The 67,469-nt window shown below is 39.2% G+C and overlaps 3 protein-coding genes across 7 annotated transcripts; all 3 read left to right on the forward strand.

Moving 5' to 3' along the window:
• Positions 1-8,439: 8,439 nt before the first annotated feature.
• Positions 8,440-40,806, forward strand: LOC126592600 (non-specific lipid-transfer protein-like). 4 transcript variants are annotated; one of them, XM_050258350.1, is made up of 2 exons: positions 8,440-8,886; positions 40,752-40,806. In XM_050258350.1, the coding sequence occupies exons 1-2, from the start codon at positions 8,549-8,551 to the stop codon at positions 40,789-40,791; spliced, it is 378 nt and encodes a 125-aa protein (XP_050114307.1). In that variant the 5' UTR covers positions 8,440-8,548; the 3' UTR covers positions 40,792-40,806. The 4 variants fall into 4 exon arrangements, with proteins under 4 accessions (XP_050114307.1, XP_050114309.1, XP_050114308.1 ...); XM_050258352.1 differs by lacking the exon at positions 40,752-40,806 and adding an exon at positions 12,250-12,549; XM_050258351.1 differs by lacking the exon at positions 40,752-40,806 and adding an exon at positions 12,289-12,549.
• Positions 40,807-41,976: 1,170 nt separating this feature from the next.
• LOC126591938 (non-specific lipid-transfer protein 1-like) lies at positions 41,977-42,723 on the forward strand. Its single transcript, XM_050257654.1, has 2 exons — positions 41,977-42,424; positions 42,550-42,723. The coding sequence occupies exons 1-2, from the start codon at positions 42,075-42,077 to the stop codon at positions 42,557-42,559; spliced, it is 360 nt and encodes a 119-aa protein (XP_050113611.1). The 5' UTR covers positions 41,977-42,074; the 3' UTR covers positions 42,560-42,723.
• Positions 42,724-52,092: 9,369 nt separating this feature from the next.
• LOC126592595 (non-specific lipid-transfer protein 3-like) lies at positions 52,093-55,678 on the forward strand. Of its 2 annotated transcripts, XM_050258345.1 has the most exons (4): positions 52,093-52,506; positions 52,737-53,255; positions 53,433-53,881; positions 54,105-55,678. In XM_050258345.1, the coding sequence occupies exons 1-2, from the start codon at positions 52,145-52,147 to the stop codon at positions 52,744-52,746; spliced, it is 372 nt and encodes a 123-aa protein (XP_050114302.1). In that variant the 5' UTR covers positions 52,093-52,144; the 3' UTR covers positions 52,747-53,255; positions 53,433-53,881; positions 54,105-55,678. The 2 variants fall into 2 exon arrangements, with proteins under 2 accessions (XP_050114302.1, XP_050114301.1); XM_050258344.1 differs by lacking the exon at positions 54,105-55,678 and having other exon boundaries at positions 52,737-53,306; positions 53,433-54,037.
• The last annotated feature ends 11,791 nt before the right edge of the window (positions 55,679-67,469 follow it).

Consider the following 67,469-nt stretch of genomic DNA (forward strand, 5'->3'; position numbering starts at 1 on the left):
CGCATTCAAAGTTTCTCATTTCTCGTTCATTTGTAGATTTTTTGTACGTTCTTATTCCTAGATTTTTTTATAAAGTTACAATGACTAGAAATTCGGAAACCACAACGAGTGGAACTTCCTACATTCAAGGATTTGGACCAAGTGATGGCGATCGTGACATAGCCTTACCACAACAATCCATGAGGCTCAACATGATGACAAGTAGAGTGGCACCATCCCCACAGAGAACCATCGTGGCCATGCCAACGGCAGCAGCCACCGTAGCAGCTCACAGTGAAGGCATCACCTTGCAGTCGCAAGCCCAAGCCCGAGCCACTTGCAGCAGTGAGCCTAGGCCTGTGCCACAAGGGAGCCTAACATGGCTCAGCGCAAGCAGGCCCAAATTGCAGCCGCATTTGACAAAGTAGTAGCCCAAGACCAGCAGGCCCGAGTCACGCAAAGGGGAGCCTAGCGCCCACGCGCTTCAATGCCCCATGCTATTTCTGTGGCCCTCAAAGCAATCCAAGACCAGTTCAATCATCTTGGCTTCAAATTGCTAGGCCGACAATTGAACCGGGGGTATTTTCGCCCTATTTTTCTGCAGATTTAGCATATCCTCACTCAAATGGCAAACAACACTTGTCTCGACAAGTCATAAAGTTGACAAGCACCCTCGCGTAACAGACAACCTTGGTAAATCAGCTTTTGCAGTGTCCCGAAGTAGGACATGAGCAGACAACGAACCTCTCTAGCAGCGTCCCGGCAAGCAATCACTCAATTAGTCACAAACCGATCATTCTAGCAGTGTACACTATCGACTGGGCCACCGAGATAGCGTATACTCTCAGTTAGGCCCACAGACAAACATACATTAAATGTTAGGGCCACACTTCGATAATCAACATGAGCAACCTTCTAGGCGAAGTGTTCATTCGTGGCTAAGCCCGCAAGGAGCATCCTCTACCTCACATTGGAGTAGGCAGCACAACGGACGGAGAGAAACAGACACTCAATTTGGTAAAGTTGAATCGGCATCCTGCGAGAAATTCGCTTGCCTGCTAGGAACGTACCATATGCACCGCAGCCATCTCATAAACGAGCTGAACACATGGAAGAGCAGCCTAGACCAGCAGGTCACGACCGAGGGCAGCTGAGAGCTTCGCTACCCCCAATAAATGCAAATTCAAGAAGAAGTAGAGAGACACTTGACCTAGCGATTGGGCGATTTCCAACGCAACGAGGTCACTGACGAGGCACTATAACGAGACACGACCAACATAAATAGGTCATCATTCACGGACGACATCAAGCAGGCATAGCCTCAATTCAAATTTAGCATGCCACATTTCACATCCTTCAAAGGGGATGAAGACAAGAGACACTTGAAGCACTACCAAAGTATAATGATCCTTTATCGGAACAACGACGATCTCATGTGTAAGATATTCGCCACCACTTTACAGGGCGAGGTGCAAGATTGGTTCCGTACCCTGCCACCACAATCCATTCGGAGTTTCAATAAGCTCTTTTGGTTTACACCAAGGAGTATTCATTCTACTGCTCGATTAAAAAGAAGTCCAACCATTTGTTCAATGTCAAGAAGAACCCAAATGAGTCTTTTCGCAACTATGTGAAGAGGTTTAAAGTAGAGAAGGCAAAGATAGTCAAATGTGACGACTCGATAGCTAGTGCAGCCTTCTAAAAAAGACTCCCAGTAGACCATCCATTGTTTGGAGAATTGATTATGAAAGAAGATCTAACTATGGCAGACTCTTTCGCTCTGGCAGAGAAACATGCACTTTGGGACGAAGCACATCAGGCAGACAAGGCACTCGAGCAGCCTCGAAAAGAATCGGCAATAACTCAAAAGAAAGAGGACGGAAAGTAGTACAACAACATAAATAGGTAGAAGGCCGAGCATATGGACCGATCCTCGACTAAAGAAAGCCTGACGCCCAAGAACTATTATAAGTTCTTGATCCTGATCCAGTAAATCCTCCGCGACATCAAAAGCGAACCATGGTTCAAGCTGTCAAAACAATCAAAGCGAGATACCTCCAAGTTGGACCACACCAAGTACTGCGCATTCCATCGAGGTTCCAGTCACACAACTGACGACTGCTACACTTGGAAGAACTACCTAGAGAAGTTGGTAAAAGAAAGCAAGGTGGAAAAATACTTAGACAAGCCAGCTGCGTATCTTAGAAGAAACGCAGATGCTGACGAAGAGCCGATAACCAAGACAATTCGGATCAATGACATCTCCATTGAATTCGAGCACTTGGGGGCCACCAACAGCTCCAAGAAAAAGGAAGATCCAGCAGGCTCTACTAGTCTCACAGGTCCAGGCAGTCAACACCCAACCTAGACCCATCGTTGGCTTCACCAAGCAAGATGCCGAAGACATCGACTTCCCACATAACGACGCACTAGTGGTATCTGTCCAACTAGCCCATGCCATAGTCGATAAAATGATGGTTGACAACGAAAATGCAATCAACCTACTTCAGCTCTCAGTGATTCAGAAGATGGGCTTGGAAAACACAATCATACGCCGAGCAGAGGTACTTACTAGATTCAACGGACACACCTTAACTGCCATCGACAACATTACACTTAACGTGAGAATACCGCCAGCTGTTTCAAAGTAGATGTTCACGATAGCAAGTGACCTGTCTCCCTACAATAGGATTCTAGGGCGACCTTGGCTGATAAAGCTTGATGCCGTAACCTTCATCAAATATCAAAAAATTCAATTCCACATTCCAGGATGAGGAATCAGAAAAATCAAGTCTAACCAAGCCACATCTTGACAATGCACTGTGCACATACTGAATGAGTAAAAAAAAAAAAGACATTTACCCTAGTAGAGGCTATCGAGGTCCAAAGGGATGACGAAGCTACCAAATAGTAATTACAACAGACGGATCAAGAAGATGGTGTCCAAATCAATAGACCAGTAGACAAGACGGGATGGAAACCTGAAGAGGATGCCGAACACATCATTCTTGGTCCCCAGCAGCTAGAGAAGACTGCTAGAATTGACTTACGTCTAAGCCCTAAAGAAAATGAGAAACTTACGACTTTCCTTAAGGAAAATTGTGACGTCTTCACTTGGTCACATTTTGCACAAGTTGCACATTGACCCCACTACCAAACTGGTAATCCAAAAAAGAAGACATTTCACACCTGAATGAGTGGAGATCATCGAAGCTGAAATCGACAAGCTATTGAATGACAGATTCATAGAAGAGGTAGCACACTCAGCATGGCTTACCAACATCATGCTAGTAATGAAGAAATAGAAGGGTAAATAGATAGTTTATGTAGACTACACCGACCTCAACAAAACATGCATGAAGAATCCTTATCCAGTTCCTCAAATCGATATACTAGTATATTCAACTTCCGGGAACCAGCTGTTTAGTTTCTTGGACGCATACTCCGACTAAAACCAAATAGCCATGCACGAGGCCGACAAGGAAAAAACAACGTTCGTGATCGAACGAGGCACCTACTGCTACAAGGTCATGCCTTTTGACCTCAAGTACGTGGAAGCCACTTACCAACAATTGGTAAACATGATGTTTAAGAAGCAAATTAGAGTAACCATGGAGGTTTACGTCGACGACGGTGAAAGGCAAGTAACGACCAGACTACATCGACAACTTGGCGGAAACTTTTGACATCCTTAAAAAGTACAAGATGAAGCTCAATCCTGCCAAATGCACATTTTGAGTATCTTCAGGTGAATTCTTAAAGTACCTAGTGACCCAAAGAGGAATCAAAGCACATCCCAAGCAGATCCAAGCAATCCTAGAAATGAAATCTCAAACTTCCTTGAAGGAGATCCAAAGTTTGACCGAATGAACAGCCACGCTTAACTGCTTCCTCTCGTAGTCGCGGAAGACTTATACATCTACTTGACAATCTCAGAAATTGCAGTAAGCTCTGCCCTTATACGAGAAAAGTTGAGGGCCCAACTGCCGGTATTCTACACTTCTAAAGCTCTTCTCGATATGGAAACCAGATATCCGAGAATCGAGAAATTAATTTTGGCGCTAGTTGTTGCAGCTCGGAAACTCATACTATATTTTCAAGCTCATACAGTCATCATCATGACTTAGTATCCTTTACGATCAATCTTACATGGTCCAAATACTTCTCAACGAGTAATGAAATGGGCGTTGGAACTTGGCTAATACGGCTTAGTTTTCCAACCCTGAACGACGATAAAGGCCTAAGCCTTGGCGGACTTCATAGCAAAGTTCATGCCTAGCTTAGGCAACTCCAACAGAACGACCTAACGACGCCCCGGAAGCATTTGAGCATGCCTTAGCCAAGCCTGCTTCACCCGATTGAGACTTTTAGCATTTGCACGTTGACAATGAATCAAACTACAAGGGCTCAGGAGCAGGTGTGGTTCTTGTCACCTTAGACAGTTCGATGCTCGAGCAGGTGATCACTCTAGGCTTCAAAGCATCCAACAACGAAGCAAAGTACTAAGCCCTACTTGTAGGCTTCCGAATGGCAAAAGATTTGGGGGTGTAAAAGCTTGTAATTCATTATGATTCTCAACTAATCACCAGCCAGACTATTAGAGAGTACACGATAAAACATCCAAAAATGGCGCAATACCTAAAAAAGGTACGAAAGCAACTTGAGGCATTTCAGACTTCCACCCTCACTCAAGTTTCACGGGCAAACAACACTTACGCGGACGCACTAGCCAGCCTAGGCTCCGCCCTTGACCATCAACTCAAATGCTCTATTGGACTATCTAGACAAGCCAAACATAGAGACGGAGCCAGTAATCGAGGTGTCACAGGTTAGTACAACTCCAAACTGGAAAGATTCCATTATAGATTACCTGGTCAATAAAACAATTCCCATGGAAAGATTGGAGTCTAAAAAGCTCCAAATAAAGGTAGCACACTACTACATATGGAACGGCATTCTCGTTCGAAGATCCTATACTGGACCATATCTCTGTTGCCTATTGTCTCCCGACGACCTAGAGGTTTTAAGTTCAATCTATGAGGGCATTTTTGGAAATCACTTCGGAGGTCAATCCTTAGCAAAGAAGGCTCTTAACACAAGTTACTGCTGGCCTACTATGCATTAAGACATTAAGGAGTTAGTACTAAAGTGCGACCGCTACCAACGCTACAAGCCAGTACCAGCATTGCCTGCCAGAGCCTATGATAACCACAACTTAGACGGACATAGAGCATTTCATATGAAGGAACATCATCTGTCAATTTTGCAACCCTTAATCCATCTAGTGCGAGAGGGTAAACCAATTCCCTGACACCTATATGGGTTTACTCTCCAATGCGAAAGGATAAACTATACACTCTGAATATCCAGACGTGGATGAGTCAAGTTGCCCTGGTGTAATTAGATGCACGATGGCTTAGGCCGGGATTCCCAGAAGTAGCCACAATGGTTTTTTTCAAGGCTTAGCTAACTGAAGGATTTTGGGTCTTTTAGCATAATCCGTGGGGAACTGGGCCTTATAGATGGATGAGGCACATTACGCAGTATGCCCTATAGACGGTTGTCCTGGAACCCTAAAACTGCTACAGAGTGCACAAAGGTAGCCTATGGTTTCCAGAAGACTACCTACGGCTTGCATTTCAGGCAATAAGTCGCACTAAACTTATACAATCACATATTTTTGTGAAAGGTTAAACAGTTAGCGTGCATATACGAAACTTTATCCACTGTCGACATGCTATGCAGTCGATAAGCTTCACCTATGACAAGCACAGAATGATCGTTTAGATATACACTAATTCCTAAATTGTTGTGATACTTGTTACGTAACCTACGGAATTGGTTACATAAAGAGCAAGAAGTTCTCTTGGACCTTTGCTTATGAAATTCCATACAACCACGTACTTTTAATGCGAAAGGATAGCGAATATTATGACCAAAAAATCTTTATTATGTTATGATGCAGGCCACACAACTCAAAGGATTGAAGAAAGCCAAGGTTAATAGTCAAGTGCTCACGCAAACTCGTTTGCTTTTGTAAGTAAGGCATCCGACTGCCGACCCCATGGCTAACAACTATGCAAAAGTTCTATACCAACACCTACAGCTACATAGGCTACACGGGCTTGTCTATTTATAGAAAAGCATCATGCTTACTACTGGTCTAAGGTCAAAGGTTGGGCATAAACAAAAGAAGCTAAGATGAAGAAAAACGAAGGAAGCAAGTTTATTAAATTTTCTAGCAAAATTGAGAAACAAATAGCAAAGGCCAAAGGAGTTCAAGCAAAGCAAAAAGCTACAAGGAAAACAAAGAAAATCCTAAAGGCTACCTAGAAGATTATTCTTCAGCAACTTGGACACCCCACAACTACTCGGTAGCCATACCTTCAGCAGCTGCGACGCTCTCAATAGCGGCATCATCCAGCGTTTCACCCTCGGCTGTCTCAACTTGGGCACTAACTTCTCTGACTACTTCACCAATGGAAGCCTCAAAAGTAAAGGCAATCAAGTTTTCTAGAAAAATAGATAAGGTCTCAAAATCTTTCCCAGCAAACTTAAAGTCAGACGGCCTACCAAAGAGATAATCTATATAATCGAGCTTGTAGAAATCAACCTAACTCTGTACAAGCGAATCCTGTTAGCAATCAAACTAGCTACCTTTGGCATAGCAAGTGTCACCGACTCAAATCTAGCAGCCTCATCTTTCTTCCCCTTTGAAGAAGTCAAGTCAATCATAAGCCTATCGGTAGTAGGCGGACCTTCATGAGTAGCGGAGGAAGTCTTCGGCTTTTTCTCAGCCAGCATCTCTTGAGCAGGCGGGGAAGATCTTTTATTTCCACCTTCATTCACAGCAGGCTCCACGACAGTGATCAGACAAGCTAATGCCTCCACCTTGATCTGCTTTATCTCCTCTATCGGGGACAGCCCACCTTTCTCCTAACGAATAGGACTAAGCAACCAACGTCATTCACGATACTTAGCAGGGATACCCAAAGTAAAGGAAGATCTTTATAACTGTTGACATTTCCTACGAGCAGCCTAACAAGTGTGGGGGCATTTGTGGATCTAAAAATAATCAAGAAAATTATGGAGGTGACACGTGGACTTTTGGGTAAAAATGATAAGATTACCTTCAAGGAACACTGAGATTCCCACTCGCATGCAACGGACAATAACGGCTCAATCAAGAAAGAGTCAAAGGTGATCAAAATGGTATTTACTCAAATCCCTCTCATCACTCCTCATCAAAGCTTTATTCAAAAGGTAACTCACAATTTTCCTATTCAATTTAGGATTAATTGCCAAGTTAATTGCAAGATATTGTTTCACATAATATCTTGCAATTATACTTACAATTTCACTATATATGGTCGGCCCCTATTCTATAAATAGGGTCAGCCACTCCTTTATAAATAATCATATTCTTCTACTAAAAAGCTAAGTCATTTGCTAACCACAAACTCCCAAACACATTCTTTGACATCGGAGATTCTTTGGCCAAAGCCCCCCCCTCCAAATCCATCATGGGCGCGTGAGACTTTTGGCCTTAATCTTAGGTGTTATTATTTTGCAGGTGCATTTTTGTCAAAGAAAAAGATGGCGGACATTTGCATCCACAATAATGCTTTTCATGTCCTTCCCCAAATTATAACGTCCTTCCCCAAATTATAATGTCCATCCCCAAATTTGTACGAGGAATTTGGTTCTCCTTTGATGGCATTTTACACGAGAGGCGTGAATTTCGTTTTATGAAACTTATCTTAGGTTCGCCAATAATATAATTTTGTACTTTCTCATTCACGTAGGTGGTAAGTGGCGGATCATTTATGTAATTAGGCTAATAAGCTTGAATCTGTGCTTAAGAGCATTTAAGGGACTCAGCTGCAATTACAAAATTAGAGCATGGTACGTACCAAAAGCATTAATTTCATCACAGCCACCAACTAACTCCATCCCAACTCCTACCAGACGTACATGCATGCCTTTTTTCTTCTGTAGTTCAGTTCACATAAAGTAATATGTTTCTCACTATACTAGCCCACCACACATGAGACTTAGTAGAAAGAAGATTTATCAAATAAAATACATGGTTGCTTATGTATAATTTTTCACTAGTAAGTGGAATGTCTTGACTAGGTTCGAATTTCTTAGATAATGAGTTTAAAATCAAATTACTATGACCGCCCATTGTATGACTAGCCCCAAATATCCCCTACGTTGTAAAATAGAGTATCGTTGCATAAAAAAGAAGTCATTTTTCATTGTATACAAATCATAATTTGATATATGTTCCGACGAGTGTTCAATAACTTTAAAATGTAAGGAGTTCGAATTAATAATTCATTATGCTGATTTATGTAACAAGTAATTAAACACGTAAACGTGGCCACAAAAGTTGTTGACAACTATACCCTTAGTTCAACTATTCTTTCTTAATTTTTCTCTATACAAGCACCACACCATAGTGCCTTTATAACTCACTAGCTACTCGAGTTTTCAAATCAAGTTCTTTCATATCCATTTTTCATACACATATTTGGTAATCCACAGCCTCTTTAAGTCATTAATTATGGCTAGCTCTGCAGTGACCAAGCTTGCTTTGGTGGTGGCCTTGTGCATGTCGGTGAGCGTTGTTCATGCCATAACATGTGGACAAGTGACCAGCAACCTTGGGCCATGCATTAACTACGTGAGGCGTGGCGGAGCTGTCCCTCCAGCTTGCTGCAATGGAATCAGAACCAATAACGGCTTGGCCAGGACCACCGCTGATCGCCAGACTACCTGCAACTGCCTGAAGAATCTTGCCGGTAGCATCAGTGGTGTTAACCCTAACAATGCAGCAGCACTTCCTGTAAAGTGTGGAGTCAACGTCCCCTTCAAGATCAGCACCTCCACCAACTGCGCCACGTAAGCATCACAAAACCCTAATTCCCGTTGAATGTCAAACCATTAGATCTTTGAACTAAGTTGAACTCCATAACCCCGAAAAAAATGCATACATCGTTGCTAATTGTTTTTGTTTTGGCTAATGCATCTTCCTCAAGAACAACAATCAACAGTATATTTTATTGATATATATGGGAGATTATCAATTTCCGGCCGCAGATAACATTTAGTGAAAATAAAATGTGCTTGTGGGGTCCGGCCACATGGGATTCCTCATGAGGGAATCGTTTAAGTTGTTCTAGTACTACTTCTGTATCATCTGCTAGGTCATCAATATTATAATACTCGTCCATGTTGAATTAATTAACAATATATAAGTTTAAGTAATGTTGTCCTCTTTTGCTATTCCATTTTACTACTTCCCTCTGATAACCAAACCAGAAGAATTAAAATGGAGTACTAAGACTAGAGAGAATTAGGAAGAGAAAGATGAACACCCGAGAGAGAAAAGAGAATTGGTTCTTTGTATTATTTCACACAGATGATACAAATGGATTACAACAACTCTTTTATACCCAAGTCAGTCGGCAACAATGCTTAACTAACTCTTAACAGTCTTCTAACAATTCTAACAAACTATGCTGACATGGCTGTGCTGATGTGGATGGCTGACGTGTCATCCCAACACCCCCCCCTCAATCTCAGCTAGGATTTCCAAGCTTAAGATTGTAACAATGTCGAACAAACATAGGGTTGTGAAGACCTTTCATTAAAATGTCAGTAGTTTGTTCATCAGTAGGAATGTATACCACTTCCAAATCTCCTTTTTGAACTCGCTCTCAAACAAAGTGATAATCCGTGTCCAAGTGTTTAATCCTTGAATGAAAGACAGGATTGGCATTTAAAGCTATAGCTGACATGTTACTGTAAACTATTGAAGAATGTTACTGAAGATAGTTATGCAGAAAGAGAGAGAAGAAGGAGAAGAGAAGATCGAGAGTTGAGAGAGAGAAGAGAATTTCATAAATGTATTATCTTTCTTGTTAGTTACAAATGATAGTTACAAAGTTTATAAAGTTTGCATTGGTAGCTTACACTCTAAGCTACACTATAACAAACTTTAACTAACTCTTTAATCTCTTGACACATGTCTAATTCACAACCACAAGATCTTAATACTCTTAGCATCGCCCCTCAAGCTCAGGAGCAGAGAAATTGAGCCTGAGATTGGCACAATGAGTCTGAAAAATAGGTGCAGAAAGCCCTTTGGTAAGTATATCCGCAAACTGCTCAGTTGAAGACACAAAGTGCACCTGTAGTTGCTGTGTTGCTACCCTTTCTCGAAAAAAATGGACATCAAGCTCAATGTGTTTTGTTCGTTAATGTTGAATGGGATTGCAAGTCAAGGCTATCGCAGACAGATTGTCACAAAAAAGAAGGGGTTTCTCAGTAATTGGAATCTGTAGAAAATGCAGCAGAGACTTGATCCAATCCAGTTCAGTAGCTGTAGTAGATAATGCCTGATATTCAGCCTTCGTTGATGATCTAGAGACTGTGTTTTGTTTCTTGGACATCCATGAAATAGGATTAGAACCCAAGAACACCATTATTCCAGTAGTTGACCGTCAATCATTAGGGTCTCCAGCCTAATCTACATCACTATATGCAGTTATATCAAGAGAGCCTCTGACATATTTAATACCACAACCTCGAGTAGCCTTTAAGTACCGGAGGATCCGTTTTACAGCCACAAAATGGGATTCCATTGGTCTTTGCATAAATTGACAGACATGATGCACTGCAAAAGCAATGTCCGATCTAGTAAATATCAAGTATTGTAGGGCACCAACCAAGCTCTTGTACAATGAAGGATTATTGTACGACTTTCCATCATCTGTGAGCAGTTTATTGTATGGCAAACATGGAGTAGCATAAAGTTTGGAGAATATCATGTCAGACTTAATTAAAAGATCAGTAACATACTTAGTTAAAATATCAGTAACATACTTATCTTAGGAAAGAAACAAGCCATCCTTATTCTGCACAATTTGAATCCCCAGAAAGTAGTGAAGTGGTCCCAAATCTTTTATTTCAAACTCCTTAGCAAGGGATTGAATAACTACAGTGATAGTTTGTGTAGCACTCCCTGTTATGATTATGTCATCCATTTATAAAAGCAAGATCACCACAGAATTATCAACAGTTTTCACAAACAAGGATGAATCTGCATATGTAGACTTGAACCCCAAAGATGGTAGAAAAGTAGTGAACCTCTCATTCCAGGCCCGTGGTGCCTGTTTTAAACCATAAAGTGATTTATGTAGCCTGCAAATATAATCTTCATGCTTTGGATCAACAAACCGAGGTGGCTATGTCATATAGACCTCTTCTTGCAATATGCCATGGAGGAAGGCATTTTTCACATCCAATTGTCTTAAAGTCCAGCCAAAATGTGCTGATAAAGCCAGGACTAGTCTCACTGTTGTTGGTTTAACAACAGGACTAAAGGTCTCAGCATAATCGATGCCATTTTCTTGACTAAAACCTTTTGCCACCAGCCGTGCCTTATATCTCCCAATTGAACCATCAACATTCTTTTTGATCTTATACACCCATTTACACCCAACTAAGTTCTTGTGTTTGTGCAATGGAACCAATGACCATGTACCTTGATTATGGAAAGCTGAGATCTCATCTTTCATAGCATCATACCAAACTGGAGATTTTAATGCAAATTTAAATGTTGCAGGTTCCACTTGAGTCAAATCCACACCTCTATTTTCATGAACAGCAATAAGTAGAGCAATTTTCTTAACAATCCCACTATTTGACCGTGTCTGCATTGGATGTAAATTAACTGGAGGAATAGAGAGAACCACTTGCAGTTGGTCAAGTTGGAATTCAGGTACCACAAAGAGTGTAGGGGATAAGAGCTGTGTTGTTGATGAAACAATGAATTGACCATCAGAAGAACCGTCTGTACTAGAACTTGAAACTGTACTTGGACTGTAGTAAAATCTGCTGAAGAGTGATGTAGTTCAATATTTGGCATGATACTAGGTATAGAATCTGAATCTAATGGTACAAAACCTGATGATGAACTTGAAGTCGAGTGTGGAGGTGACTGTGGAAACACAAGAACATTACTTTGATCTGGAACTGGATTTGGGATTGATATATGTGATGGTAGTGGTGAAAAAGAACTAGGGTGAAATTTAGACACCAGAGAATGATAAGGAAACTATGTTTCATCAAATAAGACATGTCTAGAAACATACATTTTGTTTTTAAAAACATCATAACAGAGAAACCTTTATACTTTGATGCATACCCTAAAAATACACATTTTGTTGTTCTGTGATCTAATTTGGTACTAGTGTATAGCCTCAACCAAGGGTAACAGGAACACCCAAACACTTCCAGATGTATTGCAGGTATAGAGTTGTACAACAATTGAAATGGAGACTTATTTCCCAATGCAAGAGATGGCATCCTATTAGTCAAATATACTGAGGTTTGACAAGCAAAAGACCAAAACAAAGATGGTAAGGAGGTAGATTGTAATAAAGTGATGGATGTTTCAATGATATGTCTGTGTTTTCTTTCTGATATCCCATTCTGTTCAAGTGTGTGAGGGCAAGACAATTGATGCTTTATTCCTTTATCAGATAGAAACTTTTGAAATGATTTACCTATATATTCACCACCACCATCACTATGGAGAGTTTTAATGGAAGCTTGAAACTGATTGAAGACAAAATTGTAAAAGGAAACAAATATATCAGAAACATCACTTTTATTGCATATGGGAAAAATCTAGCAAAATTTTGTACAATGATCAATGAATGTGACATAATATTTGAATCCTTCTAGAGAAACACAAGGAGCAGGACCCCATACATCACTGTGGACAATGTCAAAGGGTTGTACAAATTTGTCTTCTGAAGAAGAAAAGGGCAATTTACTAAATTTGCCCTCTAAACATGGTTGACACACATAAGGATCTTGATTAGCAACACAAGAAACATGAGAGGAAGTTAAAACTTGAGAAACAATGGTATTAGAGGGATGACCTAGTCTTTTATGCCAAATACCGACTATAACTTGTTTTCCCAAAAAAGCTGCAATTTTTCCTTTATTGATAGCTGGATGAGACCGTGGTAAGATGATAGGATACAATCCATTATAACACATCCCTTTGTAGAGTATCCTCCCTGTGGTTTTGTCCTGAATCCAAAATGGAAAAGCATCGAAAATCAACCAACAGTTATTCCAAACAAATCTTATGCACAAATAATAAATTTTGAGACAGTTTTGGCACATATAGAATAGAATTAAGCCTAATAAGCTGCATTGGAGTTCAGAAAAGACTAGAACCAATTTGGGAGATAGTTAAACCTTCACCATTAGCTGTTTGAATGATCGCATTTAAAGGATATGGAGTTGACAATGAGAGATTTCCCAGTTTAGAGGTCATATGATTATTTGCACCAGAATCAGTAAGCCAAACTTGTTGCTGAGATGGTGCTGATGGTACTAAGAATGAAGAGTAAGTGCCATTGGTTGTTGCAGTATGCCTATCACTCATTGGGGAGGTTCCATTCTTCTAAAAACATGTTTATGCACTATGATATGGATTCCCACATACATGATAGCCTAATGCACCAATTGTATTTCGATATCGGCAGATGTCAGCAAGATGATTGTGCTTGCCACAAATTTGACAACCTTGGGAGACATTGGTATTTCTGAATCGACATGTAGATGCCAAATGATTATTTTTCCCACAAATTTGACAAATTTGAGCCTGAAAGCCATAGTTCTGTGTTCTTGGTGGTGATGTACCAAGAATGCCTGGTGCCAAACTTGAATGAAAATTCTTGCCAGTACCATATTTCGGATTGAAGTTGTTTCCAAACCGATTTCTGCCTTTACCATTTTGATTAAAGGACTTATATGCATTGGAATTAAAACTAACATAATTTTCACCAGAACCGGAAAAAGATTGATTCTTGGATGACAAGCCATTGGTTTGTGCCATTAGTGCAGATAACACTGGTGATGGAGGAATAGTTTCAACCAGAACTTCTTCAGCAAGCAATTGAGACCGAAGATCTTTCAATGACATCACAGTTTCACAGCCCTTAATCACAGATCTTATGGTGTTGAACTCAGCAGGCAGACCATTTAGTGTAAGAATCACTATATCATCATCATAAAAAAATACACCAGCAGCAAACAACAAATCCCGGGCTTCTTTAATTTTCTGCAAATACACAGTGATAGAATCACTACCTTTCTTTATGGTTTGCAGCTCGGATTTAAGTTGAAATATACTTGTTCTTGTGACTATAGAGAATTGTTCTCTAAAAAGACTCCACAATTCTTTGGAGCTAGTACTCCAAATGGCACAGGAAATCGCAGCCAAAGACAATGTGGCAGTGATCAATTGCATTAATGCTTTATCATGCATTTTCCACACCTTGTAGTCATCAGATTGAACCTTTGTAGCCGAATCACCAGAAGAGTCATGACAAAACTGAGCAGGGCAAGGTATCGAACCATCAACAAAACCAATTATGATATGTCTTTCAAGAAGCAACTCCATTTGAAAATGCCAAGCCAAGTAATTTGTTTCATCCAATTTCACATTTACCGAGCTTGAGACTGATGAAATCAAATACGCAATCGGAGATTGTAGAATCTGTAACTGAGCAGCGGTCACCATTGTTGCCAATTATGTAGGACTCTTGACAGAGAACTAACCACAAACACTTGGTGGGCACACTTTTGAGAAGACGAAACCAAACGAAAGGATACAGACGAAATACCCCAATTTACTAGAAAATATCACAAATCCACAGAGACAAGATCATAAAGAAGAGATTGTAGAGGTGGAAGCAAATGAAACCAAGATCGAAAGACCTCCAAGCTGCTATGCTTGTTTAGGCGAATGATACCATGTAAACTATTGAAGAATGTTACTGAAGATAGTTATGTAGAAAGAGAGATAAGAAGAAGAGAAGATCGAGAGTTTAAAGAGAGAAGAGAATTTCATAAATGTATTATCTTTCTTATTAGTTACAAATGATAGTTACGAAGTTTATATAGTTTGCATTGGTGGCTTACACTCTAAGCTACACTATAACAAACTTTAACCAACTCTTTAATCTCTTGACACATGTCTAATTCACAGCCATATGATCTTAATACTCCGAACAGTTACCACAGTGAATAACAGGAGGTGTAAACAAACCAACACCTAAATCTTTCAAAATGTTTCTCACCCAAGCAACATCTGCGGGAGTGTGAGCTAATGCCTTATACTCAGCTTCTATAGAGCATTTAAAAACTGAGTTTTGTCGTTTCGACTGCCAAGATATTGGATTATTTCCCAAGAATACAACATAGCCAGTAATTGATCTTTTAGTATTGAGATCAGCAACCTACTCCGAATCCAAAAATGCATTAAGATCAAGCACCATGTCTGAAGAATATAGAATTCCATGTTGAATTGTACCCTGAAGATATCTTAGTATTCATTTGATAGTTGCAAAATGTACTTCTGTTGGTGAAGACATAAACTGGCAAACTGAATTAACTGCATATGCAATATCTGGCCTTGTGAAGGTCAAATACTGTAATGAACCAACCAGACTCCTATACAATGTGGGATCAGTCAAGATAGTGCCTTCTGCATCAAGTAACTACTGATGTGGCTTACATGGAGTTGTTGCAGGTTTACAAGAATCCACTCCTGCCTTGTGAATCAAATCTTTAATGTATTTAGACTAATTCACAAATATATCTCCATTAGGTTTGTAGTGAACTTGCAATCCCAAGAAATAGGTCAGTTTGCCCATATCTTTAAGCTCAAACACAGAAGACAGTTCTTGAATAACTTGTTGAACTTTTGAAGAATTTGATCCTGTGAGAATGATGTCATCTACATAAAGCAATAGAATTATCATATTTGTGCCATCTATTTTGACAAACAAACTTGTATCAGATGATGAAGCAACATACTGTAAAGATGTCAAATAACTAGTGAACTTGGAATTCCATGCCCATGGAGCTTGCTTCAATCCATATAAGGATTTAATTAACTTGCATATGTAGGATGAGATGCATCTACAAAACCCTGAGGTTGTTTCATAAACACCTCATCTTGCAAATCACCATGCAGAAATGCATTCTTGATGAACAGCTGTCTAAGATCCCAATGCTTTATTGCAGCCAAAGCTAGAATCATTCGAACAGTGGTATGCCTTACTACAGGGCTAAAGGTATCTAAGTAATCAATACCAAGCTCTTGTGAGAACCCCTGAGCCACTAACCTTGCTTTATATTGGGCAATATTTCTATCTAGATTCTTTTTAACCATGTATACCCACTTATTCCCAACAAATGCCCTATTTTTTGGAGGTGGTACCAGAATCCAAGTTCCTTGTGCTCGAAGTGAATCATACTCCTCTTGCATTGCTGCCTGCCATTGAGGCAATGTTGCAGCCTTTCTAAATGATGAAGGCTCTGAAGCATCAACAATTTCAGATAAGAAGGAAAAACCCCCAACAAATGGTTCGTCCTCAGTTAATTGGAGAGAATGTAATTCAGGACAAGATGCAATTAATGCTGCATAATTCCTTCTATGTATAGTACCACTCTTCAATCTGGTAGTCATAGAGTGTGTAGGTATCTCACTTTTAGCAGAAGAATCAGATTGCATAGAAACAGGAAGAATTACCTCAAGTTGTGCAGATGAGTGGACAGGCAACATTGATGATGTACCAGAGTGATGATGGAGTAAGTGATGATGTTGTTGTAATGCTGGAGATGCTACATCAACATTGGAGCTATACTGATGTGCAACCAAAGCCCCTTCATTACCATCTGAATACACAGGTGTATTGGTTGAATCATTAGTAGCCACTGTATAAATTTCCTATGATTTTTTACTAGTGCTTGCTGAGTTTCCAAGTGTATCTGGCAAATGAATGACAACTGGAGACTGTTGTGCTAATTTATGGTGTGATGTACTTCTGTAATCAGGCTTGCATATAATCTGAAAAGGATACACAACTTCATCATGTATGACATGCCTAGAGACAATAAACTTTCTGAGTTTAATATCATAACAGATGACTCCCTTATATCCCAAAGCAAAACCCATAAACACACATTGAATGGCTCTAGGTTGCAATTTATTCATATTAGAAGGCCTGAGTAATGGATAAACAGCAGTTCCAAAGATCTTGAGATTAGACACTTCTAGATTCTGTCCAAAAAGAACCTAAGGTGACCTCATCTCTAAAAGTTAACTAGGCATTCTGTTAATTAGGAAGGTTGCATGTGAACAGAAATGATACCAGAAAGGAATAGGAATGTTTGCTTCTGTCATCAAAGTCGAGGCTGTCTCAACTAAGTGTCTATGTTTCCTCTCAGCAATCCCATTTTGCTGAAGGGTATAAGGGCAAGACACTTGATGAGTAATTCCTTTATCTGCCATAAATTTCTTGAACATGTTACTCATATATTCCCCTCCACCATCAGATTGAAGACATTTAATCGTAGTACTAAACTGATTAAACACAAAATTGTAGAACTTGACAAATGCACAGAAAGTATCTGATTTATTCATCATAGGGAAATCCATACAAACCTAGAGGAAGGACATGAATCAACACTAACCAGTAACTGGGCAGTCTGCAACATTGAACTCAACACTTCCTCTGAAGGATGCCCTAGTCTTTTATGCCATACTGATGTCTTTATTTTCTTCCCTAAGAATGCAGCACACTTTCCCAACTTCACAGCAAATGAATGAGAAAACACACTAACTGGTATCTTGAACAGTTCACCATCATCACTCTTTACCTGGTACAAAATCATTCTTGTTGCCTTGTCCTGTATAAAGAATATCAAATCATCACATACAAACCAACAACCATTATCTCTACATAACTTTTTGATTGATAACAAATTCATAGTTATTTTGGGAACATGTAAAACATTATGCAGAATAAGATCATTAGATGGTTTTTTTATAATCGAAGATCCAATATGTTGAACTTGCAAACCCTCACCATTACCAACAGTGATCTTAGCATCACCATTGTAGGGAGTAGCCTGGTTGATGATATCAAGGTTAGCTGTCACGTGGTGAGTGGCTCCTATGTCCACAACCCATGTATCAGCTGCATAAAATTCATGAACACTGGGATTGGAACAAAAACCATTTGATCCTTGAGCAGTCATACCGGCAAGTGATGAAGGTGGTGGAGGATTGCCTTGATATGAGTAGTTGTTTCTGTGGTAGCAATCCAGCGCAATATGGCCCCTTTCTCCACAAATTTGACACACTCTCAAATGATTGATTCTGATCCTGAGTGCTTCTGTAATAGCAGTTTGAGGCAGTAAGCCCTCTTTTAGAGCATATTTGACATTCTGGTGAAACTGAAGACCTGTAATTTGTATTACTTTGCCAACCACTACCTTGTCTTGAACCATTTCCAGAAAAAAATCCATTCGAGCCATTGCCACCAAAACTGTTTGAAGAACCTTTATTATTGGAACTATCACCTCTGTCAAAAGTAGAACTCCCTGGTTTATCCCCAAAATTAGACTAGGATCTGAAATTGTTGTTGTTGTGATGTCCAGAATACCTCCAATTATTGTTTCGCTGCTATGACTAAAAAGACTTTCCCCCATTTCCAACATAACCAGATCTGCCACCAAAATGTACTTCTCATTGTGATCTGTTGGCAGCAGAACTCTCTCCTTGTTCATACCCTTGATAGCCTCCTTGATATGGTAGTGAACTATTAGGCTCACCCTGAATACACATAGCTGACATGGTGGTTGACAAACCTGTAATCTTGGATTCTATATATGCTTCAGCACCAAGAAGCTGTGCTCAAAAATCTTTTAGAGAAATTGGTGAATCTTTAGCTAGCAAAACTATTTTAATAACCTCAAAGTTTGTTGGTAAACCAGAGAGCACAGCAATCATAAAATCATTATCTGTTATCTTTTCTCCCGCGGACACTAACTGATCTCGAATCCCTTTCAATCGAAGTAAAAACTTATCAACAGAGTCAGTTCCTTTTTGTGCAACTCTGTCTTCAATTGATTCACCCACACCATCGAAACAGATGCAAACCCTTCTTGAAGGCACTCCCAAGCTTCTTGTGATGTTTTACAGCCAATAACATGATCCATGGCTTCATCAGAGAGTGTTGCAATCAGACGACTCAACAGAGCTAAATCCTTCTTGACCAATTCTTTATAGGCTGGAGTAATCTCCTCAGTGACACCACATTCAGGAGTGATGCAAAACTTTGGTGGACATTGAGATTCTCCTTTAAAGAACTCGAACAAATCATACCCTCTGAGCACCGATTGAAATTGATAACTCCACTTGACAAAGTTGTCATCTTGGAGTTTTACAGTTATCATTCCTAGCAAACTTTCAATCTTGACACTATTGGATGCCATAGTGTTTCAAGAACTGCAACTTAGCACTTTTCACAGTAAAATTCTTCAAGAAGAACAATCTTCAACTCACTGTCTTCAATTTACAATCTTTAATTCACAATCTTCAATTCACAATCTTCAATTCACAATCTTTAATTCATTATCTTCACCACAGACAACATTCTTCAAGAAATATCTCACTTCTGTTGACATTAGCATCTAATGAACATACTTCTAACAATTCTTGTTTCATGAAAAATTCTTATACGCTGGACACAAAACTTTATCACACTCCATCGAATTTTACACAATTTGTAAGAAAACTTCACAAAATTCTCGCTGCGACAATTTATCAAACACCTATAATGCAGAAAAGTTCAAGAACAACACCTGATAAAGCACCGAGTTCGAATCGAATCCCCAATCTTGAATCGATAAACGCAGATGAAGAAACCCATATCGAAGAAACCCAAGAAAGATCTTTTGTCTATATGCTTCAGCGGAAGAACACTACACCAAGGTTCGTCCGGGCGATTGATACCATGATAACCAAACCAGAAGAATTGAAATGGAGTACTAAGACTAGAGAGAATTGGAAGAGAAAGATTAACACTCGAGAGAGAAAAGAGAATTTGTTCTTTGTATCATTTCACACAGATGATAAAAATGGATTACAACAACTCTTTTATACCCAAGTCAGTCGGCAACAATGCTTAACTAACTCTTAACAGTCTTCTAACAATTTTAACAGACTCTGCTGACATGGCTGTGCTGATGTGGATGGCTGACGTGTCATCCCAACACCCTCTTCCTCCCATCAGAAACTAAATAAAAATGACACGGAAAGAGAAAAAAGGAAGCATATTAACATGAACAACCGCCGGATTGAATTTTGCACCAATAACTCGTTAATTATAAGATGGGTTTAGTTAAAATAGTTATAGAAAAGAAAAGAAAGAAAGAAAGATGCAATAATAGAACAATTCTTGTCCTAGTGCACAGTAAAAAAATAGTTGTAATCGAGAAAAACTCATGGTGTATGTGAGACGGTAAATATGAATCAAAGAATAACATCACATGATATTATCATTCCACGAATTATTAATGAAGACTTGTGATGTAGCCGAGAGTACTTACATTTTTTCCACTCAGATAGAGTGAAAAATCAAAATCTCCAGGTTTTTACTTTGAAAGCCAATTGATTAAAAGTTCCTTGTGGTTGTTGAGCCTGCTATTGTTATATAATAAAATTTGTGATATACATACAGTGCTTTTAGTTGAGAAAAATTAACTACTTTGGGGTCCTAACCCCGTTGGCACTTTCTTTGTCAAGTGAGCTACTTGGTTACAAAAGTACTGATACCTAAGCTCCTTTTAGAGCTAGTGTTCAAAATAAGGGTGGAAACGTGGTATACTACACACAGCTAAAATCTTTTGCTAAGCCAATACAATGATTTCCAGAATGATAATGCTTCTCGTATCCTTGCTGATGGCTACATATCAAACGTGGCCTAAAGTATCACGCATTGCTCATCATATTCGTTTGGTTTACGACCAGTAGAGAATCCCTTTTGTATGATAACTTCGGTTTACACGCACCTTTTTCTTTACTAATCCGAATTGGCTTTTTAGTCAAAATGATCCATGAAATTTGCATAACATATCACTTTGGTCCCTGAGATTGAAAATCAATAGAAATGGTTCCTGAAATTATCCACCATCCATTATTTTGGTTATTCCATTAAAAACTCCGTTCAGTATCCAGGAGCTCTTGGCCAAAAGTTTGGGCAATTTTCAAAACTTCGTAACTCATTCATTTATTAACCAAATTCGACCCATAATATATCAAAATGAAGATAGAAAAGTGAAGAAAAATATTATACCTATTTTGAAGCCCAATGGTTGCCGAAGATGGCTAGAAAATAGCCTAAAAGGTGACTGCTCTGCTAGAAAATTGGAAAACTCGCCGAAAACTATGTAAACTTTAAATATTCATAACTTCTTCAATACTCGATGAAATCGAGTAATTCAAAAACAAAAATCATACTTCTCGATGAGACGAAGAGAATGAAACATTTCTCAAAAAGTGGCTAACTCGAGACCAAGATAGCCACTTTTGAGCCGTTTTACGGCCAAACCACGGCAAGTTAGCCATCGAGAAAGGTACAATTCTCTTTATCTCATTGAGAAGTATGATTTTTATTTTTAAATCACTCAATTTTGTTGAGTATTGAAGAAGTTATAAATGTTTAAATTTTACCCAGTTAGTTTTTCAATTTTCTCCTGTCCAGTCATCTTTCAGGTTATTTTATGGCTATCTCCGACAACCATTAGGCTTCCAAATAGGTATAATCGTATTCCACACTTTCATATCTTCATTTTGATATATTATGGGTTGAATTTGGTTAAGAAACGATTGAGTTACGAAGCTTTGAAAATTGCCCAAACTTCCGGCCAAGAGCTCCGGGACACTTAACGGAGTTTTTAATGGAATGACCAAAATAATGGATTGTGGACAATCTCAGTGACCATTTCTATTGATTTTCAATCTCAGTGACCAAAGTGATGTGTTATGCAAATCTTATGGACCATTTTGGCTATGAAGCCATTTGAATTATATAGGCCTCATTTTTACGAAATGAAAGTGATGAAACAAATCAAGAAGAGAAAAAAAATCTAAAAATGTGGCTCACTTGGGTGAGTAATGCTAGGTAGATTAAATTTGCAAACTAAAAGATGTATCACCAATAAGAAACAAGCACGTTAATCATCACTTAAATAATAATCTATTCATCAATTTTTATATCATTTAGTTTACAAAATGAGTAATGCTAAGGAAACTAAATTTGAAGACAAAATTTTGTAAACTAAATGACATGGAAGTTGATGAGCGGATTATTACTTAAGCATTGATAAATGTGCTCATTTCCTATTGGTGATACACAGGGCCGGCCCTAGCCCAGGGCTAGCAGTGCGACTGTCCAGGGCCCAAAAACTCGAAGGGCACCAAAAATTGATAGGGTAGTATATTCATATATATTTTCATAAGCATATAAATTTTAAAACCTTGGTTAAATCAACAAGAACTTTAGGCAAGAGCGGTGGTGTTTCGTTGCTTACTTAACAAGACGGTGTCGTGTCGAAACCCGATGTGTTCATTTTTTTTCCAATGTTTTACGATATTCTGTTTGGGATCAAAGTAAGGCACGTTATGCTTTTCCTTTCATGCCTTACCCCTCACCATTTAACATCGGGATGTAATTTGCACAACAAACTAAAATACAAATAAGTTAAAACAATAAATTAGAAATATGGTGCCCAACACCGGGATGTATTTTAATAAAACAATAAATTAGAAATATGGTGCCCAACATCTATTAATGTTCTTCCTCAACCCTTTTGTCGTTTCTTTTAACTTCCCTGGGCAGCGGCCATAAGCCATGCCTCTCAATTTCTCTTATTTTATTTATAAAGAAATATAATTCTTGAAAAAATAATTTTACAGTAACAATCACATATGGTTGTAGGTCGGAGAAAATTGCAAAGGCATAGGGCGGAAGAGATAGAATTGGAGAAGGATTTTGATGACAAATTTACCTAGCTAACGAATTTCAGAAAAAATTACGAAAAAAATTGTCATTAGTTCTACAAGATTTAGGGGTTAAAATGTGAACGATGATGAGAGGTTCCATATCGAGAGGCATAGTTGTTGTAACCCGTGGAGGTAGTGAAAGAGATAAAGGTTCAAGTTTGAGGAAGGACAAAGATAGGTGGTGGGACTCAGAATTTTACTTATCCTTAATTCTCTCATGCATTGCTTATACATTTCAATTAAAAACTCAAAAATATGATATATTTTTTTAGTCACATATTGACAAAGTAAGTAAATAAGAAAAAACACATCACAATTTTATATAAAAGCACTCCAAATTTTCGAGGGGAAACATCTACTTGTAAGCCAGGGTTTTTTTGTTCCCTTCTCTCAAACCAAATGATGTGTCATCAATAGAAATAAGTACGTTAATCAACCCTTAAATAATAATCCAATCATCAACTTCCATGTCATTTAGTTTACCATATTTTGTCTACAAATTTAGTATTCTTAACATTACCCTTTCTAAATTATTAAATTTGGTGTGCTTTTCTAAGTGTTATTTTATCAAAGTCTTACCTGTAAAAACAAATAATTTTTATTATATGGAGTTAGGGCATATTTTTTGACGTCGTCCTAGGCCTCAAAAATCTCAGGACCGGCCCTAGTGATACATCATTTAGTTTCAAAATTTTATTTATAAATTTAGTCACCCTAACATTATTCTTACAAAATTTAGTCTATACATTTAGTCTCCCTAGCATTATTTCCCAAACAGTGGTATTGACTTATTAGTGAAATCATTTAAGGTTCTCGAAACTCAACCACACACTATAACTCAAAATGTGATTCTAAGAAATTAAATAATTATTGTTCGACCTAAAAAATAAAAGAGTACTGTAATTATCACTATGTAAGTTGCGCATTCCTTGAATTAGTGCAAACACATCTCAAAATCGAGATATATTGTCAGCTGTTATGGTATTAATTAGTGCAAACACATCTCAAAATCGAGATATATTGTCAGCTGTTATGGTATTAATTAGTGGTCATTCTTGGTGTGCCAATGAAGCTAATTGGTAATATGGCAAGTAACATTAACTCTTTATAAATCTATGTAATGTCTTTTCTTCCATAGTCAAACATGTGGTCAACACAAATGGATGACATGAAGCACGTGCAGCCGTTGGGTTTACACATGGAACAATTTATTCTAATACCATGAAAAAAAATTAAGTTTATACTATAAAACGAATTGACAATTTTAGAAGTAGCACAACTCCTTGTAAACCATACAAAATCTTTTATCCTATCAATGTGAGATTCATTCGCAACATTAAGATCATATATGAATATTACTTGAGTGGGAATTTGTTTTCCCAACTAGCTTTTTTCTCCCTGCTTTCTTTCCCACACCCAAGGAGGAAGGACTCTCTTACAAACCCCTAGCCTTAGTCGCCAACCCATCCTCTTGGTTGGGGTCGATGGCAACCCTTTGCCTTAATTTTTCTGTAGTTCATTCCTTCTTTAATTTCCTTGTTACCGTTTTGACTCTACGAAATGGTAATTTTGTTTCTGACCCTAGTCTCATCTTGCTTTGAGCTCTCTCTCGATTTCTCTGAACTTTGTCACAGTTCATGGCGGTTCTCATCTCATATCTCTATTCAAGCTTTCATCCACTCCAACTGTTGTTCCCTGCCCACCGGCCTCTACTACTCAGCTCATCGGGTGTTTTCTCCATGGATCCTGTTTGGAGACTGTTAAAGTGCAATTTGCACTAATTGGTTAGATTATGGAGTGCTCAGAGTGCGGATGGTTCACCACTCCTATTTTCCATTTGTCAATATGGTTAGTTGGTTCTTCCCAGCGATGGCGGCTTCATGACAACAGTGTGACTATTTGGGCGGAGGCGGCTGGTCCCTTTATTTAGATCTAGGGTTTCTTCCCTTTATGGTTGTTATGGGCTATGTTTTTGGGTCCGTCCTTGTATTTCTTTTGGTTTAGGTTGTTTTAGATTGTCGGTGGACTTACCGAACCTTGTAGTGGTCTTCTTTTTTAATGAAATTAGCCTCTGTTTGACAAAAATAAATAAAAATATTACTTAATGTGACAACTGATGCATATAGGTAATAGTTAATGATATAAATTATTAATAAACATAATATTGATGCATAAAATCAGTGAGTACTTTGGTACAACAGAAAGTGTTAAGTTTGTGACCTTCGCTAGATTGCTCTGGTCACTAGTGTGGATAAGTATGTAAATGGATAGAGACAGGGAAGCAAACACAAGATGTATGTGGTTCGCCCAAATTAGCTACGTTCACGGAGAAGATGAGTACTCATTAATTGTGAAGGGTTTACACAAGTACATAGGTTCAAGCTCTTATTTAGTGAGTACTAATGAATGATTTAGTACAAATGACATTAGGAAATATTGTGGGAGAATGATCTCCTTTTATAGAAGAGAGTTTCTAGCTTTGTTCTGACATTGACACGTGTTGTGTTGTGATTGGCTTCTGATGTTGACACATGTCACGCTATGATTGGTTCCTGATGTCAACACGTGTCGCACTATGATTGGCCTCCTGGTTTGAGGGAAACTCTTCTGGGTCCTTAATGGTATAACGTTGACCGGTGCTCAGTAGTTTCAGGATTGGTCAAGTATGATACAAATAGTGCTCCCCTAAGTTCCTGAGTGAGGGAAGCTTCTCAATTGGGGACTTGCAAGATCCAAGCCAATAAGTAATTACGAAACTTCTAAGTACCGAAGTGTGGTATCATTTTCACTTGCCTTATCTGTCTCATAGGTAGATGTGACATCTTCTCTGGAAGTACTTTTCCTCCATCAAGGGGTGGTATCTTTAACCGGTAGAGATGCACAAGGTAATGTATCAATTTCACTTGAAGCTTACTTGTAGTTTCAGGCTTGGTCAAGCGCGATACAAACCATGTAGTAGGAGTCCCTCAAGTCACCGAACTAGGAAATCTGCCGAAAGAGGTGACAGACAAGGTAAGCAATCAGAGCTCCCAGCAATCAGTCCCAGATCAGAAGTTTGATTTCGAGTTCCGGCTGATTGTTCTCATTCTCCCTATCTTGCAGGCAACAGGAAGGATAAAGAGAAGAAAAATGAGAAGAGATAACATGAGATACTTTTGCCTTTGAAGAAGTAATTTTCCACAAGCTTATTCTTGAACTAGGCTAGATGGTTTTCTGGTTTCCTCTAGTGTATAAGGCCGACTCAAGAATTTGAGGGTCAAAACAAGTCCATCAAATCAAGAGTGTGTTCAACCTTGATGATATGGGATACTTTTGCTGTTGACAAAGTAATAGATGAATCGGCACGTGTTCTATTGCGCTTATCTCCACATGCTTCCTTGTATCCTTTTCACTTGCCCTATCTGTTCCTCAGGCAGATGTGGTATCTTTTCTGGAAGTATAAGATGTTGAAGATGAGTACTCAAGAGCAATGTTAGGTAAGTAATCAGGCAAGGAGTTTCAAGCAGTCGATTCCTGACTGGAAGCTTGATTTCAGATGCTGACTGATTGCTCTCTTTCTCCTTGTCTTGCAGGTAAGAATAATGGCAAAGGAAAAGACAAGGAAAAAGCATGATATAAGATACTTTTACTTTTAACCCTGATGATATCAGATACTCTTGCTCTGGTGTGGATTGTTTGCAAAGGTATTATCTGGTGGAAAATAAGCTGAGTATTTCGAGAGACTCTACTGAGAGTGCCCTCTTGGATGTGAAGAAGAGTTGAGCATTTTTTTTATTTGCAGGTTTGCCTGGCTGTGGAGGATGAAGGTCGACATATATAAGAATTGTCCCAACAGCGAGTAGTAACGTTATTCCTTTACCCTTATCGGTCATAGCAATGTATTGGAAACTGCAATATTCAAGTGTTTTAACTTTGTCAAAGCACTTTGAAAAAGTGGTCTGTGGTATCTGGAAAGCTGATATTGCGTGTGAAAATTGCAGACAAGCTTTATCCAAGAAAATCTGGCTCTCAAAGTTCGAAAAGCGGTGCCCCTTCGGTTTTCGAACAAGCAATCATGTCAGGGATCTGCCTCTCGAGATTCGAAAAACAATGCCTCTTCGATTTTTGAGAAAGCAATCATGTTGAAAGTCTAGCTTTCGAGATTCGGAGAGTGGTGCCTTTTCGTTTTTTGAGAAAACAATCATGTTGGGAGTCTGGCTTTTGAGATTGGAAAAGCGGTGCATCTTCGATTTTTAGGAAAGTGATCCTGGTAGGAGTCTGGCTTTAGAGATTCGAAGAGCGGTGCCTTTTCGATTTTTGAGAAATCAATCCTGGTGGGAGTCTGGCTTTCGAGATTCGGAGAGCAGTGCCTCTTTGATTTTTTATGGAGCTCTTGTTGGCACCATAAATTGGTTTTGCTTCATACTATCTTGATCAAGAGTGTGTGAAGCTTTTGAGAATTGTGGTTGCCCTCCATTGATGAATCTCTTGTTGACACCATAAATTGGTTTTGCTTCACACTGTCTTGATCAAGAGTGTGTGAAGCTTTTGAGATTTGTGGTTGAACTCATTTGATGAAGCTCTTGTTGGCACCATAAATTGGTTTTGCTTCACACTGTCTTGATCAAAAGTGTGTGAAGCTTTTGAGAATTTTTGTTGCCTTCCATTGATGAAGCTTTTGTTGGAACCATAAATTGGTTTTGTTTCACACTGTCTTGATCAAGAGTGTGTGAAGCTTTTGAGAATTGTGGTTGCCCTCCATTGATGAAGCTCTTGTTGACACCATAAATTGATTTTGCTTCACACTGTCTTGATCAATAGTGTGTGAAGCTTTTGAGATTTGTGGTTGTCCTCCATTGATAAAGCTTTTGATTTCCACCATAAATTGGTTTTGCTTCACACTATCTTGATCAAGAGTGTGTGAAGCTTTTGAGAGTTTGTAGTTGTCCTCCATTGATGAAGCTTTGTTAAATTTCCCAATTTCCCTTTTTCAATTTTTTTTTTTGTTTTGGGAAAACTGGAAATTTGCAAATGTAAGAGAGACAACATATATAAGCCACACCTTGTAGTCATCAAAGGTTTGGATGAACCATATAAATTGAATTTGCTTCGAACAGTCTTGATAAAGAGTGTGTGAAGCTTTCTACAAGTTGTAGTGTTTGCATTGTTACAGATGAGAAATGTCTAAAGCAGATGCAAGAGGGTTGAATAGCTTGATCTTCGTATACCATGCACTGAAGTTGTTGTTGGCTTGTAATAAGACTTTGTTGGTAACTATAACTCTTGTTGAGCATAAGTGCTCCCCTAGTTGAGTTGTAAAGCTTGAGGGTTTTTGATTAGTTGTGAATGTTAGGAGTTCACATGTACCAGTTGTACCACTCGTCTTTTAATTGGTGGAATGAATGGTGAGTTGCTTTCATCACCTGGTTGGTGGTACGAAGGTGAGTTCTTTCATCACATTTCATCACCTGGTTGGTGGCACTAAAAGCAGTTCCTTATTAACCTAGTTGGTGATAAAAGTGGCAAGTTGCCAAATAATATTAAAGTACAGGTTGTACATTTCATCACCTGGTTAGTGGTACGAAGGTAAGTTCCTTCGTCATCTAGTTGGTGAGAATAAGGGCAAGGTGCTGAGGCACATTGTAGCAAGTGTCGAATGACACAAAATATGTTGAACCCTTTCGAAGCACAATTAGCTTATGTATGAATGTGTTGGAATGTATGATTGAACGAATATATTGTGAATCTGTTCATTTATTTATATAGTCTTGTTGACATGTACTTAGACTTTGTTTCATGTTGAAGCTTTGAACCCGAGTGTTCCATTGCTAGGAATGTAAGAGGATTAGGGCCGAGTTGTCTAAATCACATCTTTATTGAATTCATGCCAAATGGTCTTCATTACATAGGATGTCGAACGGTTAAAGCTTAACACTTGTACAATGTGAGTTTACTTGTAATAATACTTCAAGTGATCAACGTTCCATAGATGGTCAATGGTCTTGCCATCGGAGCTTCTAAGCTTGTAGAAGCCAGGGTGACTGATGCCAACAACTTCAAATGGTCCATCCCAGTTTGGACTAAGTGTTCCTTCACTCGGGACTCTGTCGCAGAGTAATGTTTTCTTCAATACCCAATCATCCACTTTGAAAAAATGAGGTTTGACCCTTGAGTCATAGTAGTTGGAGATGCGCAGCTTGTAGGAGACATTCCTCAAGTGAGTCTGGTTTCTGTGTTCCTCGACTAGATCTAAGTTGAGGGTAAGTTGTTTGTCATTTTCGCTTTGTACGTAGTTCTGGACTCATAACGTTGCTTGCTCAAGCTCAACTGGGACAACTACCTCTGTACCAAAGGCAAGTGAGAATGGGGTTTCTCCTGTTGACGTCCGATACGAAGTGCGGTATGACCAAAGAACTTGGGGTACAAATTCTGGCCAACAACCTTTAGCCTTGTCCAAGCTGGTTTTCAAAGTTCGCTTGATTATTTTGTTGATGGCTTCAACTTGTCCATTAGACTAGGGATGAGCTGGGAAGGTAAAACATAAGTTGATGTTGACTTAGAGTAGAACATCCTGAACTTATTGTTGTCAAACTGTCACCCGTTGTCAGTGACTATCGCATTGGGAATGCTGAATCTGCAAAGGATGTTCTTCCATATAAAGTCTTTTATTTTTGCCTCAGTAATGGTTGCCAAGGGTTCTACTTACTTTGTGAAGTAGTCAACTGCCACGATTACATAGCGGACATTGCCTTTCCTTGCAAGCATTGGCCCAATCAAATCAAGTCCCTATTGGACGAAAGGCGAAAGGCTGATCATAGGAGTGAGCAACTCGGGAAGGGAGTGAGGAATAATTACGTAGCGTTGACACTTATCACATGAGCGGGATACTCTGATGGCATCTTGGTGGAATGTTAGCCAGTAATATCCTTGGTGAAAGGCCTTGTGTGCTAGGGATCGAGATCCAGCATGATCTTCACAGACTCCTTCATGTATTTCCCGAAGAACAATTTCCACATCCGCGGACGTAACGCATTTTAGGTATGGTAAATTAAAACCCCGCTTGTAGAGTTGGTCGTTAATGATCAAGTAATAGGTAGACTTGTATCGAATCTGCTTAGCTTGGACTTTGTCATTTGGAAGGGTGTCATGAGCAAGGAATCTATAAATTGGGGTAATCCAGCTATCTCTATGTTGTAAGTTGCACACTTCCGCAGCCATGGTGCTTGGTACTGCCAATAATTCGACCTGAATTTTTCTCCCAATCCTGTCTTCCATAGCTGAGGTGAGGCGAGTCAAAGCATCTGCATGACCGTTTACCACTTGAGGAATTTGGGTGAGCAACAATTGTGTTTGTCCCAGATATGCTGCCATGGAGCTATCCTTAGCGTCAAAGTTGTTGGTGACCTGGTTAACCACCAATTGGGAGTCACTGAAGATATCAATTTGTTTAACCCCAAGGTGTTTGGCCAAATGTAAGCCTGCTAGGAGGGCTTCATATTCGGCCTCATTGTTCTACGTCTTGAATTTGAAACGAATAGCATACTTCATCGCCACTTTGTCAGGGGTCGTAAGGACTAGTCCTGCTCCATAACCCTGTTAGTTGGATGAGCCATCAACATATAGACTCCATGCTGGGGCTGTTGGTTTTATTTTCTGAGCTTCGGAGGGTAATGAAACCACTTCTTTAAGCATAGAAACAATGTTAACAGAATATGTGAAGTCGACGATGAAGTCTGCCACTGCTTAGCCCTTCTCAGCTAGCTTTAGTTAGTAGGAGATGTCAAACTCACCCAATGCTATCGCCCATTTGATCATTCGCCCCGAAGTGTCAGGACTTCGGAGTATCTGTTAAAGAGAATGATTGGTAAGCACGATGATGGAGTATGCTTGGAAGTAAGTGCGAAGTTTTCGAGCAGACATGACCAATGCTAGAGCCAATTTCTCAATGTTGGAGTATCGTGTCTCCGCATCTTGTAAGGCATTGCTATCGTAGTAGATAGGCCGTTCGACATTACCATCCTTTCGAATAAGAATGGAACTTACTAATGAAGCCGATACCGATAGATAGATAATGAGAGTGTCACCAACCTCAGGTTTGGAGAGCAGATAAGCTTTACTCATGTAGTCCTTAAGGTTCTTGAATGCCTCGGCACATTCATCAGTCCATGTAATGTACTTCTTACTTCCCTTAAGTACTTTGAAGAAAAGAGCACATCTGTCTGTGGCCTTAGAGATAAACGTAGTTAAGGCTGCCACCTTGCCAGTAAGGCTCTGGATATCTTTTAAAGTTACTGGTTCCTTCATGTCGAGGATTGCTTTAATCTTCTCGGGATTAGCCTAAATGCCTCGTTGGCTTATCATGAAGCCTAAGAATTTGCCAGAGCCTACGCCGAAGGCACATTTGTTAGGGTTCAACCTTATTTGATACCTCTTCAGAATGGTGAAAGTTTCAGATAGGTTGGTGATGTGTTGGTCAGCATGTTGGTTCTTGACTAACATATCATCAACGTAAACTTCCATGTTCTTCCCAATTTGTTCGGCGAACATTGAATTGACCAGTCTCTGATAAGTCGCTCCTACATTCTTTAGGCTGAAGGGCATGACTTTATAGCAATATAGTCCCCTGTCAGTAGTGAAGGTTGTGTGTTCTTGGTTCGGAGGGTTTATGAGGATTTGGTTGTATCCTGAGTAAGCATCCATGAAGCTCAGGAGTTCACACCCTACCGTAGAGTCTATAAGGTTGTACCAATGGTGAAAAGTAAGTGTATGCTCCCTAAAGGTTGCACGATATCACCGGAAAAGCTTATCAGAGGAGAAATCGAACGATCGAGCAAGTGTTCAGCTACATTAAGTGCCCTGAAAGCTTCTGCAAACATGATATTGATCGAAGCCCCCGTGTCTACCAAGATTCGTCTTACTTCAAAGTATGCTATGTGAGCTTCCACGATCAGTGGGTCGTTATGGGGGTAGATGATACCTCTTTCTTCCTCAGGGTAAAAACATATTGGATCTCAGTTAGGCTTTTGATACTTGCATCCCCTGATGTCTTCCACGTGAAACACTTGGTGGCCAGACCTTAAAATCGTTCGCTATTTTTCATGGCCCTGTTGGAAGATTTAGATATAGGTGTGCCGCCACTTATGGAATATATCACATTCACCTAGCGTTGGTTACAGTTACCCCTTGAAGGGTGAAGGAGGAATTGATCAATTTTTCCTTCACATGTCAAAGCTTCAATATGATCACAAAGGGTGATACACTTTTCGCCGTCATCGCCGTTATGCTCGTGGTAGCAGCAAAATGTGCCCGTGTTCTTCGTGGGCTTGTAATCCGGGTGCCTCGTCTTTGGCTTCGATATCAGGTAGGCTATGTTGGGGTAAATGGCCACGCATTTGGCGTTCAAAGGTGTGTATGCCTCATACCTCGGGGTAGGGCATGTCCTGACACGTGTTTAACCCACTGTGTTGACTGCTTGGGGTCGGGGATTATCGTGGCGATACCCTTGGTTATCGCGATAATGTCTCTTACTCCTTTTACTAAAATAAGACTGGTGAATATGGAAATCTTTCCTTTTGCCCTGAGATTGATATGTATGTTGACTTGGCAAAGTATTAAGTAAGGCAGGGGGAGGCACCGCTGCCGTTTGGAAGGTTGAGGTTTTCTCATTTGGGTGGGTCTGGCTTCCACTCCCCACTTGCTGATAGGGGATGTTTGTTAGGGGTTTCTCTGCATATGTCTTTGCCTCGGCGGAGGCATGGTTATAAGCATGCGCCATCACCTCAAAGTAAGTCTTCCAAATGTTGGCATTGATCATGTACTTAAAGAAACAGTCGCGTAGGCCTGCCGTGAAGGCTTTGAAGGCAGTCTTGTCATCTGCCTCGGCACATTGGGAATACTTATGGCTAAAACGGCTAGCATACATATGTAATGACTCGTCTGGCTTCTGCCGAATAGTGTATAAGTCATCCGTAAAGTGTAAGCGATCGGTCTGGAAAATGTGTTGAGAAACAAACAGTTTCCTCAATTCCTCAAATGAGTCTACCGTCTCAGGTGAAAGATGGCAATACCAGTTTAGAGCTCCGCCAGAGAGGGTGGAAGAGAAGATAAGACATCGCTCTTCGTCGGTGTGCATTTGGTATGCCATGGTAGACTCAAAAAGGTTAAGGTGTTCAATCGGGTCCTCATTTCTAGAATAGAGTTGCAAGCCAAGCTTCTGCTTTGTCTTTGCTTGGAGAGGGTGTCGAGGATCCTCCTTGTAAGAGGGCTAGGCCTAGGTTGGTTCCAATTAGGTATCTCAGCTTGTCGTTCGGCCTTTAACTTGTTTACTTCCTTAAAAAGCTGTAGGACAAGAGGGTTCTGAGTGGAGTCATGTACCACTGGAGCTTTTTTTCGTAAATCTCCATCTCATCTTGGAAGTAGGAAAGTTTGATCAAGAACATGTGATTTTTCCCTGGACTCGCCGTACTGACTTCCAAGGTATGTCTATTGGAACATATTTAAGTCCCCTATACCTTCGTGTTTCTCTAGGACTTGTTGCCCCTTCCCCAAATTGGTAGCTGGCCTGGGACATAGGAGGGGACCGAGTCTTTCAGAGACCCTTAGGTTATTGATCTTCGAGCTTACATGGATGAGATTGTCTCGACGTTGCTTTAGGAAGTCTCGACAATCGTAAAAGACGGCTTTCAATCCTTCCACTCCTTCTGTAAGGAGGTGTCTTCCTCCACTCCTCCTGCTTCGAGTCGAAGCAGCTGGGTTGAGAGAAGTCTCATGTTGGTCGCCATTTCGATGAGTAGCTCGCTCCTCAACAAGAATACCCATGTCGAGGGCAAATGACCCTCCGTGTTGAGGGCACCCAGTTGATGGTTGACTTCCACATGGGTGATGAGCTCGTGTGTTTTAATATATCTAGCCTCGTGGAGCATCTCGAAAACCTTCTCATACTGCTATTGGATGATCTCATTCTTCATCGCTATCTTGTTATTCTGAGCCTCCAGCTCATCGACTTTAGCCTGAAGAACAAACTTCTTTTGTTCTTTCTTTCGTTGTTTCGCACCTGGGGGTGTCGTTCTGCGTGCTGTGGCTTCCTTCGCTCCCCATGTTGGAGAGGGATGCCTGGTAAAAAAAAAGTGTACGAATGGTGGAAACCAACTTGACAAAGCTAAAGAGAGTGAGAATAAGTGTCGTTCCCACAGACGGTGCCAAATGTTAATGCACAAAATCAGTGAGGACTTTGGTACAACAGAAAGTGTTAAGTTTGTGACATTCGCTAGATTTCTCCGGTCACTAGTGTGGATAAATATGTAAATGGATAGAGACAGGGAAGCAAACACAAGATGTACGTGGTTCACCCAGATAGGCTACATCCACGGAGTAGAGAAGTTCTCATTAATTATGAAGGGTTCACACAAGTACATAGGTTCAAGCTCTCATTTAGTGAGTACTAGTGAATGATTTAATACAAATAACATTAGGAAATATTGTGGGAGAATGATCTCCTTTTATAGAAGAGAGTTTCTAGCTTTGTTCTGACATTGACATGTGTCGTGTTGTGATTGGCTTCTGATGTTGACATGTGTCGTGCTATGATTGGCTTTTGATGTTAACATGTGTCGTGCTATGATTGGCTTCTGATGTCGACACATGTCGCACTATGATTGGCCTTCTGGTTAGAGGGAAACTCTTCTGGGTCCTTGATAGTATAACGTTGATCGGTGCTCAGTAGTTTCGGAATTGGTCAAGTATGGTACAAACACATAACATATACATACACATCATCTAATACGGATACACAAATGTGGTATAAAAATATAAACCTAATATTTTCCTTTAATTAACGACTGATCATAGGAATTGATGTAATACGTACACCTCAACGATCACAAAAGTCTTGTTACTCTAGCTTACATTCACCCCATGTTTGATCTATTGGGGTTGGATCTCGGATATGGTCCCTCGCACATCTTCACGGGGCTCTCGCTCTTTCTTGCCTGTCTGACAAGGTTTGCTGCTTGGTGTGCTACAATGTGAGTTGCTGTTAGTTTAAATGGTGCCTTTGTGGGGCATTTGGTTTAGACCTTGAGGCTCACAATCAAAACTAATAAGGATATGGGCGTGCCACTGTTATCTTTTTGTATAACAAATTGTTGTATAGGTGTAAATTAAGTTGATTACTTGCGCCACAAATTACTTAGACTTCTTGTTTATCACTGGATTGTCACAGATGAGTTAAATCTGTATAAGTTTCTTTTCTTGCCTTGTAAACAAGGACTTTTAATTCATAATCTTGTATATCTAAAATGAAGGGAGTTCAGGGCCCTTCTAACCATTTCCTTGATCAAAGTTTGCTTTAATGACAGCAGGTTATCGAAGTTTAATTACATATGAGACTTTTGAGTGGAAAATAGTTGAAAATGATTTTAAAACATGAAGGAGAATGCAGTAAACAACAGATCTACTATATTTAAGTACAAACAAAAGAGACTCGGGCAAGATTTAACCTTGTCGGGTAAGGTTCAACTTCTTGCAACCACTTATCTTTGTGTTTACAGGGGTTTGTATACTCTGGGGGATGAAAAGTAAAAAGGTTTTACTAGAGGGAATCGATACTCAACACTAAGGGAAGGTAGCAAAGCTTCTAATCTTGACAAAATATGGCTTTCTATAGGGGAACTATAGCTAAAAAGGACAAAATCTGGACAAAATTCAGCTTTTTGGTGCCTTACTTGTTTGAGAGCAACGTAAGATGTCTTTTGACTGATTGGTTAAGTGTCTTTCTTTCTATTGTCCCTTTCTGCTTTTATAAACAATTTGGCCCGACTGTCCAAGCTTAGCCTTTAGCTAATGGCTTTCGGAGGGCAGTGAGTCATCACTTATTTACTCATCCATGCCCTTGAAAAGTGCTTTTGCTAATAGTGAGGTGCCCCTCTGTTGCCCATCACGTCAAACATAGGCATGTGCCCTCTGTTTCTTGCTTGTTTGAGGGCAAAGTAAGATGTCTTTTGACTGATTGGTTGAGTGTCCTTGTTTCTAGTATCCCTCTCTGCTTTTATAAACAATTTGGCCTAACTGTCCAAGCTTAGCCTTTAGCTGATGGCTTTCGGAGGGCAATGAGTCATCACTTATTTACTCATCCATGCCTTGAAATGTGCTTTTGCTGATGGTGTGGTGCCCTCCGTTGCCCATAACTTCAAACTTAGACATGTGGCCTATGCCTTTGCTGAAATGGCTTCCAATTCTTCTCGAGCCTATCGACTTGTCCGAGCTCAATCTTCTCTTTGCTTTTGTATCTTTGGGCCTCCATTCTCGCAAAGCCTAGTATTAAATTTCCGCCCAAAATCAATATACTCACAAGACCACGGTTCCAAGTCCCCAAATCAAGTCATTATCTACATCCATTAATCACAGAACTCGATCGTTGGTGATCATTTAGTCATTAATAATGGGCAGCTCTGCAATGACAATTAGGCTTGCTTTGGTGGTGGCCTTGTGCATGGTGGTGAGCGTGAGCATGCCGTTAGTCGGTGCGATAACACGTGCACAAGTGTCCCGCAACCTTCTTTCATGCATAACCTGCGTGAGGAATGGCGGAGCTGTCCCTGCATCTTGTTGCAATGGAATTAGAAACCTCAACAACTCTACTAGCAGAACACTGCTGACCGCCGAATCATTTGCAATTGCCTGAGACAGACTGCTTCCGACGTCCCTGGAGTTAATGTATCCCTAGCAGAAGGGCTTCCCGACAAGTGAGGAGTCGATGTCCCGTACAAAATTAGCTCCTCCACCAACTGCGACGAGTACGTATAAAAATCCTTAGTACTCTTGTTCTCGTTGCCTATTGTTATTTATTATTTCTTTGTCGAATACATCACCTTCATGAAAAAAATTATGACTTTACTATGTTTAATTTGTTGTTTGCTAAAATCTTTTGCTAAGCCAATACAATGATTTCCAGAATGATAATGCTTCTCATATCCTTGCTGATGGCTACATATCAAACGTGGCCTAAAGTATCACGCATTGCTCATCATATTCGTTTGGTTTACGACCCGTAGAGAATCCCTTTTGTATGATAACTTCGGTTTATAGATCCGTTGAGGAAATTCTCTCAAATTTTTCATGTTCCAAAAGAGAGAACATTCCCCAAATTCTAATGCCTTGAATGATAGGCCCTTCATGAAAATTCAACTTATCACTAGCTATCACTTGTTTGTGGGGCGTGGACCTGGCCGTTTGGGGCTGTTAGGTGCACACGCATCTTTTTCTTTACTAATCCGAATTGGCTTTTTAGCCAAAATGGTCCATGAGATTTGCATAACATATCACTTTGGTCCATGAGATTGAAAATCAATAGAAATGGTTCCTGAGATTATCCACCATCCATTATTTTGGTTATTCCATTAAAAATTCCGTTCAGTATCCAGGAGCTCTTGGCCAAAAGTTTGGACAATTTTCAAAACTTCGTAACTCAATCATTTATTAACCAAATTCGACCCATAATATATCAAAATGAAGATAGGAAAGTGTAGAAAAATATTATATCTATTTTGAAGCCCAATGGTTGCCGAAGATGGCTAGAAAATAGCCTGAAAGGTGACTGGTTTGCTAGAAAATTGGAAAACTCGCCGAAAACTGTGTAAACTTTAAATATTCATAACTTCTTCAATACTCGATGAAATCGAGTAATTCAAAAAAAAAAATCATACTTCTCGATGAGAAGAAGAGAATGAAACATTTCTCAAAAAGTGGCTAACTCGAGACCAAGATAGCCACTTTTGAGCCGTTTTACGGCCAAACCACGGCGAGTTAGCCATCGAGAAAGGTACAATTCTCTTTATCTCATTGAGAAGTATGATTTTTATTTTTAAATCACTCAATTTTGTTGAGTATTGAAGAAATTATGAACGTTTAAATTTTACCCAGTTAGTTTTTCAATTTTCTCCCTTCCAGTCATCTTTCAGGTTATTTTCTGGCTATCTCCGGCAACCATTAGGCTTCCAAATATGTATAATCTTATTCCACACTTTCATATCTTCATTTTGATATATTATGGGTCGAATTTGGTTAAGAAACGATTGAGTTACGAAGCTTTGAAAATTGCCTAAACTTCCGGCCAAGAGCTCCGGGACACTTAACGGAGTTTTTAATGGAATAACCAAAATAATGGATTGTGAACAATCTCAGGGACCATTTCTATTGATTTTCAATCTCAGTAACCAAAGTGATGTGTTATGCAAATCTTATGGACCATTTTGGCTATAAAGCCATTTGAATTATATAGGCCTCATTTTTACGAAATGAAAGTGATGAAACAAATCAGGAAGAGAAAAAAAATCTAAAAATGTGGCTCACTTGGGTGAGTAATGCTAGGTAGATTAAATTTGCAAACTAAAAGATGTGTCACCAATAAGAAACAAGCACGTTAATCATCACTTAAATAATAATCTATTCATCAATTTTTATGTCATTTAGTTTACAAAATGAGTAATGCTAAGGAGACTAAATTTGAAGACAAAATTTTGTAAACTAAATGACATGGAAGTTGATGAGCGGATTATTATTTAAGCATTGATAAATGTGTTCATTTCCTATTGGTGATACACAGGGCCAGCCCTAGCCCAGGGCTAGCAGTGCGACTGTCCAGGGCCCAAAAACTCGAGGGGCACCAAAAATTGATAGGGTAGTATATTCATATATATTTTCATAAGCATATAAATTTTAAAACCTTGGTTAAATCAACAAGAACTTTAGGCAAGAGCAGTGGTGTTTGGTTGAGTGTCCTTGTTTCTAGTATCCCTCTCTGCTTTTATAAACAATTTGGCCTGACTGTCCAAGCTTAGCCTTTAGCTGATGGCTTTCGGAGGGCAGTGAGTCATCACTTATTTACTCATCCATGCCTTGAAATGTGCTTTTGATGATGGTGTGGTGCCCTCCGTTGCCCATAACTTCAAACTTAGACATGTGGCCTATGCCTTTGCTGAAATGGCTTCCAATTCTTCTCAAGCCTATCGACTTGTCCGAGCTCAATCTTCTCTTTGCTTTTGTATCTTTGGGCCTCCATTCTCGCAAAGCCTAGTATTAAATTTCCGCCCAAACTCAATCAATATACTCACAAGACCACGGTTCCAAGTCCCCAAATCAAGTCATTATCTACATCCATTAATCACAGAACTCGATCGTTGGTGATCATTTAGTCATTAATAATGGGCAGCTCTGCAATGACAATTAGGCTTGTGCATGGTGGTGGCCTTGTGCATGGTGGTGAGCGTGAGCATGCCGTTAGTCGATGCGATAACACGTGCACAAGTGTCCCGCAACCTTCTTTCATGCATAACCTGCGTGAGGAATGGCGGAGCTGTCCCTGCATCTTGTTGCAATGGAATTAGAAACCTCAACAACTCTACTAGCAGAACACTGCTGACCGCCGAATCATTTGCAATTGCCTGAGACAGACTGCTTCCGACGTCCCTGGAGTTAGTGTATCCCTAGCAGAAGGGCTTCCCGACAAGTGAGGAGTCGATGTCCCGTACAAAATTAGCTCCTCCACCAACTGCGACGAGTACGTATAAAAATCCTTAGTACTCTTGTTCTCGTTGCCTATTGTTATTTATTATTTCTGTGTCGAATACATCACCTTCATGAAAAAAATTATGACTTTACTATTTTTAATTTGTTGTTGGGTTGCAGTGTGGTTATGTGATCCACAAGGGGTTCCTTCAAAATATTCCAGTACTTCTTAATATCGTCCCTAGGTCATGAATATTGTAAAAGTTATCTACTTAGAATTAATGATGTAAGTAAAGCTCTGTTTTCCAGTAAAAATTAGAAAACAGTAATGCTTTGTTTTGATTTTCTTTTTAACTTGCGTAAATCCCTCCTCCTCTTACAATAATTAATTAAGGAAAAAAACAGAATGAAAATTATTTTTTGATTGAAAACGGGGCTTATAGCTACCCAAACGAACTAAGCAAAAATAAGTCTAGGACATAGTTTGCCAAATTTTGATCCACAAAATTCTTCTTTTTTGTAGACATGTCATAACTGGCATTGCTATGACTTCAAAGCAACTCTCGACAAGTAGAAAAAATATAATTAAAGGATAATAGGGCACAAACCACAGCTGACCGCCAAACCTTTTGTAAGTATTTGGAATTAGATGCCAGTAGGATTCCAGGAGTCTGCCTTAACCTTGTCTCTGGCCTTCCCTCCAGCTGTGGAGCTAACCTCCCTTACAAGTTCAGCATCTCTACCAACTGCAACAGGTATAATTTATAAACTTATCTCACAACGACGTCAAAATGTCCCAGATGTTCACTTTGTTACCTCAAATTATTAACTTTTTATATATTAGGTAATTGATGTCCGAAAATTTGATCCTCTTTAGTCCTTTAAGTGATAACTAGATTAATTTTTTTCCTTTGTTGGATATTTTTTGTTTTCAAGTTAAGATGTGCAAGTACAACCTGTTTTTAGAAATATGGGGTGTTGAAATTAAAGTGGGAACAAAACCTTCATGTGCTCTCTCTTTTTGTTTTTTTCTCTTTCAAATTCATGTGCTCTCTCTTTTTGTTTTTTTCTCTTTCAAATTAATGTGCTCTATCGTCATGGTTTTATCAAGTTATTTGTCCTCGTGCAAAAAGAATTGTTAAATAACGTGATATATATGTCATCTATTTTTTGAAACATCTGTAAGTAAAGTGTACCTTTTATTCGTGGGATAAATCAATCAATAAGATTTGTCCCTTCGTGACAAAGGTGCATGCTCTATGGACATATAAATTATTCTTCTATTTTCCTTAAAAGGAGGATCGGTTTGCAATTTCATCATAGCAATCCATTCTTTCAGGGTTTGGAAAAACTTACAGAGACATTTCAACTTTTCCTAACCACCATCGTACGATTCACCAAAGCCAGAATCAAACCCAAGACGATAAATTATTCTTCTATATATATATATATATATATATATATATATATATACACACACACACACACATATATACATGTCAATTACATGCTAGGTGATTAGTGAACTAAAAAGGTTCTCTATAGTTAAATTTCTTAAATGTATAGTTAATTAATAGGAGACTAGGAGATTCACCGACTCAAATTCTCTACTAAAAGTCACTTCGTAATACGGTCTAGTGATATTTCTCTTTACTTGTAAATGAGAGATTTTATGTTCAATTCTCGTCAAAAGTGAATTGAACCACATTATCGCTAGCCCATTGTGAGGCTAAGTCCACCTCCTCCCCCTAAGTATAAATAATATCATTTATTCAAAAAAAAAAAATTCTCTACTAATATTCTAATCAAAAGACTCAGAATATTTCAAAGATATCTCTTCCACTTGAAAGTTTTGGACTGAAAGATGTCATGATAGAAAATAGCTCGTCATAATTTTCTTGTATGATTGGTTCATATGGTCAATGAAAATGGTCCTCGTAACTAGTCCACATGGTAAACTTGTCAAAAATTAAGAAACCCAAATGTGACAGAAGTTGCATACAATTTCTCAGAAAACTTCAGTAACTTGTAAGATGTATAGCTCCAATGAAATAACTCAAATTTCAATATTTGGGTCTAAATACGTGTGGGCTTATATATATATATATATATATATATATATATATATATAATTTTTTTTTTATGCACATGATTAAAAAGTTAAAGCAGTAAAGTCGCTTGTAATAATTTAAAAAAAAAGATAAGTTTTGGTTATTGGTGCATTGGAGAAACCATAAACTGTAAATTTAGATTCAAATCTCCTATCAATGATGGCCTAATGAAGCTACAGATTCTGAAGCAGTTCTGTGCTATCCTCTTTGGAAGATTACCGTACTATTAGACATCTGCAACACTAGCCTCAACTCAAGGCAGATTACAAGTTCAAATTTTCATGGCTTTCTACATGAAGCTTCAAGAGCATTCAAATTAATGACGTCGCATAAAAACAAGTACAAATAAAAAGCTTTGAATACAGCTGCCAACTAATACCATGCATCCATATTCGTAGCACAGTACGTACGTGTCTTTGTTCCGCACTCCCACATTTTCTTATATAAACCCACCGAAAGCCTATTTCCCATACCACACAATCAATCAAACTATCACAAATCAACGCAGAAGCATTCATCAAGCTCTTTAGTTTCCTTGAATTCCAATATCAATGGCGAACTCTGCGGCATTCAAGCTTGCCTTCGTGGCCCTCGTGTGCATTGTGGTGGGTGCACCATTCGCCCAAGCTACCATATCATCATGCGGCCAGGTGACAAACTACGTGGCACCCTGCATTCCTTACTTGAAGACTGGTGGGAAAGTTCCACCAACATGTTGCCAAGGGATCCAGAAGCTGAACGACGCCGCTCAGACCGCACCTGATCGCCGAACCGCTTGCACCTGCTTGGTCAACACTGCTACAAAAGTCCAAGGAATAAAACCTAACCTCATCTATGGACTCCCTGGGGCCTGTGGCGTCCGCCTTCCTTACCCAATTGGACCGAACACTAAATGCAACAGGTAAGTTTTTTCGCTATAGAAATTTTTTTAGTTTTATTATGCATCAATAAAAGTTTGTATTATGTGACGGAGATTTTATGCCTCTAACCTTAATTACTCGTTCGTTGCAATTTATTGTGATGCAGTATCCAGTGAAGCTGATGGAGAAGAAGCCCGTATTAAGTTGCATATTAAAATAAAGTGGGTGTTGAAGAATTATCTATCAGCTCTCTTGTAGTACATGGTCGTTGTTTGTGAAATTCTCTTAACAAGATCTGTATTACCTTTATCTTCATGAATAAAAATGCAATGAGAAGTAATATATGTTCTAGCTTTTTATCCGCACACTTTTTTCTTTCTTTTACACTCCCTTGCTTCTATTTGTTATTTGATTGTTTTTAAAGTTCTGTTATTTGTTTCTCTTTTAATTTGAAACTGCACCATTTGTGTTTGTTTTTATCATTTGATTTTCTTTTAATTATTTGATTAAAATACTAAATAAATCAAAAGATAAATAAAATAAATTTTCAAGAGAAAAAAATGGGTTGAATTCACTTCCCTAAAAATATCTAAATTTTTAGGTATTTTTCTGTGAAAGAATGAGAATAAAAATATTATTACCAGCATGTACAATGAATTTACATAATGATGCAAGGAAAACAAGTTGGTATCAAACTAGTCACTCATATAAGATTCGATCCTAAAATATTTCATTTACAAGTTAAGAATTTAAACCTAAAACATTTCATTTAAAAATGAAGACGAATATCAGTAATCGTAATACCAAAGTGGGATCATCATGATTCCTTAAAGAATACATAATTTATAAAAGAAAAAAAATTAAATAATTAAATAATTAAAAGAAAATCAAATGATGGTTGTGAATTTAAAATATTATAGTACTGTCATATTTTTAGGGAAGTGAATTCAAATGATCAAGTGGGATCATCATGAGTCTTAAAGGAATCATGAAAATTTTATAGTACTGTCATATTATAAGTTGAAGACTCAAATGATTCCACTTGGTTATTATCAGTTCTTCAATCATCATGATTCCTTTTAAGACTCAAATTCACAACCAAACTTGAGGCAATAATGTAACAGTACTATAATAACATCATTACGCGATAGTCTCATTTATGCATGCATGGATGGATGTACATCTATGTAGCCATTACTTGGACGAAATTCGATTTCTTTTTTTTTTTGTTCTTTTTTTGTCTTGACTACAAAAGAAAAGCTTTTGACATGGAATTCTGACAAATTTAGATAGCGTCGAGCGTTTCTGGAAAATATTTCCTCTCAATAAAAAGTGTCCAGTTTAACAAATACTAGAAACATGTTCCAGTCCCCAAGTTCTAGATCTGACATGGTTTTTGCGGTGTGTATAATTTGCTTTGTTTTGTTTCTTTTAGGTTCGCTGGCCTTTTCTGCCGCTTGGTTTTTATGAAGTCATATATATATTAAGAACTAACCGGAAAATATCTTTCAAAACCGAAGAATAATTGTTGGATAAGTAACTCACTCTTGGTCAGTCCTTAATTAACATAAAAAACGAAATAGAATCAGATGAAAGTATTGAATTATACAATATATAGTAAATAATACAGCATGCACCAACAACAACAGCCAACTGCCCAGGTCTGTTTTAGAAAACATGAGCTTTCCTCAATAAGTAAGCGACCACCTAGCTAGGTGTCCATAAGGTCTCATTTACTTGCAGCGTTGGATTTCAGCTCCCTTGTATAAACGAAAGCAAACAAAAGAATAGATATTTTTTATTACGGGAGATATTCTACACTAAGCTACATGAAAAAAAATAATTAGATTGAATTCAGAACACGATGTGTTTGAAATGAACGTCTTAAACACCAAGACTATTCACCACTTACAAACAACTATAAATATATTGTAAGACAAAGACCACTCAAGACCTGTACTCCCAAATTTTCTTGCACTCCTTTTGAATTAGCCACTTGAGATCAAGAGTAGTCTTGACCTTAATTTGTAGAGGATGAAAATTTCTTAGACAATTGACAGACTAATTACTCCCAGCAAAGTCCTGAAGAAGTGAGCAGGCCCGGTAAATCCATAGGCAAATAATCGTGAAAATGTACTGATGATATATGGTCCGGCATTGATGAGACGGTTTGAACATATACACATGAGGGCCGGCTTTTGTATTGGGTCTTTGTAAAAAATAAAAATAAAATCTCTCACTCACTCGATTATTACGGTTGATTTCTTGTTTGTTCAAAACTAGGTCTTTACAAATACTAGTGACTCAACAAAAGAAAATCAAAAGTTGGGTGGGGTTAATCTTTTAGTGCCTCGAAAGGAGGTTTTCGGTGCGATTGAGCGGCCGACCTAGGAGGATCCTGACCACCTCTGAATAGGAGATCGGCTAGGTTGTCTCGGTGCTCCCTTCCTGTAGGGGTGAAGGAAAGGGCATAGGTGTAATCGGGAGGGTGGCTAGGGTTGGAACTCGGGATGAGGAGTAAGTAAAGGCGTGCGAAGTGGTGGTCTCCTGGCAAGGCGCGGTGGCGAGGAGATCTGAGTGGTGAGGAGGGGAGGGCCGGGTGTGTGTAGGGTAGATCTGGAAGGGAAGACTCGGGAAAGGTTTTGCAAGGATTTTCCATGGCTGAGAGAGACGAAAAACGAGATCTAGAGGAGTTGGGGGCAAGGTTTGGCTCTAGACTAAGGTTGTCCGATAAGGAACGGGAAGGGATAAAAATCGATAAAAAGGCGGTCGAATGAGCTTTGTTAGGGTTCCAGTTCACCCTGATTGCGGAAGTACTAACATCAAAGGAGGTGTGTAGTGAGGCTTTCATTGACTGCTTCTCGTCGCTATGGAGGGGGCAGGAAGGAGTCTCAATCCGTGACATTGGAGAGCGCAAATTCTTGGCACGATTTGCTGGGATGAGAGATCTACAAAGGGTGCTAGAGGCGGACCAGCCATGGACTTTCAAAAGCAATATGGTGCTGGTGGCTGACCGAACGGGGAAGGGACAAAACATATGGGCACCACTATCTTACGGGGTCCTATGGGTCCAGATCCACAATGTCCCACCGTTGAGCATGACGGCGGTGGTAGCGGAAACCATTGGAGGACTAATAGGCATTGTTAGGAAGGTAGATGCTTCGGGCAGCCGAGATTGTATCGGAAGATTCCTGCGAGTCAAAATTTGCTTCAATATGCGGGAACCTCTCATGCGATGGACCTTTGTGAAGTTTCCGGATGAAGGAACTGTATGGGTGGATTTCAAATATGAATTTCTACCAAGATACTGTCTTATTTTTGGAATATTGGGACATGCTACCCGAGTTTGCCAGGAACTGCAGATGGATCGAATAACAGATGAGGATGGTATGGGGGATATTGATGATACCCCTGCATTCCGTGGGCTGGAAGCAGAAACTGACATCCGAGGGAAACCTCTGGGATCTAACTCACGTAGTAAGGCTTCAGTTGGGTCTAATGGCGGTAGAAAAAACGGAGGAAGATGGAGGAGGGAGCGGATCGAGGACAAAGATGGGAACCGAATAAGCTCTCGCTCATCCTTGGATTCAGGCACAAGAGATCTGGCACAAACTAGAGACCAGAGCATCCTCAGTGGCGAGGAAAGTGTAGCTCGGGGGGAAGAAGAGGTGGTTGATACGGCATCCTTGCCAAGTAAATCGCGAGCCTTCTCGACTCTAAAAGGGAGTGAGGGTAAATCTCTAGCTGGGGAAATTCGATGCCAAATGATGAAGGAAGAGGAAGCAAGAAGGGCAAGGGAGGCAGCATTCGATGCAGGTTTAATAGGACCGGGGGGAGTGATGGCGGAAGAGGCAAGGCACATTATCCTGAAAGAACTTCCTGAACATGATGATAGACTATACGAGGCTAGCAAACCTAAGGAATCGGGCATAGGCATTGACTTAAATGTGGAACTGCAAATTGCATATACTACCGAATGAGACATTGTGAACGGAAGGGGAAGGCAAAACCAACAGGGATCCGAGAATGATGTGACTAAGGATAAGGAGACTATGGAGGACGACCCTTTTGAGCTAACCCCAATTATAGAAGCTGTAATGAGGGAAACAAAAGGAAAAAAAAGGCAGTTTCAAGATGTGGAGCATGAGGATACAGGGGAGGTTTGGGTACAAAAAATGAGTAAACAAAGACTGATTTTGCTTTCGGATGCGGAGGAGACCAGCCGTGAGGGGTCTCCCAGGAATCCATGAAGCTAATCTGCTGGAACTGTCAGGGTATCGGGGGTGACCTGACAGTTGACGATTTGATGGAGCAAAACAAACTCCACACCCCTGACATAGTGATACTCCTAGAAACAAAAAATCGGAGTAATCACTATGTTTTCCTGAAGAAGCGACTTGGGATGGATTTCATGCATGCGATTGAACCAAGAGGCATTGCGGGAGGTATGTGTATCTTCTGGAGAAACTACGACCTGGTAATGCTTGTCAAATACTCAGATTTTTTCATTGAGGTGGGTATCAGTGATAAGCTCAAGGAAGAGGAGTGGAGATTGTTTGCGGTTTATGCAAGCACGGACGATAAGAAGAGGAGGGACCAATGGCGCATTTTATCTCAACGATTGGGGGCTGCGGGGGAGAAATGTGTTATTATTAGGGATTTTAATGACATTCTGGATGACTCTGAGAATGAAGGGGGAATTACCGATCTGTGGCAAGCAGGAAAGACTTTCGTGATTTTGTTTCTAGCAATGAGCTACTTGATTTGGGCTTTACAGGCTACCCCTTTACCTGGAGGAACCGAAGGGATGAGGGACCCATCCAACAACGGCTTGATCGGGGATTGGCATCGGAAGGATGGGTCTCGGCCCATCTGGAGGCTAAAGTTCTGCATGAAGTTTTGGAAGGATCTGACCATGCTATGCTAATCTTGGATACTGATTTTACTCCCTTTAAAAGGAGGAAACGGTTTATATACGATTCCCGATGGAATGGGGAAAAGGATTGCCATGGTATTATGGAAACAAACTGGAAGTATAACTTTATGGGATCCCAACCATTTAAAGTGGTGGAGAAACTGAAATGGGTCTGCAAAGGGCTGCAAAAATGGAGTAGAGCAAGTGGAAGAAACTCAAAACTATGGATTGCAATTCTGAAAAATGATCTGAAAGACACCTACAAGTCGAACAAGTTTGCTAGTGAGGCTGTTCAGAATATGGAGGGGGAACTTAAACACTTACTCAGGGAGGAAGAAAGATATTGGAAGCTCAAGTCTAGGAACCAATGGATTAAAGATAGGGATAAGAATACTAAATTCTTTCATGCTTAAACTATGAAGCGACGCAGGTGCAGTAAAATTGTGGGGTTGGAAGATGAGTAAGGAAATTGGTGCACGGAACCCAGCAAGGTGGATGAGATAGCAGTGATGTATTTCAGGAACCTTTTCCGCACCTGTAATCCACGAGGTACTCATGAAATCACGGAATGTGTAGAGGCCCAGATCTTACTGGAAAATGCTCAAAGGCTGATGCAAACGATAACGGAGGAAGAAGTGCGACTCTCTATGTTCCAAATCCCGGCGGATAAAGCCCTGGGGCCGGATGGATTCACAGGTAGTTTTTATCATGAATTATGGGACGTGGTTGGTAGAGATATTTTTGCTATGGTTCAGGCCTTTTGGGTCTCCGGAAAAATGTTAAGGAAATTAAACCATACACATCTGGTTCTTATCCCTAAAGTTCCCAGCCCGAGGAATATGTCTCAACTACGGCCTATTTCCTTATGTAATGTTGGGTATAAGGTGATTGCCAAAATTCTTTCTAATCGCATGAAGAATGTCCTCCCACATCTGATTAGTGCAAACCAATCGGCTTTTATGGCGGGTTGACAAATCCAGGATAATATATTGGTTGTGCATGAGATTCTCCACTCACTGAATCAGCAACATAACAGGGATGAGAACTGTGTCACCATGAAGCTTGACATGGCAAAAGCTTGCGATCGGGTTAAATGGAGCTTTCTTCTGGAAATGATGAGTGTTTTGGGATTCCCTCATGAGTTTTGCAAGAGAATTGAGGCGTGTATAACTACGATGTCTTATAGTGTGCTCCTGAATGGCTCAGCAACTGGATTTATTCAACCAAAACGCGGGTTTCGACAAGGAGACCCCATGTCTCCCTTTCTATTCCTAATTTGTGCCGAGGGGTTATCGGCGGTGCTTTGAAAAAAGGAGGAGCAAGGCTCCCTACAAGGGATAAAAGTTACGCCTGATGGGACGTAAATTTCCCATTTATTATTAGCAGATGATGCGGTCATCTTCTGTAAGGCAACTGAGGTGGAGGTTAGAGTAATATTGAAGGTTCTGCAATGCTACCCAGCTGCCTCTGGGCAAATCATAAATAAAGAAAAAAGCTCCCTGTATTTTGGAAACCAGTGTCCACGGCAACAACGGAGGTTAATTGAGTCATGCACTAATTTTGTCGGCAATGAGGCTTTCGGAAGGTACTTGGGCCTTAGTGCAGACTTTGGCACGTCTAAGAAGGCTGTTTTCGAAGGTGTTCGTGAGGCACTAGATGGAAGAATAAATGGATGGGCGGAACAATTCTTATCTCCGGCTGGGAAGGAAATGATGATTAAAGCGGTGGCCATGGCTTTACCAAATTATGCGATGTCGTGCTTTAAACTTCCAGTGAACCTTTGCAAAGAAATGGAATCAACTATTGCGAAATTCTGGTGGCGGGGAAGCAGGGAGAAAAATGGGATGCATTGGATTAGCTAGGAAAAAATGAAGAGAAGGAAGAAAGTGGGAGGGCTGGGTTTTCGAGACCTTCTGTCCTTTAATTTGGCTTACCTTGCTAAAATTGGATGGAGGATACTAACCAATCCACTCTCTTTGCTTGGCCAGATTCTTAAAGAAAAGTACTTTCCTGAATGCTCTTTCATGGAGGCAAAGGTGGGGAAAAGATCTTCGTGGGGGTGGAAGGGAATTATGCAAGGCAAGAGGATCTTGGAAAGAGGGAGAAGATGGAGGGTTGGTGATGGGAGCAGCATTCGAGTGAAACATGAACCTTGGATCCCAAGACCTCATACCTTTCGGGTTCTTTCAAAACACCCGGAATTGCCAACGATGGTAAAGGATCTGATCAATCCTGTGACGGGCTCTTAGAAGGTTGATTTAGTGAAGAGGTGCTTTGAGGGGGAGGAAAGTAATATTATCCTTGGCATCCCAACTAGCCTGGAGGGTTGCATTGACAGACTTATATGGCACTACACCAGTAATGGCGACTACACTGTAAGGACCGGCTATGGTATTGCAATGGAAATGCAGGAAAATGGTAAACTTGGGCGGAAATGAACGGGGGGTTGTAGTCGGAGGGACGAACCAGACAAACGTTGGATGGAGATCTGGAGGCTGAAGGTTCCCAATAAAATGAAGTTTTTCATTTGGCGATACTGCAATTCATCCTTGGCGGTCAGGGGTAACCTTCACCGAAGAAGAATGAGAGTGGACACGGCCTGTGCTTTGTGTGTGGATGCTAAGGAAACTGAGCATCACCTCTTCTTTGATTGTGAATTCAGCAGGGTATTTTGGTTTAGCTATCCCCTGCAATTGGACATAAAGCTTGCCACGGGGAAGGATTTTGGGGAATGTTGGCACAATCTGTGTAATCGATTCCGGAAGGAGAAGAACCATGAACTAATCTTGCAGGAATGTGTGTTCATTATGTGGAGAATCTGGAAATGCTGAAATGAACTGATGTTTAAAGGCACGGAAGCCAATCCCATGGAAGGTGTGAATGTGGTGCGAAGTCAGATTATGGAGTATAGGGCATCCCATGACCCTGCCAAAATGCCTACTACCGTGGATGTTGTAGGGAAGGCTGCCTCTTACGCTGGACGGCCTGTTCGGTGGAAAAGACCCAAATTCGGGGTAATCAAGGTTAATTGTGACGGCGCCTGGTGTGAATCAACACTCCGATGAGGCTATGGATGGGTGGTGCGAGATTTTGCTGGAATGCTCCTTGCGGCTGGTGGGGAAGGGGGTCTATTATTCAACAAGGCGGTCATGGCTGAGGCTAGTGCAGTGCGTGCAGCTTTAATGGTTTGCAGGGAGCGGGGTTTTGCGGAGGTGGAAATTGAGTCGGATTCTCAGGGGCTTATTAGAATGCTGAACGGAGAGTATGTCATTGATGCAACTCTAGAATGCTTACTCCATGATATTAGGGTTTTGGCGTCCCAAGTAGGCAGGGTGAGTTTCGTGTTTGTTAAGCGGAAAGGAAATGTTGTGGCTCATGCTGTGGCCTCACATGTAACCTTAAAGCGAGGATCCTTCTGTTGGGATGCCCATGGGCCAGAGTTTTTATTTAATGTTCTAGCGGAAGATGTAAACATTCCTATTCGTATTTAGCTGAGTAAAATCTACCTTTGACAAAAACAAAAAAAACAAAAGAAAATCAAGTCCGGCCAGATACTAGCGGCGCAATGGTAACATTTTCAAAATTTTTTACCATTGGATTTCCAATGGTCCAGATTATTTGGCCGTTAGAAATTCAACGAATTTAAATGCGCCATGTGTCCGTGCCATTGCAAAAGCACTGAGTGCTCTGTTGCAGCAGACCCACCGCTACAGTTCTGTTGGCTACTCGCCTTTTGCCGCACGTGTGTTATATATGCTGGACAGAAAAAATAATAAATAGTGGCTAACGTCAGCCTTTTGTTGGGCACATGCATGAGCTTGAGAAGCATGGGCTTTTGGGTGGGTAGGTATTGGACCACCACTTGCCCTTGGTTTAATGGATTGATGTAGGTGTTTTTTTGGGCTAAGGGGCAACATTGTTGCCTTTGGTCTTACCTTTTACCAACTGGTGTAACTACTCTTATAGATCATGGAACTAAGGATAGTGTTTAATTAGGACTGGCTGCTTATCAGTTTTTGGTTTTGTTTTTTAGAAATGTTAAGGAGCCTCTCACAAAAGTGGGACTCTTTATGGATTATTTGTCACCTCATTTTTTTGTACAATATTTTATAATGTTGTCACGGGAATTGATATTAAACTGTGAGATGTCAAAAAGTTCTTAACGAGTCACTTTAAAAAAGTGCCCTTAACATTTCTCTTTGTTTTTTGGTATTAGCATTGAAAGATGGCCTTGGCATTGATATAGGAAGTTTGTATTGGCAGGCTGTTCGGACATGAATGTTACAATGTGAAGTTACACTCGTTAACACATTTTACAATGTGGATATGTTGTCAATATTTTCAATATGCATTGGAACATGAATGTTTAAACAAACATATGATGAATTGTTGGACTAATTCCTCTATGCTAATGGGAGTAAAACCCTAATCTCTTCACTTGAGAATCATGAACAGTCTTGACCTAGATTGTAGAGGGATGAAACAAACTGTTGGACATTTTTCCCTGCAAAACCTTTTGGAAGTAGGGTAACTCCACGGATCATATAGTTTGTTTGGTCGGTTGAGCAATTGAAGTGAGTTATGGTTCATCACTTCATACATACGTACGTGCACACAGAGAGCAATTTAATTTATAGACGTATGATGTCTATAATCTTCTTCTGGATATCCAAGTTCTAGCATTTAACCTACTCAACTAAACTCCACCAAAGTTTTCAATACTTCCATCTACCAGTTTTATACTATATTAACAACACACCTTCAGCCCTTCTAGCACTCACCAGTGTATCCAAACACTTCGTCAACAGTTTCAAGAGATTAGTGTACTCTTATTTACGACGTTGTTATGGCTAGCTCTGGACAGCTCCTTAAGCTTGCATGCTTGGTGGTGGTGATGTTCTGCATGGTGGCTTGTGTCCCCAAGGCCGAGGCAGCTGTGACATGCGGTCAGATGGTGAGTGACCTGACTCCATGCATTTCCTACGTGAAGGCCGGCGGGGCATTGGCCCCCGCTTGTTGCAACGGGGTCAGGACCCTCTTCACCCTGGCTCAAACCACCCCTGACCGCCAAAGTGTCTGCAACTGCTTGAAGCAAGCAATCAATGGCATCCCTTACACCAATACCAACGCTGGCCTTGCTGCTGGCCTTCCTGCCAAGTGTAGTGTCAACATTCCGTACAAGATCAGCCCCTCTACAGACTGCAAAAGGTCTTATAAATTAATTAAACTCATTTTAACAACAATTTTAGTTTTCAGTGTTTAGTAAATCAAACGAAATTTAAAAATTTCACAAAAATACTCAGCTTTCCTTGGTTTTTAGTTTTCACCTTTCTGAAAAATATTGCCAAAAAAAAAAACGTTATAATTATCAAACAGTTCTTAAATTAACTTTCTTTTCTTAAATCTTAATTAACCGAACTTCTGTTCTCTTGTTGCAGTGTGAAGTGATCAGAGCTTTGTGAAGAAAGACCAGCAGCTTAATTTCTTATATCTATATATATAAAGCCAGAAGGCAAAAACGGTGAAACATTCATAAATCCAAAATTAACCCTTTAATCTATATATATAAAGCCAGGCAAAAACGGTGAAACATTCATAAATCCAAAATTAACCCTTTAATTACAGTTATGAGAAAAACAAAAAATATAAAAAAAAAAAAAAAGGGATAAAATGGTAAAAACGTGGGGTAGGAGAGAAAAACAAAGGACACAAATTAGACGTGCAGAGAGTGGGAAACTGTATTTGAAACAGTTGTTGTAGTAGTCCCACTCCAACTTCCCCGTCCTTGCGCTCCAACTTCTTCCCGTTCCTCCTCCACTCTCTCTCTATGGGTCTTACTCCTCCATACAAAAACCGAATCGTTGCCTAAAGTAATGGAGTCCATCCCATCGTCGCCAAATCCCATCATCTTCTCTAACCAGTAGTTATGTTGGAGAGACCTCGACGTTGCTGCGAAGGTACCGCAATGGGTGCCATCATCCTTTATTTCCAATCTGGTCTCGAGATCGGTAATCGCCAATTAATTTTTGAATTTTTTCTTGATAATTGTCAAATTAGCTCGAAATTACCATGAAGATCCAATTAATTTCTGAATTCTTCCTTGATAATTGTCGAATTAATTCGAACTTGCCTAGAGAGAGGAAGAAGATGAAGATAGTGATGTACAACATGAACGGGCTCAAATTGCTGAATTTATAGGATCGGCTTACAGGAAACCAAACTGAGTGGCGGGAATTGACCGCCGCCCTGGTCATGGCAAAAGGCTACAAGTCATTCTCCTATAGCCGCACCTCTGAAAGAGGTTGTACCGGGCACTCTAGGTAAGTGTTTGTTGAAATGCCTCAACCACCCACACCACACTCTTCAAATGTTGCACCTTTAGTTGAATGCAAGTGTATTCTGGGACATGCATACTTTCTGTGCAGACTGAGTTAGAGAGGGAGCGTATGGCTTTGGAGTTGGAGGAAAAAAAAGCCCAAGCTGAAAGAGAGAAGATGGTGCAACAGCAAGCTAAGAAAATTGAGAACCTCAAGTCAATGGTGTTGTATTCAAATAGAGATAGAATCGCGATTGCTTTAAAAAGGTTTGCATGACTAATTAATTTTCATTTCGAACTTCTGTATAATAGTTGATGTTCATATTTATGTTCGATTCCTAATTTTGTTGTTCTGAAAATGAAAAATACCTACTTAAAAGTGTAAAATTCTATTATCTATAAACACAAAAGATATGCTTGATATTATAATGTGCCGTTGCCAATGAGATAAGATTTAGTTAAACACTCTCTATTGAATCGATAATTTTAGCATGTTACAGTTTAGGAGATGTGGTCGATGACTGCCAGTGCCAACTCAAGAACTCAAGACAAGCTTCCAATTTTGCCTTCACACGCTTCATCTCTTTTATTTGGAGCAATTGGAGATAGCGACCCAAAATAATAACTAGCCAAGGTATAATTCAGTTTTCCATTTTATTATTTGTCATTTGCAGAGAGATAAATAGAGCAGTTATGTACTATGAGTATCAAATTTCTTTGTCTACATTGCGGGTAGTCAAATGGTTGAAACAGTTTGTTGTTAAATGGCTTTATTTGCATTTTACAACTTTCATTGGAATAATATTTGATTGAGTTAAAACTTTGATTTATGAATTTACATGTTTTTATTTGTTTCTCTGTCATATGGTTGGCATCATTTCATTTTTCATGTTAACTTTGTTCTACAAGCTTCCTGTGGCTTAAAGCATTGAAGTTATTCATTTTAAATATATATATATATAGGTGTTTTGGAAAAGGTATTTTATGTGCATAAAGGCTATTAAGCTTAACAAATTGTACCCTCTTGCTAGTTTCATCAGCTTATGTTTGTGAGGCAAAAATGAGATGACTTGGTTGTTTAATCAAGTTAATATTTTGATTAAAACAATCCATTGTTGCTACTTATTAACTGTTATTTGATTGAATTTGGTTTTCTCAAGATTTAGGATTATGTTTACTTCGCTACTAAGTAGAGAAGTTTGATTGACTATGAGGCAACGTAGGATGCTATTAAATTTTAGTTATGGCCTCACTATTGAATGCTTTCTCTTAATTTCTTTTTTGTAGAACAACATTGTTAATTGTCTTCATATGTTCAGATTGATTTCTTCTGCTTTCTGTTACACCATATGTTCAATAACAATGATGTAGTCGGGTTTGCTATGCAAATATGTTTTTTTGTTATACCATAGGTTCAGACACATTACATTTAAATCTGACGGTGCAAACGTTTGTTCATACAATAAAACCCGTAAAAGTCACAGTCAATCTATTTGTCTTTATCCATGTCTACTTTCTCTTCATATTAATTCTATTTGTTTCTGCTTAGATGATTTTGTGTATTGCCTATCCCAAATATTTAGCTTACGTAGTTGCATGTCAATTTCATTCAACGCATTTGAACAACATAAAATAAAATGTCCATGAAGTGGCAAGTGGGCCTTTACCACAGTGGTGGAAAGAAGTTGAGCTCTTGCATGATGGTTTGTGTTCGAATCTCACCGATGGTTAATCTAACAAAATCTATCGTTTAATAAAAACAAAAAAAAATTGTTCATGAAGTGCTATTCTCCATTGATACCCAAATGTTCTTTTTTTTTCATATTATATTCTAATGTGTATCTTCTGGAAAAAAATTGATCAAAAGAAAGAATAATTTATATTGAATTCTGTTTTTCTTGATCAATTGCATATACACTGTTTATTCAGCTTTCATGAATTTTCTTTCATTCTTTGTATTTAAAATGGTGAATGACAACCACATGCCAGTTGCCAAACGCACAAAAAATAAAACAAATAGTTGTCAAAAACAAAAAAATAAAAGGGGACCCAAAATCAAAAGTAAAGAGTACTTAATACCAAACTAAAATTTTGGTTTTAACTCATGTATCGATGATATTGAAAATATCAGTAGTCCAAAAACATGGAAATTTCGATGGAAATATCGGGATATTATCGATATGGATAAAAATTGAATAAAAACCACGGAAATTGTAAGAAAAACTTGGAAATTTTTATTGAAACTTTGGAGAATGTTTATTTAGTCAATTATCTATTAGTTTATCAAAAAAAAATTAGAAGGAAATGCATTACATGATGGATTTAACTGATTTAAGTTGATTATACAGCGAATTGGCAAACACTGTGAGTAGAAAATATGTAGTAATTAATGAAAAAAAGATTAAACACACCATAATCATTTATATATAATGATTTACTACAATATACCTTGCATGGTAAGATACATGAGTGATTTAGTACCACATAAAGTTCCTATGAGGTTCAAAATTTTCACTATCTTCATCATCTCTATGTGTAGAGTAAGTTTATTGTGAAGAGTATTCATCAAATGATAAATCCCCAAAATAGTTTTGCATGTAATTGTTAACATGTCACTCATATAAATATAAATATTTTAGCATATTATCACTAAAACATAAGTGATATATGGTTACGGTGTTGGAGGAGTAAAATGAGAGGGGTTCAAATCCCCTTTGCGTTTTTTTTCCTCCCTCTTTTCCCTTTTTTTCTTCTTTTTCTTTTTTTTTTTCCTTCCTTTACATCGATATTTTCGATATTTTAGCGATATTACACCGATATTTTGACAAAATATTGTTGAAGTGTGAGCGAAATTATCGACATCGATATTTTCCGATATTATCGTCAATATTGTCGATATTTGTACGATATGTACATGGATATGTTCCGAAATATCCTTGATTCGAAAAAACCGAAATATCCTCAATATTTTGTCGATATTATCAATATTTCAGACTATGGTTTTAACATAAATAAAATATATTTAGTAATCACTTAAGAATGTCTCTTGCATGCATGAGAGTGCCCGATTACATTTTAGTTGATCATTTGGCAATGAGCAATAGGTTTTGGTGCACAACCAATAAGTCTCCGCACGTACTTTATTTGCGATTCAGAAGAAGAATCTAATATCTCTTTTTCGAGTCTCTCGATTTCAATTACAGTTAAGTTTTTGCCTAAATAGTTGGATGAGGCCATCTCCCTTGGCAATGAGATCCTATTTATTTTCAGTAATCACTTAAGAAATATACAAATATCTAAAGCAACACATCTTTTAGTAATCACTTAAGAAATATACGAATATCTAAAGCAACACATCTTTGGGGCACTTAGCGCCCGTGATGCAAAAATGCCTCTCTCATGCGCTTGAGCACGTGCAGAGATGCTAGTATGGAAGAATATGTAGTGACGCAAGAATAAAGTAACCTGGTGCTTTAAGGATTTTCTGTGCTGTGTTGGTTTCAGTAGGCTTTACTTCTAGTTGTTAAGTCATCTGCTTGGTCTTAATAACTTTCTAGGTTGTTATTTATTTTAATATGTGTTTTAAATGGTGGCTGATTGCCCTGTGTTTAGTCAGCTTCCTGGCTGGACTATGTAATGTTAATGTTTAATTTTGACAAATTTTTCATTGTGACAGGAATATAGATGGTACACTACATGTTTTTATATAAGTGGTAGGAAACTGTATTTTTTAATTTATTAACTCTTTAGCACACATATTCTACCATTGATATAATGACACGTGGTGTACCAATCCGTGTCCCAATCACACTGAAAAATTTCTCTTTAATTATTTTTTTTGTCAAATCTCTTTAATTATTAATTATGTATCTTACTTGTAGGAATCTATGCCTGTTCAGTATTCTTCTTTTAACTTAAATTATATTTTTTATTTTTTCTGTTACAACTTAAGTTAAATTTCAACACAAAACTCTAAGATCATCTCCAACCCCTTGAGAATAAAGCTTCAAAATTTAAGCCAAAAATTTTTTTAAGTCATAACTCAGAAACTACTTTTCTCCTCCAATCCTTATGACTTAAAATTTTAGCCCGAACCTATTTTTTTTTTTTCAGTAACTTTTTTGAAAATAAAATTTATGTAGATTATCCTAATTTATTTTTATGAACATTTTAATCTAAAAATATTTAAATTACGATAGGTAATTAAAAATCATACAAATACATAGGTGTTTATAAAGTTTTAAGTTAAATTTGATTTAAATTTCTTAAATTATTTTAGACGTTAGATTTAATTTTGGGCCGTCATACTTTTTTTTACCATTAGATTTGATCTCATTTGATCACAGCCATTAGACTATAAATAATAAACAAAAAAAGTTTGAAATATGACAGTTTGTGGGTCCAAAATTATTTAAGCCAAGCTTAAATCATGAGGGAAATCTAGCTCAGAGATATATTTTCTTCCCAGGACTTATTTTAGCCCAATGGTTGGAGATTTTTTTTTTTTTTTTTTTTTTGGGGGGGGGGTGGGGAGGGGGTTAAAGCTTATATTTTAAGCCTTATCCCATGAGTTGGAGATTGTCTAAATATAACAATTAAAATGGCAACGTTCCTAGTCCGTAAGGAAAAAATGCCGCTTCAGTTATATGACACTAACTAACAAACTTTTTTTCTTCTTCTTCTAAGTTCTTTATGTAACAATTAATAATGTGGAATTAGCTTATAGTAGTAGTTCATAACTAAGTACGTAATTCGCTACTCATTTATTTTGTAGACAAAGTTTTTAAAACTAAATTTGGTCTATCTAGTATTATTCTTTGTTAGAAGCATTTGTTGTATTTGAATTATGATGAATCATATCCGTTCATCGTACATCGTGCGGTCAAAAATCATTTTATATATTTTTATTTAAAATTACATACAAACGGTACCTAATAAAAATTGATTGTACGATTTAAAATAAATAGACACGATTTACGAATTTCTAGAATCATCACCAAAGGGATCCAGAGATGATCCTGTTGGGTTAGGTTGTTGGGTTAGGTTGAAATAAGAAGAGCTGTAGAAGATTGCCACATAAGCAAGTTAGTTACTACTTTAGTGATATATACTGTTGTAATTATCCGAAACTTATTCATTGAATACTATCAGACTTTTCTTCTTCCGCTGCCAAGTTCAACATTTTCTGAGTGTTCTTGATTCTTCGATCTTCATTTTCTGAGATTTCAATCTTTCATTCCAATTTAGTTAACATATAGGTGTTCTAAGTTGCTTCTCGCAGACTTTGAATTTTCACATCGACTTCAATGGCTGCTGGAAGGTCAGGTCAGCCAATATTCACCAGGTTTTGTGTTTTGGTCAATCAACCATCTGAGGCCATCAACATTCACACCTAGACTCGAGGTTTCCAGTTCGATTTCTCTATTTCCACCATCGCTTGTATCTTAAAGTGATCCTAGTAATTCAGATTGCAAAAATTTTACAATTCTAACATTATTCGACTTGTAAATCTAGAGAAACTGACAGGTCCTTTATGTTATGTATATATCTAATGATGTGTCTGGTCCACCGTTACTATAATGGCTATATAAAGGAGAAAGACAAGAAATTCAATGCTATATACTAATTGGGTTGGAATCTTAAAGTGAAGAGTACTAAATGAACCTGCCAGACACAGAAGAGACTTACCTTATTACCTACATTCGAGATGTTATTGTGTCAGTGTCTTAAAGCATTAACACACTGCCAGGTGTCATGTGTTTTGACGTTGCATCATTAGTTTGGAACAGAAATACCGTAACAATAGCACCCGATGTAACCCTGTATGTAAGTCATTTCCAAGATTAGACATTTTCCCAATCAATTTACTTGTACACTATGCACAAATAGAATCTTGATCGACCAAAGTCAAGAGAAAGTTTATGTAAACCCCATCCTCACCCAGATGCATTGATTAAATTGAATACATCTTTCTTAGTTTATCTGTGTAAAATCTACATCTCAAAACACCAAAACAGAAATGCAGCACAAGATAGCAGTAATTAGTTCAATCTTTAAATTATGTACCCCAACTTAGGATTAATCTTGTCTGATAGAAAAAGACTAATCCATGTCATCCATGTGGATGTAAATTTTCGCCGTCTTCTCTTTTGACGAAAATGCACCTGCAAAATAATAACACATAAGATTAAAGCCAAAAACCTCACGCGCTCACGATGAATGGGGGGGGGGTTGGCCAAAGAATCATCGATGACAAAGTTAGAATTTGAGAGAGAAATAATATCTTGCAATTAACTTGGCAATTAATCCCAAATTGAATAGGAAAATTGGGAGTTACCTTTTGAGTGAGGATTTGATGAGGAGTGATAAGAGGGTTTTGAATAAATACCATTTTGATCACCTTTGACTCTTTCTTGATTAATTCGTTATTGTCCGTTGCATACACGTAGGAATCCCGGTGTGCCTCGAGGGTAATTTTGTCCTTTTTACCCAAAAGTACACATGTCGCCTCCATAGTTTTCTTGATTATTTTTTGCTCCACAAATGCCCCTACACATGTTGGGATGCTCGTAGAAAAAGGAAGCAGGTGTAGAGATCTCCAACTTTGATGCAGATTCCCAATTGGACTTGGAATTAGATTCTTCTAGGGAAGGGAAATAAATTGCCTCTAAAGCCTATTTAAGCCTACCTTAAGTAGGAAATTAAATCAACTTCGGAGGGCAATTATTTATCCCTACAAGAAAGAGAGAAAGCGAAAGGATATTTGTTCCCCCTCCCCTAGCGTTCTTCTTTGCTTGCTCGTGCAAAGAACCGTCTTCCGTTGATTTCTTTGTCTTCTCCACGCCACACCAATGTAAGAAAAACTTAATTTTCTTTGTCTTCTTCTTAGGTGGTGCTGCCACGGGGTAGTCGTCAGGGTGATACAGCAAGTTGGCTAGCAGGGGCTAGGAGTCGACTTGGCATGGGTCGAGGAAGTGGTGCGGCACGAGCCACAGCTTGACTGAAGCCAAGGGCTGGCTTGGCATGGGCCAAGGAAGTGTGTGGCATGTGCCACAGTTTTGGCTGCCACGTCTAAGCTGGTTGCCAAGAATGAGGAAATTGCTTGAGTTTGATTTCTCAGATGTCGTAAATGAAGCAATCAATGACAGAGCTGCCAAAGATGAAGTGTCAGATGAGCAAACTGTTGAGTGCGAAGTCGATGTTGCGCCCTGACCATTTACTGCTTAGCTGAGTATTCAATCTTTTGAGTTGTGTGGCCTTCTCGCATTTGAGAGCAATTAGTTTATCCTTTCGCACTGGAGAGCAGATCCATATAGGAATCGAGGAATTAGTTTACCCTCTCATACTAGAGAGCAATTAGTTTATCCTCTCGCACTGGAAAGCAGTTACGGAAAAATTTTGTCCTAGCTAAGAACATGTGAGAACATTTGAACACATAAGCAAACTAATAACACTTTAAAATAGGCATGCATTCAAAAACAATTCTAAAACCCATGACTTTCAAAGCCTAGTGAATAGTGAACCAAAAGACTCTTTAACAAATTAAAAAGGATAAAGAGTTTGAGTTTCATTACCCTTGAAGCTCATCCTTGTTTACACAAGGGATTCACCTAAGTGGAGGGCCTTCAAGTCACCTCTTATGCTCCTTGGATGGTTGATTCTTTTCTTCTACTTTGCTTCTTGAGGATTTGAGGAGAGGAACTCCAAGAACACCAAAAGTTTGGTGTCTCTAAGTCTCCACACCAAGGATGAGGTGTAAAGATGAAATGGATGACTTAGAGGAAGGAAGATTGCTAGCTATTTTCCTCTAAGTGTGGCCAGCCTTTTTGGAAGACAAAGAGAGAAAGAGTTTTGCTCTTTTGCCTCAAAGAAAACCCTAATGAGAGACTGGCTATAAATATGCCTTTATACCACCTCACATGTGAGTGGCAAACTTGCAATTAACAAAAGTTTGCTACCACTCACCCTATGGCCGGTTTTAACTTTGTATTTGGGTTAATTTCCATTTAGTTTTAGTTGTCACACAACTTAAACTCAATGGGCTTTGTGGACCAAAACCCATTTAGGCCCCGAGACCCGAAATTATCTTGAAAGCCGAATACGAACCATATGGGTGTTAAGGAATTGGTTTACCTAGATGGGTGTTAGAGAATTGGTTTACCCTCTCGCACTAGAGAGCATAGAAGTTGTTGTTGTTAGCGCAGTTGAAGAAAACTAGACTGCTAGAAAATTAAAATAATCATTAGCCTATGAGATCTTGTTCAGTGATCTACTTAAGACTTTGAACTGCTTGTGGAACCCGTATAAAGGTGTACATGTGAAGCACGGTGAACTACTCCTAGACTTTTTCAAGTATTGCGCCATCGTTAGATGTTTCGTTGTGTGCCTTTTTGAGGCTTGGTTGGTGATCAGCTAAGAATCTGAATGGATTGCAAGCTTCTTCACCACTAAGTTTTTCACTAGCAGAGGCTGCTAATAAAGGCTTGTCTACTGCTCCATCATTGGATGCTTTGAAGTTTGGAGTGTCATGGGTTTGGTCGACGCGAGCCACATGGCAAGATGGGCACAGCTGGGAGCCGTGGTGTAAGATCGGCACAGTTAGGAGCCATTGTGATAGATCAAGGGCTTTAGGGAGCTGTTGAGCAGGTAGTCACGGCTGTGAGCTCAAAGTTGGGGTTGGCTTCCCCTATTTTTGGTAGTTGGGCTAGTGTGTTCTTCTGGTACTCGTCTACCCCCGACGTGTCATTAGGCTGATATGTTGCGTTTGTCAGAACAAAAGTAATCTTTGTTTCTGACAATCTATATGGGATAGTCCCATCTACTCGATCTTGTCAATGAAAAGTCACCCGCTTATGTTAGTTATGTCTCGTTGGAATACCTTCTTAGTAACTTTGTTGCGCTAGAAATCGTGCAATCGTTCGGTCAAGAGCCTCTCAACTTCTTCCTGAAGTTTCCTCTAATGGGGCCGCAAAGCGTCCGGTTGCCCCCGGTCCTGACCTGTTGGTCTAGGCTTCTCTTCCATATGTTTGGCTCATCTATGTTGTGGTTACAGTGCATATGGTACGTTTCTAATAGGCGATCGAATTACTCGCAAGCTGCCAGTTGAACTTGAGCCGAATTGAGTGACTGCTACTCTCCATCCATCGTGTTGCCTACTCCCATGTGAGGTAGATGATGCTCCTTTCGGGCCTAGCCATGATTGAACATTTTGCTTGAAAAGTTGTTCATGTTGATTATCAAAGTGTGGCCCCAACCGTGAATGTATGCTCGTCTGTGGGCCTAACCAAGAGTGCACGCTCCTTCGCGCACTAAGATAAGAGTATACATTATCTTTGGGCCCAGTCGGGAATGAACACTGCAAGATTGCTTGGTTTGTGACTGGTCGAGTGACTGCTTGCCGGGACGCTGCTATAGAGGTTTGTCGTCTACCCTTGTCCTAATTCAGGATACCTGGTGTGGGGCATACTGCATCTCGATACACTACAAGAATTAATTCACTAAGGTAGTTTACTGCGCGAGAGCACTTGTCAACTCTATAACTTGTTGAGACAAGTGTTAGGCATTTGGGGTGGAAGAGCTTGGACGGTATACATCTTCTTGAATAGTGGAAGTGTAATGGACTTCAGGCGTGAGATTTGAGTTGGCATATGTCAAATCTACAAAGAAATAGGGTGAAAAATACCATCGGTTCAATAATCGGTCCAGAAATCTGAAAACATGACGGTTGAACTAGTCTTGGACTGGTTGGGATTGCTTGGTGGGCCACGGGAGTGGGTTGGACCATGAAAACTTGTCAGGTCGTAGGAGTGGGCCGGACCGTTATCGTGGGCTGGGCCGCAGAAGCGCAAGTGCGCTGGGCCTCATCTTTCGTTGGTGCAGCTTGGGCCGACTGCTATGCTGCGTGGGCCTGAACTTAGCGCTACTCTGTGGCATAGGCCTGGGCGTGCCAGGCTACTGCTTATGGCGTCTGGGCTTGGGGTTTGCTCTTGGGCCTAGGTTGCTGAAGTGGCAGCAACTTGGGCTGCCTCCAAAGCTTGCGCCTCTTGGGCGGTGGCTTAATGGTCCCGTTACCATGGAGCTAGCCCACTCCCCACTGCCACGGTGGTCCCCATGGCTACCATGGTGGTGGTGCTCTGTGGTGGCAAAGTTGCTCATCTTGCCATTGTGTTGAGCCTCATGGATCATCGTGGTAGGGCTACATCCCGTCCTTCATCATTTGATCCGGATCTTTGAATGTAGGAAGTTCCATTACCTTTATTCAAAGAATTAAAAAAAATCTAGGAATAAGAAAGTATGAAAAATTTATGAACGAACGAGAAATGAGAAACTTTGAATGCGAGAGTTTTCTTCGAGCATGTGAATCAAACTCTCAATGAAAGCCACCAATTTGTGGATCCAAATTTCCGTCATCTTCTCCTTTGACGAAAATGCACCTGCAAAATAATAACACCTAAGATTAAGGCCAAAAGCCTCACACACCCACAATGAATTGGGGGCTTTGGTTGAAGAATCTCTGATGCCAAAGTTGGAATTTGAGAGAGAAAGTGTTTAGGAATTTTTTTGGAGAGAATGACCTAGCATTTTAGTGGGAAAACATGGCTATCTATAGGGGAGTGACCAACCCTATTTGGAGAATAGGGGCTGGCCACATATGGTCAAATTGAGAGTGTAATTGCAAGATATTATATGAAAGAATATCTTGCAATTAACTTGGCAATTAATCTCAAATTGAATAGGAAAATTGGGAGTTACCTTTTGAGTGAGGATTTGATAAGGAGTGATGAGAGGGTTTTGAATAAATATCATTTTGATCACCTTTGACTCTTCCTTGATTGAGCCGTTATTGTCCGTTGCATGCACGTGAGAATCCGGGTGTGTCTCGAGAGTAATTTTATCCTTTTCATCCAAAAGTACAAGTATCGCCTCCATAATTTTCTTGATTAATTTTTGCTTCACAATCCAAACATAATATACAAACAGATATTGAAATTTGACAAGTAGTATACAGTTAATATATTCAACTGTGACCAATATTTGGCATATGATACATATCAATCACAAATGATTATGAATTCTCTCTCATTCTATATACCTCTTGAAAGAACATGATAATTTGGTTCCTAAAATGCTCATTTTGCAACCAAACAAAACCATAATTGCGTTATTTCTTTTACATGACAAAAAAGAAATTCAAACTTGAGTGGAAGGAAGTGTATATAGTGAAGAAGTTGGGATTCTACTATAAAACCAATTGGTAATATAGGAAGTAGTCCAACTTACTTATAAATTCATGCAAGTTTCCTACTCTCATCAATGTAAGATTCATTTTTAACGCGCCCCCATACTTGTGGCGAATTTTTAAGTCTAACATGTTGACAACACAACGGGTGACATGGAGCGCGTGTGGCCGTTTAGCTTCACACATATGACAACCTGCTTTGATATCATGAAGAAAGTTAGGGTTCCACTTTAAAATCAATTGGCAATAAAGAGAGTGGCACAACTTAATTATAAGCTCATACAAGATCCCTCCTCCCATCAATATGGGATTCATTTTCATCATACAATGTTCTAACTAACTGACCTAACATATGTTTGCGAAACATGAGATTAGGGCCCAACTACCATTACCCAAGCCCAAGACCTACAGTGGTGGGCCCAAATCAGTCACAATGTTAGTTAGGCTAAGGTGGAGATGAGTAGGGTTTTTGTCAAATTTGGTTCCTGGTTTGCTGAGTGGTGAGGTTCCCATAACTCAAGCTTTACTGCTTTTCTGCTTTAGTTGTTTCAACTGCCAACTACTTCTCATTCCCTTCCCCACCTAACCCTAACAAATAAGATTAAATGATGGATGGTATTGAAGTGGTTCAAATCTCCATTTTACAGCAACCCATGAAATGCACTTTCAAATCTCACCACTCATTAACCTAATGATCTAGAGAGAGAGAGAGACACACACAAATTTCCCACAAGGCCCACCACGAGAGACAGAAGCTACACCTGACATAACAGGGCCCATCAAATGTGTTCGCGTTCATCGTGGGCCAGGCCCCACCCCCACTTTGCCCCTGCATCCACATTTATACCGGTGTCTTCTTCACTAACCTACAATACGTCATATGACACAACGACCTCACAAAATACAACGATAGATAACAAAAAAATTTACATGATGTTATATAAATGATCAAGGTTCTAAAAGATGTTAGGTGTTAGTCGGGCGAGCGATTGGGGTCTAGCACCTAGGCGAATAGGCAGGGGACTAGGCCGACTAGGCAGATTTAAATAAATTTGTTATATATCATATAAATAAATGTATGATTATATTTAAAATACATTATTTCATTGCAAAACATAAATTGCAAATAAAATGACATATAAAATATAACGGATTAGAACATAATGAAAACATGAGAATAATCATATAATGCATGTTCATCTAAATATTTCATAAGTCTCTTTTAATTTATTAAAAAATGAAAAATAAAATTATCTATTTTATATATAAGTGAGAGTAGCGATATTGGCGGGTCTAGGTGATCTAGGCAGGCGCCAAGCAGGTCTAGGAGCCTTGTCTTAATTGCTAAACGCCTGAAGATTAACTGGGACGGTAACCAGCCGTCAAATACCTAGACGGAACCTAAACGGCACTAGGCAGAAATTTTTTAAAACTGTGTTAATGATACATAATGCCTCAATAGCGGTCTTCTCATTTTGTATAAATTTTTATCTTTATAATACGTACTCGTAGTCATATAATATAACAGTGCGGTCTGTCACGTCTGTGAATTATTTACATGCAGAAAACAAAAAAAGAAAAACTAGTTATATTTACAAGGGAGCATGTCACCGACAAACGATTCAAATACGGCACGCTATGGTTGAGTGTAATCTTGTAGTTAAGGTTTGAATATAGAGGTTATGAATTAGGAGGAGAATTCCCTCCCCTTTTAATCTCTCTCCCCTTCTCTTCTTTCTTATTTGAACGGTTACGGTTTAGCCACGTCAACATCTTATATTGATTTTTTTTATAGAGACAATAAGACAAAAAACAATATGTGAGAGGAGGAAAGGGAATGGGATGGTAATAGGAGAGGAGAGGAGAGAATCCTCCTCCTTTGAATTATTGTAGTTAAGAGACTCTTTAGTTATGTACAATTAACAATTCTAAACTTTTACCATCGTGGACGAAACTTGTTTTAGGTCTTATAAATTGTTGCAGACATGTTGGTGAAGTGTAGGGTAGAGAGAAAATGTAGCCAAATCACATGGAGGTGTCGAGTGTTAATTGGGTGTCGAACAAGATTCTCTTCTCTCTTAATTTTTCTCTCCTTCTCTACCCTCCTATTTAAACTGTAATAATTAAGTCACATCAACATTTTATTTTAAATTTTTCATATAAAGAGAAGGACAAAAAGAAAAGTATGAGGAGAGAGAAGGAAAAAGGATGGTAATAAAACAGGAGAAAATCTTACTCCGTCGAACTCAATGTGTATCTAACACAACCATAACAATTCTGAAGTGTTTGTGCTTCGTTGATAGTCAATTTCGGAAAAGGATCCTTGCTGGATCATTTTCCTAGGGATCCTAGGGATTCCGTAATCATGTCCGTTCATCGTACATCGTGCAATCAGAAATAATTTAAAATTTAAAATTGAAATATAAATAGTACCTAATGAAAACTGACCATATAATATACGATAAACGGACACGATTACGAGATCCCTAGGAAAATAATCCGGCGATGATCCTTTTCCGTCAATTTAGACATAGAAAGGTGTTTTCTAGATACCGCTAGTTTATTTTTTATTCCACATCTCAAATTATCAATGATTGAAAGGTAATTGTTTTATTA

Source organism: Malus sylvestris, chromosome 12 (genome assembly GCF_916048215.2).
Source record: "Malus sylvestris chromosome 12, drMalSylv7.2, whole genome shotgun sequence".
NCBI lineage: Eukaryota > Viridiplantae > Streptophyta > Magnoliopsida > Rosales > Rosaceae > Malus > Malus sylvestris.

What these genes read in the sequence shown, in the direction of transcription:
- LOC126592600 (XM_050258350.1), top strand. Translation starts at nt 8,549, where the DNA reads ATGGCTAGCTCTGCAGTGACCAAGCTTGCTTTGGTGGTGGCCTTGTGC. An exon ending in ACCTCCACCAACTGCGCCAC is followed by an intron (nt 8,887 to 40,751) that starts GTAAGCATCACA and finishes CCATTCTTTCAG; the next exon opens with GGTTTGGAAAAACTTACAGA.
- LOC126591938 (XM_050257654.1), top strand. Translation starts at nt 42,075, where the DNA reads ATGGCGAACTCTGCGGCATTCAAGCTTGCCTTCGTGGCCCTCGTGTGC.
- LOC126592595 (XM_050258345.1), top strand. Translation starts at nt 52,145, where the DNA reads ATGGCTAGCTCTGGACAGCTCCTTAAGCTTGCATGCTTGGTGGTGGTG.